The 72,089-nt window shown below is 38.9% G+C and overlaps 2 protein-coding genes and 1 pseudogene across 2 annotated transcripts; 2 read left to right on the forward strand and 1 right to left on the reverse strand.

Moving 5' to 3' along the window:
• Positions 1–594: 594 nt before the first annotated feature.
• On the reverse strand, positions 595–25,383 carry LOC148415210 (tissue factor-like). The gene is made up of 7 exons (XM_088430302.1): positions 25,243–25,383; positions 18,803–18,914; positions 16,194–16,283; positions 14,780–14,883; positions 10,266–10,444; positions 5,466–5,631; positions 595–5,377 (listed from the first exon to the last, which is right to left on the reverse strand). Exons 1-7 carry the CDS (start codon positions 25,307–25,309, stop codon positions 5,241–5,243), a joined length of 855 nt encoding a protein of 284 aa, XP_088286428.1. The 5' UTR covers positions 25,310–25,383; the 3' UTR covers positions 595–5,240.
• A 7,638-nt stretch (positions 25,384–33,021) lies between these two features.
• LOC148415211 (uncharacterized) lies at positions 33,022–35,818 on the forward strand (annotated as a pseudogene).
• Positions 35,819–46,525: 10,707 nt separating this feature from the next.
• On the forward strand, positions 46,526–47,498 carry ptf1a (pancreas associated transcription factor 1a). The gene is made up of 2 exons (XM_088430000.1): positions 46,526–47,165; positions 47,287–47,498. Exons 1-2 carry the CDS (start codon positions 46,556–46,558, stop codon positions 47,487–47,489), a joined length of 813 nt encoding a protein of 270 aa, XP_088286126.1. The 5' UTR covers positions 46,526–46,555; the 3' UTR covers positions 47,490–47,498.
• The last annotated feature ends 24,591 nt before the right edge of the window (positions 47,499–72,089 follow it).

Here is a 72,089-nt window from a genome sequence, read left to right on the forward strand (position 1 = left end):
TGGCCCCATAGTGGGTCCTGTTTCAGAAAAATCCTAGTACCGCCAACTGCGGTCATACTAACGGCAAATTAGAAGTCGAATTAAATTCAAGGTGTAGATAATGAAACATGGAAGAAATGAGTGTTTACACTTCAAATACCATTTTGTTATGAAAGAAATCTAGGTAAGAGGTTTCCCAACGGTCCGGTGTTCGTCTGTCAGCTGTCACTATGTGCGTGTTTTATGATTGAAATTTGACATGGAGCTGGTTGCCTCGGTCTAAAGCGGAAGTTGGGGCAGGAGTAAATTACAACTCCTGCCAATCGCGTGTTTTATAGAAGTGCCAATCACCGTCTTGGCTCCGGCGCGACAATCGACCAATGAGGGCAAGAGGCAAACATTATTTGCTGTACTTCAAAATCTTAAATGCTGAGTTATTAGAGCTACGTAATTGGTTTGTCTAAAATACATCATCTTTGTTTTGTTATTTTATCTAAGTCAAATTTTATTCAGTGACTATGTTAGTCATATTTTTTAATCAAGTAGAAAATTGTAACGATCTGCAACACCGGAAATAACGGAACTGGCTGGACCCAACAGACACTGAGCATAATGTATCATAGGAGGAAAAACTTTAATAACAAAAGGAGCATGTAACAAGCGACCGGGGTTTAGAAAACAATAAAAGCAAATGGAGGACAAAAAGCGGCATAGACCAAGTGCCTCAATGTTTACATGAAAATGCAAACTCTGAAAGAAAAGAAGTAGTGAGGAATAAATCAGATATTTCACTTCTTGGAACAGAAAATATTGACTTTGCACGTTGAAATAACTTGATACTTCAATTCGAAATTTTACACTTGATTGATGGATTGCGTTTATATCGTGAAATATGTTGTAAAGTAGTGTAAAGGGATTCAATATCACGATATGGGTATTTCCTCCATTTGAAGAAAGTTAGTCTGTGACAAATATATAAACATAACTTTACATAACATGTACATTTCTGTAAGAATGAAAACATTTGTGGTTAAAAGATGTTTTCACATGCAGTAACACACACACACACACACACACACTCACGCACACACAAACACACATATACATAGGCTACAGTATATATATATATATATATATATATATATATATATATATATATTTGATATTTGAAGAAGGACCTGTATGATGTAATTTTCTCTCATATTTGTAAATTTTCCCAGCAATCGCCTGGCGACCATTTTTAATCAAATGATAATTGCAATATCCACCAGAAAAATTGCAATTGAAGCTGAAATCATTCAACCATAATTGTCAGCATGCCATTAGACCTACTTTATGAGGCCTGGCAAAAGTACTGAATTGTTGCTGCAATGGAGAGGTTGTATTCATTCATATGTGCTTCAGCTTAGCTGCAAATAAAAAATAAACTTTTCCTTCAATTATGTATTATATCGGCAAACTTTTGGCCAACAAAAATGGGTGGGATCTAGAAATCGCTCCAATTTCCATCTCATTGTTCAGTTGCATCTCGTAAAAATAAGCAATCGAGAGAAGCTTGTTCGCCTAACTGTAATTTCACCAGAAGACACCAGATGGCCCTAAACACTCTCATATTGATGGTTACAGATGGAAAGCAGGCTTGAGGAATTACAAAAATATTAATACGTACTAAAATTCTGTATAAAACAGGCTTAAAAACGTTAAATATGTTACTGATAATCTTTAGAATTGTTAGTATGTTTTGGTGGCTATTAACTATGTCATTTAAAAACTGTGCTCTCTGGTGAACATTAAGAGTATTTCCTACTGTACTCTTAATTCATCAACCTAAAAAAGACACTTGGTGGTTTTAGCATGGATTATTTCAAAATCAAAATGTATGTTGTATACATTTCGTTTTAAAATAAAACAAGCTCCAACTATAATGTACTGCAGACAGTGTTGGGAGTAATGCATTACAAAAGTAATGTTCATTACTTTAATGTATTACATGTTGCTGTAATGTGATAGTGTAAGGCATTTCAAAAATAGTAATATTTTACTGGGTACAAATGACAGTAACACGTGTTACAATACATTATAATATAAAGAACAAAAACCGTTTAAATTTATAATATTAATTGAAACGACATGACATGAATGCAGTTCATTTGGTCGCCTTGAGATGGCGCTGGTATTTTGTTGGTATGCAGGAAACTTTGTTAAGGACATGAATTTGTGTGTTTTTATTTGACATTTCCAGCAATATGGGTACCATTTACAAGTCCAAGGGAGCAATAATATTTATTTGGAGAAAAGTTTGAGCGTGTAAGTTTGATTAAGTTTAGTTTAAGGTCATTCCACTGAATGTGTAATGAGCTTAATGAGCTACATTGTTAATGGCAAATCCGTATTTCCAGGTGTGTGTCATGTTTCTGTTTATCCTGTGGGTTCTCTGTATTGTTTGTTGTGCCTAAGCAGAGTTTCAATTGTGCCACGAGGGGGCGGGGTCACCAGCCTGGCGCACCTGTTCTCCATCACCCATCATGGTGTTTTTAAAACCGGCCACTACAGGAGAGTGACGCTGGGTTATTCCTTTGCCATACTTTCATTGCCTAGTGAAATCTCCTGCCCCGCATCCTTCTTCCTGGTGATCTTTTGGTTGGTACTTTTCTCTAGTTGTATTGTGCTCTCTTAATGTTTTCTGTTGTTACTTTGTTTCTAGTCGCTCTCCTGCAGCCTTCGCTCCCTTGTTGCCTTCCTTCTCAGTCAAACTGATTCTACCAAGACATTCTCGTCCCTCCCTTATTTTGTACTTTGTGAGTTTTGTTTGTACTTTCCCGTTCCCTTTTTGGACACCCTTGTTTACCACACCAGACGTGCGCTTTCTGTTATAATAAACTCTTTGGACTCAACCCCTCGATTGTCTGTCGGGGTTCTTATCCTGTTCGGGCTCGGGGGTCACCCGTGACAGTGTGTTGGCGAGAGTAATGTAAAAGTAATGTAATTGTTATGCCACACAGGATACCACCACCAGCGGGCACCAACTCCAGAGAGGCATCGCAATGGGCTGCTCAATCTCTCCCATCATCTTCACAACAGCCTTTCAGGTGATACTGATTGGCAGTAGGCAGCTGGACCAAGGAATCAGATTACAGTCAGGCCAACGGTGACCAGCCCTGCGGAGCTACATGGATGAAGTAACAATCGTGTTGCAAACAGCCCCATGTACTTCGAGGCTCTTGAAGAGGTTTGAAGAACTCCTCAATTGGGCCCGAATGAGGATCAAACCATCAAAGTCCCGCAGCTCGGGGCTCCCATTCGAAACAGAGCCAGGAATGACCTTTTCTCCTTCACTGTAGATGCAGAGAGGATCCCATTGTTGGCGGAACAACCAGTCCGAAGCTTAGGAAGGCTGTATACAGCTGAGCTGTCTGATGATTGACAAGCGTCAACTTCCAGGGAAGCTTAAAGTCTGGTGTTATCAATTTCCCCTCTATCAGCGTCTTATGTGGCCCCTGAAGCTATGCGATATCACTTCATCCACAGTAATGAAAATGGATGCCAAAGCCAACAGCTTCATACGGAAGTGGCTTGTCCTACCTCAAAGCCTGTCCAACATAGGGCTGTTTGGGAAGACCACACTGCAGTTACCACTGAAGTCGATCAACCTGGGCTACAGACAGGTAAAGGTGGCGGCACAATCTGGTCTTGCGGAAGCTTGCAGAAGTCCTTGAAGGGCAGAGAATGGAAACTGCCAAAGACCTTCCTCCCAGGACACAAGCACTGATCCGCTTTGTCAGATGCATATCCAGACAAGACTGCGATCTTGGCAGAGCTAACTATTCCTTGGGAGGGAGGAATGGACGTAGCATTTGAACCTAAGAAAGACAAGTATACTGAGCTGGTAGCTGAGTGCTGAGAAACAGTCTTGGCTGCAGGAGACCACGGGATGACGTCTGGGCTCAGAGAGGTGATGGTTATCTCTGGTGGAAACTTGAGCGGGCGGTCAAGGTCCACCCTTAAGTTCCAGTCGCATTCAGATGTTTGCAGTGTTGATTTCTCCCTCTGGCTGATGTTCTGAACCTTGGCCCCTTGTCTGGAGCTGCGTCTGAGAAAGCAGATCAGTGCTCGTGTCCTGGACAACATCTATCTACCCTGTGGAGGTTCGCTGCAGGTGTTTCATTGGAACTTCCATCCAGCACCTCCTCAGGAAGATTGGAGTGAGGGGAGCTAAACTCAAGAGGGTATCCAGGGACCTGGCAGAAGAGGTGGAAAGAGCCAGCTTCTGGCTGTGGCTAAGGAAGGAATTACAGGACGTGGGGGAAAAAGGGGTCCTTGTGGTGGCTGCAGGGGGCGGCAGGGAGACGTCCCTGCCGTTGCTCCACCACCATGAGATGTTCTGGGATTAATGGAGTGAAACATCAATGAAGGGTGGCTCCCGGCTGATGACCCTGCAGTTACCCCACTGGCACCGTCGGAGGTGTGTCAGGCTAAAACGCCATGCAGGTAGTGCTTACTTGTGCTTTTATCTAATAGCATTTCAAATACAGTAATATTATAATGCTTGTATATATATTTATATAAGATTATATAATACTTTAGAATGACAGTAATAAGTAATAAATAATGCATTACAGTTTTTAAGTAGTCTGTCCAACAATGACTACAGAAACCCAGACATGGCGAGGGGGCTTTGGAGAGGGTGGAGGCAAATTCAGCTATTGCCACACTATAAATAAAATACAAAAACCAAATGCTAAATTGTGGGCATGAAGTAGCTCTATTTTACAGAACAGTTAGGTGAGAAAGCACACCTTCTCTAGAAATGTAAAGTAGAACTGGCAATGAGCTGTGAAGGCAATTTGAAGGGCCTGGTATTACAGGCAGTTTATGAAAATGAAATTTAAAAAAAAAAAAAAAAAAACTTTTTGCAATTTCTTGCTAAGGTGCAGTCCATTCCAATACACCCAAGTACATATACATCCAGCACAACTATCAAACCCATAACGAAGTGTTTTGTGTGCGTTATAAACCATTTGTGAGCACAAATTAGCATTCTGTGTCCACAATTAAAATTAAAATTAAAAAAAAAAAGATGTAGCGGACAACATGATATACTAGTGCAGAGACAAATACAGTTTTCACCCTTGCGATGAACAAAAACTCTAAGAGGAAGACTCGCTCCCTTGGATGAAGTTGATATTTTTTTAGTTTTGTTCGCTCACCCCCAAATTAAAACATCCAGACAAAATATCACATAACACACACATTTTCATTGTTCAAACAACTGTCGATGACTGATACATTTGAGAGGTTCGCCTCCTTCGTCTGCAGCATAAAACCGTCACTGTGATGGTGACAATGAGGGCTATTACCAGGATAAAAAGTCCACCGACCAAAGCTCCGAGACTCAGCTCTACAGGGGGAATGATGGTTACAGTTATACAGAAAGACTGACTTGATTTGCGTACACCAGCGATTTCCACAGAGTGCATATAATATACCTTGAAAGACATTTTTGTGTCCAGGAGTACACTGCTGGATGCTCCAGGCTCCTTGCTGGTACAGTTTGGATCTTGAAGGGATGAATGCTGCCACCATGAAGCAGTAACTTTGACCAGCATCCAAACCAGATACTTCTCCTCTATTGGTCTTTGTTAAGATGTCTCTCTATAATGCCAAAATGGAATGTATAATTTTAAATAATGACATTGCATTCAGGAACTCTGATAACAAAAGATAGTATTCAAGTGACGTCACTGACCCGACTTGGCGGCCATAGTGTGGGGCAAACAAACACTTGCCGGGGTCAGTGAGCAAAGGTAAACGCAGAGGAGATCGCGCGAAAGGTACTTGACAATGGTAAACACCTGCGCCATTCACGGTTGCAACAACACTGTTTAAAGACGATTCTTCGGAGTGCTTGTTGCCAGACAGCACGAATGCGAACACACGAAGGAATTCAGTGAGCGGAGAAGAAACACATGGATTGCAAGATGAATCAAAAGAATTTCCAACTGACAAAATACACGAAAGTATGATTTGACCATTTTAATGAAGGTGTATATAATTGTAAGATTGCTAAAATACATTTTACTGTTATGTGATCGTAATCTATAATGCTGATTTCTATTTTACAAGTCTGTTGCAAGACTATATGGCAAAAATCCACATCATATTGCTCGCTGATGTACAATATCAACGTAAACATCACTTGTATTTTCGCTAAACTTTTAAAGCGTTAAAAATACATCGAGATGATACTTTGTCTATTTGTGTTTTACGAACTGTATATCTGGTTTAAAAGACAGCTATTTTTGCATACAAATGCATGTACGTTTCGTTGTTTGTTGTGTATGTTCGCACTTCTATGACATGTTCTCATGCATTTTTCACCATACAAATTCAATATCTTATAATTACTACTGCCAGTAGATTTACATCTCTATTTTTAACTTAAGTGTGCAGAGGGGGTTATAATGATATCCTTTCCTTAGCAATAATGAGAATTCGATCATTGACGGAGAGATGCTAGACATCTTTCACACATTCACTTCACATAGGAGATAGTTGTAGGATTCAAGTGATTTGTAAGCTTTACATGTCTTTTCTATTTCTCACTATGTATGTAATATCAACAGCGGCCAGAGGCAGCGCCAAAAATCAGAGATCAAGCACAAACGTATGAACTGTTAAACTAATCATCTCCAAAACATTTATTCGGGTGCAGCCCACGCGGCCCGGTACCAGTTGATCCACAGATCGGTACCGGTCCGCGGACCGGGGGTTGGGGACCACTGTTAATGAGTATGCACTTACAGCTTTCATTAAATAATTGCTGATATGGAGATAAGTGATATTTGGCAAGTTTTTTCTTTTCGTACGGATCAATTCCATTTATCAAACATGGTTTCGACTTGCATCACTCCTGGGACTGTTGGTCTAAACCTTCCTCATACGTTCTCTTTACAGAAGTAATGTTAGAGGTAGATGAGTCTGACATTTTCAATAACTGACGATGTAAACAAAAATAAGCTTGACCCACAAGATGGCGCCTACTCGCGAGGTCGTGATTACTATCTATATTGCTAAAATAAATTTCATTATACAGTGGATCCCCGGTTTAAAACGTCCCTGGCTTGCATTTTTTTCACCTTACGATATTGACCATGATCAAAAATGAATCAAAAATGGTGACAAATACATTAGAATTACATTAGTGCATAGTAATCAAACTTTATCATGTAAATAATAATTTTAAAAAATGCTCCTCAACCCTTTAAATTAATCATATTAATTAAAGCAGTTGACAATATGAATGAAGTTCCCTTGTTTGCCTTGAGATAGTGCTAGTGTGTTTGTGATGAGTACAGAGAGAGACACCTTTTTAGGACGGTTTTATTTTATATTTTCAGTGATCCAGGAATTATTTACAATAATGTTTTGGAGCAATGGAGCAATAATGTTTATTTTTTGAATCATTTAGAGCATGTAGATTTACATAAATTCAATTTGGGTTAATGCGAAGTGCTTCCTGTGTGATGTCTTTGCTAAAGTGCTAACAACGTGCTAACAACGCGAACGTCAGACGCGACAGCTCACCCCCAAATTTTGTTACATTACATACATTATCTTACATACATGTGTTTATGTGAATATGTACGTTAGCTGTAGCTAATGTAATGGTGGACGAAACAAGATGAAAAGTGTAAGACCACAGTAAACATCAAAGCAAAAAAAAAAAAAAAAACTTGTCTCATTTGTGGGAAAGCTAGCATTAATAAATGAAAAAATGCATCACAAACTGTAACAAATACCGTAGACATCACGGGTTGTGATAACATATTACGTTACATTACTGTCATGTTGGCGCAGGGACTGGTATCTTGTGTTTCATTTTATATGCCAGGGATGTCGCCTTTTGTATCTTGAATGTTCTCTCGTCACGAGAAACAATATTTTTCTGCCGCGGCGTTTTGTAAGCTGAATTTTTTGTAAGAAGAAGAGGTACCACTGTAAATCAAAATTGTACACAGAAAGCTTATCATGTATGATATTTGAGGATGTTTTATTTTACTTCAATTATATTTCAATTTTAGATTTTTTTCATTATTTTTTATGAAGACAAAAATTTAAGCTTGACAAACCTTTTCTGAAGAAATTATACTGATTGATGGAAAAATGAGGTCTCATAAAACGGTTTTGTCATATTCAACAAGAAAAAAATATATCAATCTTGGATTAACACTAGAAAGACCAGGAGGTGCCATTTCGCACTTCTACCTATAAAGACCTCCGGAGTGCCAAATGGCACCAAGGATTATAGCTCGCTTCCTGACTCACCTGTGAATGGCAAACTTTGATATGTAAAAATTGAACAGAAGAGAAGTTGCACACCAACTTTATCTTGCTGGGGGGAGCATCACGCATGCAAATGCAGTCGTTATCTGAACATCCAGAGTGGGGTTTCTGAGATATGTTTTTGAGTGGGGGTTGAAGAGCTTGCACAGAGCCCTCTTTTGAAAACTTCATCCAAGATAAGAATTGTTTAGTTTATTGTACACAAAACATACAGTTCGTTACAAATACAGCCGAACACACAAGATGTAAAATACAGCACGAGTAGAAAAACGCAAAACAAAAACAGTCAAAAAATGTGCATAGGTGTGTCAGAAGCCAATGAGGCTTTTTCATATCCACACTCCCAGGCAAATGTGGTTTCAATCATGTTTCAACATAAACATCCATAAATAGCATAGATGCAGATTCAATCAAAAATAATCTCTTAGTGACTTTTGTTTTAGGTCATGTTTGCATTTAGATAAGGTTGCCTTTGTTTGATGCTATAATGATTCAAAATATCATTCCATAAGTTTGTACAATTGCAGATTTCACTTGCTTGTGACTAACTGTGGCACAGTAAGAGACATAAAAACAAGATTGTTGGGGGTTGTTCATGTAGCAAGCAGGCGACTTGCTCGCATTTGCAACCAGGTGTAAACACGTGCAAATTGACCTATCTATTGAATTGGCCTGTTGGATGCAGATTGCATTACGATTGGGAATTCTCAAGAATTCTGTGTGAAAACCTAAAGAACAAAAACGCAGAGAAGACTCAATCCTCAACAGGCATTGGAAATAATCTTGAGTGAAGTAAATCACAATGACTCCGATGGAGAAGACATAAACCTTCCACTGTCTTCAGGCAAGATTATGTTCCCTTTTTCATATTTCTTTTCCAACAAGGTGAAAAATGCTAATAAGTAACGGTGGAGCTTTTGTGAAGTTTGTTGTTGTTGTTTTTTTTTTTTTTTAATCCATTTAGCACCATGTAAAGAGTCTTTACAAGGTTTTCTTGCAGCCTCCATTTTGTTCCTGGGGTGGACTCTTGAGTCACCTGGGGACCATTACTAAATGACTGTTGGTCAGCAAACCTGGAAACCCACAGATCATTTGAATAATGTCCCGAACTCGCTTCAAATATATCATGCAACATCCACGATTTGATGACATGTCCACCCACAGTGAATGAGCAAAAACTGGTATGTTTGCTGCAAATTCTGATGTGTGGCGGTCATTTGTCACCAGATGAATCACATCGCACAACCCTGGTCGACTGGATTCTGAATGACTGTTGAAATGTATTTACTCACAAAAACTGACTGCACACTGATGACGCAAATACTGTATGTATTTTTGAGAATTTTTGTTTTGGTCCATTTTTATCAATAAATCTCACCCTCAGAGGAAAAACTTGTGTGTTGCTCTCTCAGCAAGATAAAATTGTGTTGCAACGTCAGCCTTTCTTATCTTGATTGAAGTTTTCAAAAGATGGGTCTGTGCAAGTTCTTCTACCCCCCACATAATGACGACATTTGCGTGTCTGATGCTCCCCCAACAAGATAAAGTAAGTTTGCAACTTCTCTTTTGTTCAGTTTACATAACACAGTTAGCCGTTCACAGGTGATTTAGGGTGTTAGCTAAAATCCTTGGTGCCAATCGGCACGCGGTGGTCTTTATAGGTAGTAGAGTCAAATGCTGGACCTTCTAGTGTTAAAGATGCAGTTGAATTTAAAATGTAATACTGTACATTCCTACTGCGCTTGCCTTCATATTTAAAACAAGAGCACCGTGAAGAGGAGTAAAAAAACAAATATCACAAGTGGTTCATGAGGCTTCATTGTCCCATCTCTAATTTGAATGGCATTGTAGTTTTATCGGTTTTGGCTTTAATTTTCATTGCCCAAAGTCAACTCAGCTGTCCATGAAAAGTCTGACATTTTGTAGCTTCTTACTATAATTACCTTTCCTGTATTTCCGGACTTATAATAGCTGATCTTGTACTGGAGGTCATTCTTGAGAATGTCTCTGATGGTGAGTTGCTTTCCGTGTTTATGAAAACTGGTTAGTGGATCTTTGATGGTCACACTCACTCTTCCTTCATCCACAACCTCCACTGTGAAATTTGCAGCACTGATCTCACCTAAGCAGGGGAGAAATAACAATAAAGATCCAACTTGATGCGAAGGTTCAGTTTTTCTGAAGTTTTTTGGCACAACAGCCGCTTTCGACTGATAGTCTAAACAGCAGTGGTGGACCAGCAGGGCCAGCCAGGCCTTCTCTTCTGGCCTGATATAACCTGAAATTATCATAATATAATATAATATAATATAATATAATATATATATATATATATATATATATATATATATATATATATATATATATATATATATATATATATATATATATATATATATATATATATAATAACTATAGTAAGTCAATTTTTTCATTTTACATTTATTTTTACTAAATATACATGTATTTTATATATAAAATTATTCTCCATATTCTGTTCTTTTCGAGTCATATTATATCTATATGGTTACATTCCTCCAAGTGCTGCTGTTTAAGTGTGGAAATTTTAGCCAATTAGAATTCAGTTAAGGTGTGTTGTCAGGCAGACTTCCAGGCAGACCATGTTTGCCTAGCTGGGAGGCTTCTGTGCAGTGTGCAATGACGTATTGTGTACAGGCCCATATTTTTGTTAAGACGGCTGCAATAGCCAATCGACCAATAAAAATGCCTTTAGGAAACCTCACATAGAACATGAATAAAGTTATTTAAATTAAAAAAAGAAGAAAAAAAAACATGTTGCTTTGCCAGCTAAGGTTACCACATGGGCTAACATCAAAGCCGGACCCGCTGACGCTTTTTAAAAAAATTTTTAAACCCACAATAGCTGAAGAAGAGCAAAACAGAAATTGCATATTGCTCAACCAGCTAACGTTGGTGTTAGCATACATCGAAGCCAAACTCGATTATTATAGGATTTATTATTGGAAATTAAACTCAAAGACAAACTCTACAAGTCAGTCATGAAAGTCTTTCAGAGGAAAAAAAGAATGGATTTTGTGCTGAAATAACTTGGGGACAGCAGTTTTGGGTGCGTTAATATCTTTTTATCATTTTATGTCATTCATATTCAATTGTCATGTTTGGTTGGGTTTGGTTGTTGTGAGTTTGTGGGGTTATGTTCATGATTCTGTTCCACTCGCGTCTGCCCTGATTGTCTGCGTTCTCATAAGTTTGATTTGGTCCACCGGTCTGGTGATACTTTGTCCAGTTTTGCTCCCTGCCTCATTTCCTTGTTAAAACTTGAGCCACATATTTCTCAGTTTTGCTCCATTTTTTGGGTCCCGTTCCTTCCTCCTCCCAATCCAACTCACCATGCTCATGCAGACATGACACGTATTAAATTCCCATTTGTAATTTACCGTTATGTAGCATCTTGTTAAAGCTTGCCTTCTCTTGGTGGACTTCATAAAACTTTGTGGACAAATAATTAGAAATTATCATGACTTTGTTTTGGCACGTATAATGATTAGCTGATGCAGGTTTATTGATGCTTAAATGTTGTTTAAAAAAAGGCTGTGTACGTGCGCATGAGGGGTCCATTCACTGAAGGCCTAAGTGTGAAATGCACCGACCGCCACTGCTAAACAGGCATAACAACCAAAAGCATCCATAACAGCCATTGCTTAAAATCTAATGTACCCCTAAATTTCTTATAAAATCTTGAAAATTTTTGCCTGTTTAGGACTTGAAAATAGAAAAACGTATGCCTAATAAAGGCTGTTTTTGCCTGTTTGGATCAGCGGTGCCCAAGTCTGGTATATCTAGCCTGTTTTCCATGTAACCCTTATCCGGTACACCTGATTCAAATGTTCAGCTGATAAGCAAGCTTTGCAAAATTCTGATAACAATCATGGGTACTTGAATCAGGTGTACCGAATGAGGGTTACATGGAAAACAGTCTGGATAGCAGCTCTCGAGGAAGGACTGGAATAAGGCACCCCTGGTTTAGACTATCGTCCCAAAGCGGCGCTGTGCCAAGTAAAGGGTTAAAAAAAAGTATATAGAAATGCTGTTGCCTTATACAACACAAGTTTAGTGTCTATTCAAATGTGTATCTTTGTTTCTGTGGTTCAATTAAACCAGTCCTTTCAAAAAGTGGGGCGGAGCCCCCTTGGGGGGGGCACGAGGCACATTTTAGATAATGATGCTTTTGAAAATCAATCTAATGCACCTAAGCCACTCAGTCAATTCATTGAGAGACAAAAAAGCATGACCAGAAGCTCAGTAAGCTGCAAAATCCCTTTCTTCAGATCACACTTTGGACAGTCAGGCTTCTCCTTTGACCATGTGTACACATAACTGGTTTGCATGTACTTCACTCTGCGCATTTGCGGACCTACTTGACTTTCATCCATGGCATCAGAGCTGAACACCTGAGCTGAATGAATTTTGTATTTTTTTTTTTTTTTTCCTGAAAAGTGGCTCCAAGATGTGCAGTGGCTTGACATTTCAATGTGGTGTTCAGCTAGCAGACAAAAGTTTTGTTTGATATGGGGGCGAGAAATTTCGGTCATCGTTTGTTAGACAAGTATGAAAACAGCATGTGAACATAGCGCAACTTATAGTATTGCCAACAAACATGGAAGTTAAGAAGCAAAAGCAAACCGCCCTCTTGCTAAGTGGCAAGAGTACAAGTCAACCTGCCTTAAAAGTTGACCCTCTTTTTACTGTATTTTGGATGAATTTTACAAAAACATGGTTATAAATCTACCCTTGAATTTAGCGGTTACATAGACTATGGGCATCCCATTAAAACACATGGAGTGTGTTATATAAAGGACGAAGTTACGGTACTTTTAGTGGCATTTCTACTTCATAGATTGAGTAACATACTGGAGGAGCGAGACAAGACTGCAAGGGAATGTACGCATGCGCCTGGACGCAAATGCTAAAATTAAATTTTGCAACAATAAAATGTTTTGTAAAAAGTTTCAATGCTTTTTATTTTTTTTTGACACAGCTGAATAGCCTATTTGTTGAAAAGTCCTTTAAGTCTTCCTCACTAGCTGACACAATAAATAGCCCCTCCCATTTGAATCCCAGACATCCTCTTCTTTCGCTCATCATTTGTTCAAATATCCTTGTTACAGTTTGTTTGAAACGGAGGTCTTCGGAAATGATTTGCAGATTATCTTATTTGGGGCGATCTTTACCCAAGTGAGGACTATTGTGAGATCACAGTGTGGAAGGTTGCCCTTCGCTGTTTCTCCCCTCACGTGCCAATATCCATACTGGCTCGTTTAAGCGCACGTCCAAGGGCTGAGGAGACAAGTCAAGCCGTATTTTCCCTTTCATAATGCGTCAAAGTCCACCCAAAGAAATATCTAAGCACCCTCATTGTTAACAGATGCAATTAGGCGGCGCTAGAAAAACGTGCAGATTTGCAAGGATAAAAATGATCAAACTAGCTTAACTATGATGATGCAATTTTGTGGATGGCTTGATATCTCCTCAATAATCAAATTATATCTATATCATATCTTTTATCTTGCAATATTGGCTACAATTAAGAGCATGTTATTTGTTTCTTTTACTTTTATTCAAGTAACTCAAATAATATTTTTTTTCCAAAGTAATTTTACTCACAATTCCACTTCAAGTCAATTACAGAATGTGAGTACTTTTCCAATTCCCGCAACTGCAGCATGACATTGTGAAGTGCTAAACGGCATTGTTTTTTCTGGTCAAACTATTGCTTGCCTTGTTAGCAAACAGAATGAGTAAAAGAAGGAAAGAGAGAAAAAGAACATGCAGGATGGATCTTTTTCAAGAAAGAAACTCTTCATGACTGATTAAATCTATAGTAGCAACTATATCAGAAAACTGAGTGTTTTCACAGAACAAAATCATTCGCGTATGGTCTGCAGCCTCAGCTTTCTGAGTGTGTGTGCACAGGTCTGTTCTGGCATGTGTATGTCCGTGAGTGTTTGGTATTATAATACTGGTTTTGTATCAGTTTCTAGTTATGTCATGTATTCGCTTGTGAATTTGATTACAAGTTCAGGTTGATACAACACAATTACAAATGTAAATGATTCAAACTAAAATGTTGATCACAAAAAGGTTTGTAATAAGAATTGCAAATGTATGTTACATTTGTTTATTTTTATGTTTAGTTCCTGTAATAACAAACCACTTATAGCAAGACAAACATGTAGTAAAAAAAATCATGAGTTCATTTTCTTTTCTTTTTTTTAAAGTTTTTGTTAAGTTACTCTCTGTAACAAGGACAAACTGAAGAGGTTAAAATAAAAACATCTTATAACATGAGAAAATCGTTTTAAAAAAAAAAAAATAAAATTGAAAATGGAAACTGAAATCTGAAAATCAAATAGGGCCTTTGATTCCATTGTTACATCGCTGGTGATGCTACATGCATGGCATGTGCAATACTTACTTTGTTCATAGGGATCGAAGGGTGGTGAATAAGTGTGAGGTAACTCATCTATCTCGTAGTCACTGTTATAGTCCGGTTCCGTTTGGATATCAGCAGTAAATGTCCTGTCAAAGTAGAAAAGCGTGAATTCATTGTACTCAGAGAAGACTTCGAAAACTGATTTCCACTGATTCATGGGGTGAAAATAATAACACGAGGCAGTAGTTAAAGCACCAATTGATGGGCTGACTATTACTGATTTGTGTTAAAAACAAAAAGATAAAAAAAAAAAAAAAGAAGACAAAATTCAACTTTTTTTCCATCCCTCTTGCTGCATTCCGGGTCACGGGAGCAGCAACATGAGCAGGGAAGCCCAGACTTCCCTCTCCCCGGCCACATCGTCCAGATCCTCCGGGGGAATCCCCAGGTGTTCCCAGGCCAGCTGAGAGACATAGTCCCTCCAGCATGTTCTGCGTCATCCCAGGGGCCTCCTCTCTGTGGGACATGCCTGAAACATCTCACCAGGAAGGCGTCCAGGAGGCATCCTACCCAGATGGCCGAACCACCTCAGCTGGCTCCACTCAGCGCAGAGGAGCAGCGGCTGATACTGAAGCCCTACCGGATGCCCGAGCGTCTCACCCTATCTCTAAGGGGGGAGTACGGACAGTCAGCGAAGGAAAGTCATTTCAGCCGCTTGTATCTGGGATCTTGTTGTTTCGCTCACGACCCACAGCCTGTCATTATTGGTCAGAGGGCAAGAATGTAGATGGACTGGTTAATCGAGAGCTTCGCCTTGCAGCTCGGCTCTTTCTTGACCACGACTGTCCGGTACAGCAGACGCTGCATGAATCTGCCTGTCGATCTACTCCTATCCGCCTGTTGATCTTCTACTATCCACCTGTCAATCTATTGTACTATTACCCTGACTTGTGAACAAGACCCCAAGATACTTAAATTCCTCCACTTGGGGAAGGATTATTCTGATCAATGAAATATGGAATACGGAATCTGATGCTGCACACCAGGGGTCACCAACCTTTTTGAAACCAAGAGCTACTTTTTTGGTACTAATATCAAGGGCTAACAGTTTATGTGAAGACCCAGATCATGTTATTGATCTCACAATAATTAAGAAACAGCTGTAGTAAATATGTGAATCAAGTGTAATATGTAATGTATCTGTCGTATATGCATCATAGTTAGTAAAAATCCTAGAAAATCACAAAGCTCTATCACTTGCAGAACAGGTCTGCAGCTACTCATGTGATACTTGGGGGCTACACGGTGCCCGCCGGCACCACGCTGGTACCCATGCTGCACACCATCAATCTTTTCAACAGACCTACCGGTGATCAGTACTGGTGAGGGTTTAAGTGTCATAAAACTTTAAAACCACCCTATTATTACAACAAAGTTCTTTTTATGTGGTACGTACCTGTGGAAGGCTTCAAGTTCATTGGATAGATCACACTCTGTCTCTGCTATTTCGATGCAGTTGGGACTTTTCAACCAGTCACTGTCATCCCTGAATTCACATGACATAAATTCAATTTACTGCCATACACATTTTTTCCCCTTTCATTTTCAGAACTATTTTGACAAGTGGCTGTTACACTGTCATGGACGTTATCCCATCAATATTCTGAATTTTAGAGTCATGAACGTAAATGTAGGAAAGGTATATGTTGTCAATGCAGAGATGCAATGTTTTATCCTTGAAACTCTCCCTTTCTGTATGTTATAGGTAAGTTCGTTATAGGTATAAATATGTCATAGGCCATACACAAATATTGGTGCTGACAATTTATTATTCCATTTTCTGTAGCATTTTTCAACCCTGGTCGGTTTGAGCCTATCACAACTGACTTGGTGAGAAGCAGCTCTGGTCACCTGCCAGTTGAAGATAACATATGTACCCATGAAAAGGCCTCGGCTAGATATACTGTACTGTGATAGGCATTTTGAACTCTGATCTTAAAAGGTTTTGCACTCTCAATCTGGAATTGCCCCTGGTGCAAGAAACATATCTAAAGTGAGTTTCCTCCACAAGGTGTCCCTGCCCTAGTGTTATTCTAAAAACTAGTGAAGGGCAAGTTACTTCAAAACTGTAATGCATGATTTATAGTTACATTATACATTACATATACATTACATTATAACAATACTGTATTTGAAATGTAAGGTATTACACTACTATCACATTACTTTTACATTACTATCACCAATCTAACTGGAAATATGGATTAGATATTCTATACTGTATGTAACTCATTATGCTCAATACACATCCGGAGGAATGACCTTAAATTAAAATAAACGTATATGCTTAAAATTATACCAAAATAAATATTGCTCTGTTGGACTTGTAAATGATACCCAAATCAATGGAAATGTAAAATAAAAACATTCAAATAAATGTAGCAAACCAAATTTTCTGCATACCAACAATACACCAGCGCTATCTCAAGTCAACCAAATAAACTGCATTCATGTTAACTACAGTGATCCCTCCTACTTCGCGGTCCCAGATAGTCCCAGTACTTCACGTTTTTTTTCCAGGAAAATGAAAAAAATATTTCAAAATAAAAAATCATTTAAAAAATGTGCAAAAATGTACAAAAATGCAAAAAAGCAAAAAAGTACATTATACAGTACTGTAATAATCAGATAACGAAGTAATTAATAAAAAATCATTTAAAAAATGTACAAAAATGTACAAAAATGGAAAAAAGCAAAAAAGTACATTATACAGTACTGTATTAATCAAATAACGAAGTAATATTAGTGAAAAACTATGTTAAGAATTCTTCAAGCGTTAGAGTTCGTGACGTTTTTATCTTATTTTGAAATGCATGCTTTTAATTTGTCGGGTCGCGTTGCATTTCTGTTTCCTGTTTTAAGTTCTCTGTGCGTCATTCGGCTTGTTACGGTGACGTGGTGAATGACAACGAAAGCTCATATTTATAGTTTATTATCATTTATGTTGATAACGCACGCTCCTGGCTATGTTTAGTCAGCCATGAGTGTTTATTCTGTTTATGTGTTCATTTGTGTAGAGGTTGCACTTTATAGTTAGTAGTTGTTGTTAGTTGTTGCTAACCCGCTAATGTCGGCTAAAAATACAGTAAATTCATAGATTCAGTGTTTATATGTCAGTTGACACTAAGATTGTTGTTGATTTATTATTTAACAGATACTACATGATACACCATACATGAGCCAAAATAAATGTGAAGTTCAACATGATGACTTGCGTACTCTTTCACCGGAGTCTTAGTGCAGATAACCAGTCCTGAGAACAAATTCTCAATAAACTAAGTAATATTAGTTATTTAATGAATATACAACAATGTTAATAAGGATAATGTAATGTTAAGTAATAGGAGAAAGGAAATACAATAGGCAAAAAATACACACAAAAAAAGGATTGTATGGTTACTGCGGCTATATTGGGGCGTACTTAGAAATCTAGGAACTGATACCCTACTTCGCGGGTTTCAGAGTTCGCGGGGGGTTGACAGCCCCCATTAACTGCGAAGTAGGGGGGGATCACTGTATTACCTTACTTTTGTAATGTATTACTCTCAACACTGGTGAACACAGTCATTCTCTCAGAAAAGACCTGCTTTTTCTCTAAATCTAGAAAAGCCAGATGACCCGGCTCAGCCATTTGGATTGGATTATTCACCAATGTATGTGTAGTTCTATTTGTAAACACTTGGTCTAAACTGCCTCTTTGCATACATGCCTCAACATAACCATGCTAAAATGTCCATTGCGGTGCAGTAAAATCAGGACCAGCTCACCCATTAAGCGAAAGAGAAACTTTTTTTTAAATTAAAGGCAACTTCTTTTGTAAGCATGTTTAACAAAGAAAGGGAGGTTCTATATAAACTCTCGGCGAGGACACCACAGACTATTACCAATCTGAGTAATATAATAACATGGTAATGAAATTTCAAAAGTGTATTAGGGCCTTTGTGGTTTTGTGTGAGTATGTGTGGTGTCTGTATGAGTGTGTGTAGACATTTTGTGCTGACTCACCAAGAGTACAAGACAGTGAACTTGTAGTTTGATGGTGTTGCAGTCCACACCAGGAGAGTTTTAAAATCCAGAGATACCCATCGTACATTCTCTGCTTTGGGAGCATGTTCATCTATGACATAACAAACTCTGCGTTATATACACACATTGGCCAAAGATTGCTGGCACATTCCCAAACAAGGAAGTTATCAAACACACACAAACACAAGACACACACAAACACCTACAGGCGCACACACACGCAAACACATGCACACACACACACGCACACACACACACACAAATGCACACACACAAACTGCTTTAAACCTACGGTTTCATTCTTACTAAAACAACTGCTTGTGAATTGATATTGATAAATTGATTGATTCTTCATGACCATATTGAGGATTAGCAGTTTGGAAGTTTTTAACAATCAAGAATACTGTAAAGCACAGGTGTGAAATTCAAGGCCTGAGGGCCAAATCCGGCCAAAACCTGTTCTTATGATATTTTGTGTACAGTATTGGCAAAAACTTGTTTACATTCATGCCCCAGTTTTGAAATATTTAGGACATTCTGTGTATGCTCTGCTACAGATTATTTTATTTAGTTTAATATGTAGGACTTGGTACTGACTGGCCTGCTAACTGATAATGGCACGGTAGCTGGAGAACACTGTAGTTGGGGGACTGTGCCTCAGTAGGGCCTCATGCCAATCAATGAACATAACGTCTGAAGAACTGAATAAACTCAAACATTCATGACCCAACTAATGTTCAAAATTAAGGAACTCAAAAAGAATATTTGTCAAGAAAAGAAAATAGATATGTTGGGGAACATGTTGGATGATTAAGAGCAGTATTTGCAAATGAACAATCTTATGATTACAGGACTATTCCTTCATATTCATATCATTTTCCCTGATAAAATGAAATAAAAAAAAATACAGCTGGTGAAACAAGGTTGATCTTGAAAAGAACAAATGTTCATTTAATAGACACCCTACAAAGCGAAATGTGGACATTACCAAAAAATGTCAAATAAACAAAAAAATCCAAGCCGCATAGTTGGTCAATTTTAAGATTTTTCTAAAACAAAAAGTGTTCCTGAAAATGCCAGAGGGCAATGGATCAGACAACTTGAGAAACTTGATATGACAAACAGACATGCTTGGGCAGGTTTGACTTTGAGCAGGATTTTGATACTGAACAAAACTGTATTATGGATGACCATTCACTAAGTAATTATTTGTCAGTACAATATTAGAATACTGACATTAAAAAAAATGATTTTAACGCAGATGTCTATATCAACCTAAAATTTCTTTTACAGACTCGGAAAAAAGCATTAGACAATGCTGCAGTAACAGAAGGTTGGATGGCCCCAAGCAGAGAGGATTTTTTTTTTTTTTAACTTGATGTGGATACAACTTCAGTCACAAACAGGAGGCGGGGGAAGGCTGGATGAGTAGCCTTGGTTCAAAAATTATCTTAACTCTAATACCAGGGACATATTTTCAGGTTTTTTTTGTTGTTTGTTTTTAAAAAAAAAAAAAAAAAAATATAAGTCCAGACATTCGATCCCAGGTACTCAAGTATCGATTTAATACCTAAGTATTTGGAAATTAATGTCCTTAACCCTCTCCAGGCAGGCGCTGCAAATTTGCAACAATAATATGAGAGTCCCCTTGGTATTCCACTTTAATATTGAGGCATTTTTTATTTTTTTTATAAGAAGTTAAGAAAAAAAAAAAACTTAATTTGAGATGACAACATCCACTTCCCGGAAAACTGTGCAACACATGAAAATAATCCGGCCTCATCCTTCCATCTTGGCTGCACATAAATAGCTTTAATGCGGTGCAGGTATACTCCGCCTCCCACCAATCAAGGGGACCTACAGTCCTGTCAACCCACATCGCAAGTACAAATTAAAAACTCAGGCATGGCAAAAGGATGGAGCCCCCTCTAGTGCCAGGGTATGAAAAATATCCATCAGGGACCCGAGCTCAAATCATGTTCTGCCCAAGCCCGCGTGGGTTCTCTCCGGGCACTCCGGCTTCCTCCCACGCTCCAAAAACATACATGGCAGGTGTATTGGACATACTAAAATGTCCTTAGGTGTGATTGGGTGCGTGAATGGCCGTTGGTCTCTGTGTGCCCTGCAATTGGCTGGCAACCAGCTCAGGGTGTCCACCGCCTACTGCCTGAAGCGAGCTGGGATAGACACCAGCAAGCCTGCGACCCTTGTGAGGATAAGTAGGTCTAGAAAAAGGATGGAGGAATGAGTTCAGCAATTTCTTTGTTTAACGATGGTTAGGTCCTGCTCATCTCTATCATTTGTTTATTTAATTTTTTTTTTGGGTGGTGAATCTGTTGTCTGAACCCGACTTGGAATTTCTTTAGTCAACATGTTATATATGTTGTGGATTAAAATGGAGATGTTGGAAGTTCTACTTCGCAATGGTCGTAAAAATTTTGAATGTAGTGAAAGACTATACTGTATAATGTATCAAGGAACTTCTGTAAGAGTTTGTGTCTACTTGCTCTTAATGTGAGTAGTATAATCCCTGGACTTCCTTTTTGACCCAGCTTTTCCAATATTTTCTATATGGTTTACAAAAGTATCAACAGCAGGTGTTCTCTAAATGCTGCTTATTTGTATATTTTTACTTTTGTGAAACTGTAATTCCACCGAAAGGCATTCCATTAGATTGTCATTCGTTTGAGACATTTTTTAATCACACTGCATAAACATTAATATACAGTGTCCTATAGTCTTATTGTAAGCTACAGGGAAATCTTGAAGATGTGTTTGTTACAATTAGATTTTTGGCTTGCGAATGTTTAAAGATGATCACCTCAGAGCAAATGTGGTTATCTATGGAAACAATTTCAATAACTGACGTCAGTGACAAGGGATAAAATAAGGTCAGTTTAGCTTTCATTCATGATGACTAGACAATGACACATAGAAGTCTCAATTCCCAAACATTTATGTTTTACAACACCATACACTCCCACTCAAAAGAGTGATAGTTATTTTAATATGAGTTTCATATGGATGGCTCGCCTACAGCATTGTAACTACAGGACCTGAACAATGCTATTGGACATGCATTAGTAGAGGAACGTCTTTGGCAATCTGTGGCCCCCATACAGATATTCTGGTTTTTCCTTATGTTTGTAGGAAGGATGTACATGTTTTTTTTTTTTTTTTTTTTTTTTTTTACACATTCGTCACCCACATTTCGCAACTATTTAAAAATATTTAGACACGAGTGTCGTAATTCAGCGGAGCCTCATCATGAAAACATCTAACCATTTAACTTTCTTGGAACATCTGCTGCTACATCTGACTCACTCTTTCTCGTCAACACACCATAATTGAAGTCATATTTTGAGATGGGGCAAAGCAGAAGTGCTTCAAAGGAAAACCTCAAGGCAACAAATTGCAAATAGCTCGATAAAAGCTCTGCTTTATTTCTACAAAGTGTTTTACTTAATTCTACAAAGAATGACATGACAGAGTCATGCTGTGTGTTGCAAGCTGTTTAGGTAGAAAGGGCAAGCATTATCCTGATTTTTTTTTAGATTCATGTGTGTTCTAAGTCAGGGGTTCTCAAACCTTTTGTAGTCAGGGACCCCTTTTCGGAAAGCAAATTTTACAAGGACCCCCATTGCAAATGTTTGAAGAAACAAATTAAAAAAAATAATTTAAGTCAAACATAAGTGCCCTTTTTATTCACCATTATATATTTTTTTAATGTTATGTTTATATTTTATTTATTTTATATTTATTTAATTTTATTTAGTATTTATGCCAAATATTTGGTGATTAAACAATCAAGCTCTTTGATGATGACGTGGATTACCTGGGTCCCCTTGACAAATTTCAAAATTATCTTTTTAAAAATATATTAAACTGGTTGAATTGATGACTATTGGAGAGTCGTGAATATGCTCACAATTTATTTTGAATTAAAATAAAAGGGCCACAAGTATTAATATGTTTTCATTAATAGCCCAAATTATTTCACAGTCAGGTCACAGACCCCACTTTAAAGACCACTGTTCTAAATTACCACATGTATTATGTTCTTCAGGTTGGACTCTAGAATGTACTCCTCTTATCAAATAAATAAATAAGATCTGTTTAATTAATTACAGAGGACAAACAATTGTAATCACATATGTGATTATTTAAGGTTTAACAGTTAGTGATATGATCTAGAATTTAAATTATCATTAACAACGTGATTCTGCATCTGATCAGTGCATCAGATGCATCTGTAGTAATTGATCAAACTTGAAGCTCGTTGGGGCCTCCTCTGTAGTGTTCTGTTTTGCAGAGTGTGCAGCACAGCAACATTAGTAAAAACTTGGGCAATTAACAGAATGGAGCAGTGTGTTACATGCATGCATACTCAGAAACAATTATAATGATGTAACTGCCGGTGTAAGAGTGTAAACAAATTGTTAAGTCAACGTATGAAGCTCTTGTTAAGCATGAGTGCGGGTAGCATTGTTTTGTACAAAATTTGCTACCTTGACATGAAAGGTAAAAATTGGGTGTTTGTAACACATTCCAAAAAAAAAGAGCAACAAAAGACTGGGAAGAATTGAGGAATACTCAAAAAGCATATTTGGAATATTACACAGGTGGATATGTTAATTGGAAACAAATGAGCGGCATAATTGGATAAAATAAAAAATGCATGTATGAAAGGCTTGGTTGCGCCCACACGTCAGGAGTGAGGGTCACCACTCGATGAACAAGGCGTGAGGACAGTTCAACAGTTTTAAGAACAATGTTTCTAACATACAGCTGCAAGAACTTTAGGGAGTTCCATAATTCCATACCACCACCAAAAGATTCAAAGAATCTGGAAGACAATGACTGCCTGCACCCACAACCCCTCAGACGACACTGCATTTAAAATCAACATCGTGTCAAGGATTTTGCTACATAGGCTCAGGAAGTATTTTAAAAATGATTGTTTTTCATCATTTTGTGACATCTACACTGAAAAATGGTGCATTAAATTTACTCAATTTTATTTTGTCATACATTAATTAATATCTGGATCCAAATACGTTTTGAAGTTAAAAATTAAAATCCAAATTATTTTACTGTGCAACCACTTGATGAAATACAATCAGGTAAATTCAACCCAACAGTTTTTTAGTGTACAAATGCAAGTTAAATTCAGTCATGCAGTGTTACAGCCATTCATAAACACAACCCAGGCTTTTCTGGGCAGGAGTTCATCTGCGATGGATTGATTCATCAGTCTGATGAGTACACATTTTCAAATTGTTTCTGGTAATGTCATGTCCAAAGGCCAAAGGGAAAAAGGACATTTCAGATGTTACCAGTGCTTGCCATTGCGTGAAGACACATTTAGTGCTGAAAGGTACAGACAGGGTTTGGAGCTAAAGTCTTGACTTTTAGTTTACCAGCTCAGTGGCCCAATGTTTTCCAACCAGGGTTAACAGCTATGGGTGTTACGTGTTGTGAGGACACTGCAGAGGTACGTGGAAACCATCCATCCATCCATTTTGTATAATCCTCTCAAGAGTTGCAGGCTTGCTGGTGCCTATCCCTGCTGACTTCGGGCAGAAGTCAGAGGGCTCCGTGAACTGCTTACCAGCCTTTTGCAGGGCACATCAAGAGAAATGACCATCCACGCACCCAATCACAACTAAAGACAATTTAGTGTGTCCAAAACACCTGCCATGCATGTTTTTGGAGTGTGGGAGGAAGCTGGAGTTCCCAGAGAGAACCCCCACCGGCTCAGGGAGAACATGGTAACTCCACACAGGAAGGTCGGAGCGAGGTGGATTACAACTCGGGTCCCTGAATTATGAGGTGGACATGCTAACCAATGTGCCACGCAGAGCCACAGTGAATTGAATCCACAATTATTTTGAATTGAAAATAGATTCTGGGAAAAAAAAAAAAAAAAAAAAAAAAAAAATATATATATATATATATATATATATATATACACACACACACACACACACATATATATAAATCCAACAGCTGCATTTCTAATCTGTGGTAGCATTGTATACTCCGACCCTATAGTTATACAATGAAGTATTATTATCAGTATTGATGCTACAATGACTTTACTGTAGTTGACACTGTGCAAACACACATACGTTTATCTGTATTTAAGTAGCAAATGCCAAAAGAGGCATATTTAGTCACAAGTATCAAAAATAAGTAAATTAAAGTGAAGTTCATTATATTTCTTTATCTCATTGTGGGCAACACTTGCATTTAGTATTCAACATTTTGCTCACTTGCGCTTTTCAGCTTGGAGAAAGGAATGTGAATTGGAACCACATGAGAGTCAGAGATCACGTTTAAAAACACACACACACACACACACACACACAAATGATCATCTCAGCAGTTAAACAACAAGTTTTTGTGTGGAGCTTTACCTGCAACAGTTATAATCCAAGCTGAAACGTAGACTCCAAGATAAAGAGCGATTTTCAAAGAGGCCATGTTACAATTCCTTTTAATGTCAAGCCGAGAGGTTTCAGCTGCAACGTCTTAAAGAGTATGGGAGCTGAATTTGGGGCAACAGAGGGTCTGATCATGGATCCGCCCCTATGTTTCACTGTGTGATCCCTCCCACATGCCTGCTTGCTGATGGAACGTTCCCATAAAATCTCTTTTGGCAAAACATGCAGACCCCTCTCACACTAGGATTTATCCTTATCTTGCATCTCAGAAACACAAGAATCTCCACGTAAAACTCAAATCCACTCTGACAAGAACCATATGGGGAGTGTGTAATCTGTGGAAAATACCTTGATTCCATGTTACCATAGCAGCAAGTGGGCATCGGTCCAAATGTTTTGGTTCCCATTCTGCTGAAGAAACATATTGGATTTCATTCAATTCTCTCGTGACGACAAGCAACGGGGTCCACATTCAAACTCACTCACTCATGTGTGTTGGGACATGGTGATGCCTGCAAAGTTGAAAACAAATTTAAAGAGCACACTTTGGAAGACAAAACACGTTCTTCTGTAGGCACAAAACCAAGCGTTAGAGTTAGACTAGAGTCTAACCAACCTGCAGAGTTAGAAAGTTTACAACCTGTTTTCAGTTGCAGTTTACATGTACTTATGTACTTCACAGTCTCTCTGAGATAAGTTCAAAAAAAAATTAATAACACCTTAGAAACCATTCTAAATAATTGTTGAAACGTAAGGTTTCACTTTATTAAGAATAACAATCAGGAATGAGTTGGTTTGTAGTGGTCATATATGCTGGTAAATGTTGACTAATCAGTCTAAGGACTTTTTTTGTCCTTTTTATGTAATTAGCACCTCAATTACTGAGATGTAAACTAATGTATGTCCACTTAATTCTGTTTGTACATGCTGCACAACTTTGTGTCCACATTTTGCTTTATCAATAAGTGTTTACAAAAAAACTTAAATCTAAACTTGAACAAAATGTTAAAAAAAAAAAATGCAGTTTAAGAAATTTTGCAAACTCTTGACAGGGTTATGACAGATGTGTTTTTTCTTTCCTTCCTTGTCACATTTACTATAAAGTTATACACAGATTTGCTGCTATCATGTCACAAAAACGTCTTTTTACTTTAGATATCTAAGCATTATTGTGCAAAACAGAAATACAAACCATGCCGAGTAAGGTTGATACATTATGAATACATTGTATGACTGGATGGTGATAATGTAAGGCTTACAGTGATTAGATCTGTATTGGTATATGTCAAATTCCTATTTGATTTTGTTCCATGCATGAAGGACATCTGATTCTAATCTGAAGATACTTGATTCCCTCTTTCTCTCATTCCTTTATGCCAGTGTTTCTCAAAGTGGGGTCCGTGGCCTGACTGCATGAAATCAATCCATCCATCCATCCATTTTCTAGATCCTCACAAGGGTCGCAGGCTTGCTGGCTTTGGGCAGTAAGTGGGGGACACCCTGAACTGGTTGCCAGCCAATTGCAGGGCACAGAACGACCAACAACTATTCACACACCAAATTACACCTAAAGACAATGTAAGCATTTTGTCCAATCCACCTGCGATGCATGTTTTAGGAGTGTGGGAGGAAGCTGGAGTGCCTGGAAACAACCCACACGGGCTCAGGGAGAAGATGCAATCTCCACACAGATAGGCCGGAGCGAGGGGGATTTGAACTTGAGTCCCTGAAATGTGAGGCGAATGAGATAATCCCTTCTTCACAGAGTCTATGAAATCATTTGGGTTATTAATAAAAAAATATATTTGTGTTGATTTCATTTTATTTTATGTTAAATTGGGAAAGTCTTCATGTTTCTTTAATAAAGTCATTAATTCAACAAGTTAAATATATTTTTTAAAATGTAATCATTTTGAAATTGGTCAAATTGCATTTTGTGTCTAGAATTGCTTGCTAATCAGCAAAGCTAAAGTGCTATTTTATTTCTATTTATTTATTTATTTTGTTTTTGACTAAATAATTGGCAGCAGCCTGTTTGGGGGAAATTGACCCGATTTGTTATAAGGAGGCGTGCAATTTGCATCTTTTATTTTTTTTATATTTGAAAAGTAACACATATACTGTATTTTTCAAATTGAAAAAAGGGGCACTTTTTTGGCTTCGATTTTTTTTTTCCCCCACCAACATTTGCATTCGGGATCAGTGGGGAAAAAAAAAAAAAAAAATCTCCAAAAAGTTTGAGAATTCCTGCTTTATACTCCAAACAGTCATGTCTAAATTGAGACACATGACACATTGCAAGTGAGTGGTGCACCATTAAAAGCGTGAACACTTACAGTTACAGCCAGGCTGGCAAACAGCTTCACCCATAAGCCATCCGGATTCTCAACAAATTCCTCACACACTAATCTGCCTCTTACTGCTTGCATTAATAATGTTTTGCAATACATGATATTTTACACTATATTAATGACACCATTGTTTTTTTTTTTTAATTGGTATTATTTTTTATTTCTATGCATTTATTTGCTCAATTATGGAATGTAGTTTGCTGCTCGGGAAGTGAACAGAATAAAAATTTCATTGTATGGTACAATAACACTACACATATGACAATGAAACTCTTGGATCTTGAATCTTACATAATTGAATTATTAGATACAGTATGTTCGTTTTATATTTGCTGCTTAACAAACAGCGATTCATGATAAGGTTACGCGGTTATAAACCCTGACTATTGTTTCAATGTTTTTCTTTTACTGATAAGCTTAGATGTAATCGGACATGTGGTTAAAACAGTGCTTTTTGTTAATTCTTTTATGGGCATTTGAGAAATATGTTCCAATTCATCAACTGTAATGCAACAATTTTAAGTGCTTGTGCGCCTTTGTAGAAACCCCTCTGAGAGCGGAAATGGAAGGAATGTGGGGCTTGAAAGATGTGCAAACATACTGTAATGAACAAATGTGTACTGTTGAAAAAAGATTTTTGGAATTCTTCTTGTAGGACTCATTTCTTTACTGTTTAATTGACTTTTAGAGTCAATATCTATGACCTGTTAGTGAAGAAAAGTCAATGAGAAGGTGTGGAAGCACAGGCCATGCTGCTGTTCCTTTTAAATGCTTACAAACTAGAGATTGAGAAATACATGCTGTACATATCAACTTTAGCCCACGTCGGCCTGATTTACTGCCATTCAAAATTAGAAATAATGTCAATTTTGGACATGTTGAACACTTGATGTTGTATCATGCACTTCCCCCAAATTTTGCTTTAATCCTTTCAATGGCAACTCATGAACAGGTTGCAGTAGATATTTTTGTGTTGGGACCTCAAAACCACTGGGTAGCGCTGGCAAACACAATTTATGACATTTACAAGCCTTTCACTGACTCACAAGCCTTTCAGTATACATAGTCAGTGACTGCGTCCCTGTTGTTAATTACTTCCACACATGAAGGCCTAAGTAAGGTAGAATTGAACCCGGGAACTCTGAACTGTGAGGCAGACCTGCCACCGGGCCAGCCAGCAACTCACCATTTTGTCTAAGTGTTTGGATAATGGCTTCAATTTTTGAAGCTTGAGTAACAGTGACCTTTCCTGGCAGAAACTAATATTGCAGTTGATTCTAAAGCATCTTTCTCTTGGAAACATTTGATGCACACTTGAAAACGGATGTTGGTATTCCATTAACAAGTAAAGATTAATGAATGCTGCTATGCTGATGATACCCAACTATACATACCTTTAGAAATAACAGATCCGTGCAAGTGCAGCAAACTGGAGGCCTGCCTTGCCGACATTAAACAATGGAAGTCTCCAATTTTCTGCTTCTTAACCCTAGTAAAACAGAGATGTTAATTATTGGCCCTGCTCATCATCAGCAATCGATTGAGAATACCACTTTGAACCTGGATAGCTGCACTATGGCCCAAAGTAGTTTTGCAAAAAACTTTGGTGTGATATTTGACTCAACTCTCTCGTCGGACACATTAATAACATGACGAGAACTGAGTTTTTTCATCTTCGCAATATTGCTAAAATTTGCCATATTCTGTCTCCTAGCAATGCTGAAACATTAATTCATGCATTTGTTACGTCGCGCCTTGACTTTTGTAACGTTTTGTTTTCTGGGCTTCCCATGTCCTGAGTCAAAAGCCTGCAGTCTGTACAAAATGCAGCAGCGAGACTCTTGACAAGGACAAGAAAGTTTGATCATATTACTCCGATACTAGCTGACCTGCCTTGGCTCCAATACACCTGAGATGTGATTTTAAGGTGTTGTTAATTACTTATAAAATTTTACATGGTTTAGCTCCTTCCTATCTTGTTGACCTATAGCATCACCATATTTTCAGTCCCGACAACTTCGGTCACAAAACGCCGTATTGTTAACGACCCTGCGGGCTAAAAACAAGTCTGCGGGATCAAGGGCCTTTTCCATTCGCGCGCCAGTACTAAGAGATGCCTTATCTATGGAAGTTTGCGCAGCCACCTGAGTATAAATCTTTAAATCCCGACTAAAAACACATTTATACTAGCAAACATTTAATTAATGGGCCTGTCTGCAGATGAGTTGTAGCAATTTGGCTCAAAACTGTCAACAAACTGGTCAAATACCCTCATTGCATCGTGTTTTACTTGGTCCAGGTCTTCAGAATGACTCTCAAAGATGCTCTTCATTTGATGTTGCGAGTGTTTAAGTAATGCTGCTTGATACTGGTGAACTCCACTCACCAAATGATTAACAGCTGTCTTTGGTGGTGGAAAAAAAGCAAATAAGTGATTGCACATAGTAAACAAACAAAAATTGCTATAGATTTCACACAAATACAAAAAAAAAATGCAGAGAATCAACACTGCATGTTATTTTTTGCCAAATTCAATTTTAAAACATAAATGCATATATTAAAGTACCTGTGTCAGTCTCATGATTTCTCTGGCCTGGAGAAGAAATGCAGTAGCATGTTTCGAAAGGTCAACCCTCCAGTGACGTGCGGTGAGGTTCATGGTTGGTGAGGCACTGACTCCTTTAGTGCCAGATTTACAAATATATAAACCAAAAAGGGTAGCTTATTCAAATGGCTAATGGTTATTTCACATCTCATCAAAAAACACGCAGTACATATTACAGATATGTAAAGGTTAAAAAAAAAAACAACAACCCTGCATTTGCTCTACAGTGTAGAGTCTACACCAGGGGTCTCAAACGCCAGTCCTCGAGGGCCGCAAACCTGCATGTTTTCCATACTACTCTCATAAACACACCTGATTCAAATTTTCAAGCTCCTGCAGAGCTTGCTGATGAGCTAATAATTTGATTCAGGTGAGTTAATGACAGAAGCATCAAAACCATGCAGGATTGCGGCCCTCGAGGACTGGAGTTTGAGACCCCTGGTCTACACCCTCCATGTGTTGTAGTGATGCTCGGGTCAGGATATTTTCAACACGCGGATTTGAATTTCTTTACCCGCACTGCATGTAACCCGTTGACCGGCGCATGACTAACGTGTTGGCAGTCGTAATTCTATAATCCATGCAACATAAATGAGAGAAGAGTGGTGTACAAAACCACAGATTTAAATTTTGACCTTCAGTGAAATATTCAGTTTTTAAAACTTTTATTCTGACACTTAAATCAATGTAATAGACTGTTTGGTGAAAAGCATGAAAAGAAAAGCAAAGAATATTTAAGGCCAGAATTTAGATATGACCCAGTGGGTTGTCCAGGGTTAAATATTCTATTGTATTATTCTTAGTCTAATCTCTCTCTCTCTTTTTTTTTTTTTAATAAGATTGAAATTAAAACTGTGTCTTACCTTTATTTGTAGATGAAGTCCATGCGCAATATCCCGTGTTAGTCCAGACATTGTCACAAGTTGAAAACAAACGGCAGGGGAAACAGTAAAGATGGTTTTTCGAAAGATAACCACATAGCCATTCTTTTCGGGTGTACCACTCCGTTTGAAAAGAGCGCGTTATCTTCTGTCCCGTAGTTTGAGGCGAACCTTTTTTTGCTCTGGCGTTGATCTACCTGTGTTAATCACGTCCACTTTTGACTGAAAGTCCAGTTTTGAGAAATTTTTAAGCTTCGATAAATAATCCTCTTCCATTTTGGCAGTCCAACGTTGCAAAATACAAAACCAATAGCGCTCAACTCGCCTGGTGTTCTCTGCATAGAAGAACAGCGCAACAAGTACCTGTTTGCTCACTTTATTGCGGCAGAGATCTGCCTCATATATGCCTTTTCACGGCGGTTTTATTTCCCATCAGCAAAACTAAATGTCACTAACATTAAACTTTAATGGTTAAAGACATTAGCCAGACTTTGGAAAATCAGGTAAAAAAAAAAAAAAAAATCAAACCTATCTGCAAACATTATATTGGCGACATGCAGATATAACGGCAAGCAGCACGCGCCAGTTGCACGTATCAAGCCAGTTTGTGATGATTGCGCATTCAGAGGTGAAGCTTGACTCGTTGCTGTTAGAAATAACCCCCAGACACGAGTGGGTAGAGGACCCCGACACGACACACAAGGTTGTAGCTCCAAGGGTTTTTTTTTTTTTTTTTTTTTTTTTAACAAAAATCGCAAGGCAAGCGTGGGAGAAAAATACAACAAAAAGAGAGACCAAACAGGTCTAAACGATCAAGTAGTCTGGCACAAGGGGACGAGGTCAGCAGGAGGACAGTCAAAAAAAAACAAAAAAAAAACTAGAAACAACAAAAGAGTCTGGAGGGGTAGAAAAAGGCAAATGAGCAACGAAGCAAAAGGCACAAGCTAAAGTAAAACGCACAAATGCAGAGACTTGAGATGAGAAAACGATGATGGCTTCACTGAAGGAGTGGCTTGTGGAATAATCCAGCGATTGTCCTCCCGCGGCAGCCGCCTTAAATAAGGCCTTGATGAAGATGGTCGTCAGGTGCGCGGCCGGTGACCCCGCCCCCTTGCCCTGGCAGGAGGACCTCGCCTACAACAAAGACATGATTAGCCAGGGGTGTAACAGTTGCTGCCTCACCTATCGTTTCATCCCTGTATTTGAACAGGAAATAGGCAAATTCGGCGATTTTAACGATACAACATGTTTGGCTCTGCCTCACCTGCCTCCCCTGACCGCACGTCCCTGCAACCCTCATACAACTCTGGGTAGGTTCTTGCAAGTTTTGCTGAAAGAGATGATTGAGAATATTATTAGTAAATCTTTGACTCTCTAATTGCCCTTAAAGCTATATATAGTTCTGGCTCATTTTGGATGAAATAAAATCTTGAATTCTTTTTGTAATCTTGGCAATTACACAATGTGTTCACAGAATTACTATTAGCAGCCCGTTATTACTTTTAATTGTTATTGGCCCAGTTAACTATTTAAATAACAAAAATACATGCACAGTTTATGGACTCATTGTTTTGGCCTGATTAGTCGACTGACTTTAGAGTAAACAACAAAAAAAAGTCATGAATGAATCATGCTGTTTAATTGTTGTCATACATATGTCAGTGTACTGATTTATTTTGTATTTTCCAATGCAGCTGCAAACATCAGCGGGGCAATGCTGTTCTCTTTGTCTTGAAAAGACTTATGGGATCTTTTTCCTGACCCAGAGAACTTTTTTCGCCAAAAAGCGGTATGGAGTTTGTGCCATGTGTCAGAGGAGGTCAGTATCTTATTCATATTTAAATTAACACATTTTTTTGCATTGCTATTTTTCACAGCACAATTAATCTCTACATTTCACACGTCATTATTTTTTATGTTGCCGCAATCTGTTAATGAAGACTCAAACTTAGGGATTTCTTCAATTAGTAATCACCAATCACCAATGCAACAAACCCATTTGAAAGCAAAGTACACAACCCCTGAAAAGATTGTGAAGTTATCTTTTCCAGAATTTGTGTTGCACACTGATACTGAACTTGAGCAAGTTCGCCATCGGTATTTTGAGTTGTCTAAAACAGGCTTAGGAAGCACCTGCCAGATGTCAAGGGAACTCAGATGCAGACTCGTACGAAACACCATGACCAGTATGATTGCAATTCTGAGGGCAAGAGTCGATCAAGGATCAGACAGATACCCATCAAAACCAGAAATTACAGCAATGGCAAAAAGGATAGTTCAATACTACGCTATGTTGCAGGATAAAGGCCTGAAGAATTCATGGGTGTGTGACCCATATTTAGTTGATTACCATAAAGATTCCATCTGGCCAGTTACAGTTTCAATTTGCTATATGTTTTCATTGTCTTGTCCATGTAACTAGCAGTACAGACTCTGGGGAAAAAAATAAAACAGGTGACTTTCTTCTTAGGAATTAAAAACATAGTGTGCCAGGTTAATAGTTAACAGTGTTTTGGCTTATATCCTTTACTTAAATTTACTACTTAAATTGAAGATTCATCCAAATTACACTGGTCCTGAGTTAAATGTGGGAACATTTCATGACTCTCCATAAATAAAATTCAGGTTCTTCACTTTTTTTTTAATTTTTTTTATATTTAGCGCTAAATAATACCTTTCATTGATACATTGGGCTCAGAAGACTGTAAGGAAGCATTGTGTTGATCTGACAAGTAATATTTAATTTAGGAGAAAATAAAAGCCCTCAACGCCCACTTGAGGAAGTACCCAGTCCTCCCCTCCAGACCCGAATGTGAGTTTATGCCTGTCCCTTCAGGATGTGTGTGGTATTAGCATCTGGTTAGGCTGTACTTGTGCACGTAAATGAAATTCAGATTGATTGATTTTGTTATGCAATAAATAATAGGATTGTGTTCAAATTCTGTAAATGGTTGAAATATTGATATAGGAATTATTAGAATGTAATGATTAAGGCTGATTGGGAAACGAAATCAATTAACAAGGTGTGCAGTATTAATGGATGGCATTTTTGTTTGATTTGAAAATATTGTTAATGTCAGTATATCACTTTGTGCCTTACAACCAACAATCCTGCTGCTATTGCCAGTCCAGCAACCTTGGCCAAGCACTACATGGCGTTACAGGCATTGTTTTAAAAAGAAAAACCTACCAAGATGTTTCTCTGCTTCTGGACTTGGAATTTGAAGCAAGAAGAGCGTTCATTGACTTGTATACCATCCGTGAGGAGGACAAACCTGATAAGATTCTCGACATGTATCCCTGTTTAAGGAAATTGGACATGTAAGTGTTTTTTTGACTGTTCATTGCTGATACAATACACAGTACTACACACTTTATCCTTTAAATTTGCATTTTAAACTCTAGAGCAATTTACTCATCTCCATATTTTATAGGTAATGGATGAGCTTCGACGCACTCTGGACATAAATAACAGCAACTTCATGAGTGAATTAAAGGAAAGATGGCATGGCTTCTGCCAGAAGGTGCAGTTTTTTTGGTGTGTCCAAAACGATGCTTAAACCACCAATGGGAATGGACAAAGGTAAAAATTATGTTTTTTGTTGTTGTTTTTTTTACTTCCTCTACCTCCCTCAATACTCTCACAACTCAATTCTTAACTTTAGGTGTGTGAAGAGTCTCTGATGATTTGGCATTTGGTGGATGTCATTCACCTAGTTAGGGGCAAGTCAAAAATTGAGACATATTCCTCAAAATGTGCCATCATTTGTTCAATTTTTTTCTAATTATAATTAATTGTTACCCTTTTTCAGGCTTCCTTTAAGTTGGTTGTGCACAAATTGGTCAAATGTTCAGTTTGTGAGGATTTTTTTTTTTTTTTTCAGTTTTAAGCACTTAAGGAAAATGTTAGTTGTGTGCTTTGTATATTTTATGTGTATGCGTTGTTTGTTTACAATTTGTTTTGAATTTGTGGAAATATTTATTGACCTTATATTTCCAATAAATGTTGAATGCACAACGAATTTTGATTGCCTTGCCATATTTCCAAAATCTAGAACAATTACTCAAATATGAGACTTAAAATAAGTGTAATACACTTGAAATAAGAGATGTTTTAAAATGTAAGCTTTCAGGAGAAAACCACTGCTTTCTAGCATCAAGCTTATTTTGAGACAGAAAAATCAGACAATCAATGTAAAATATAACTTAAAAAAATGTTAAAGCTTGTTTTAAGAAATATCAGTCTTAGTAACTGTCTTATTTTGAGAAATCTTAATGATACAATTTCGACTTGTTCCATTGGCAGATTTTTTTGCTTAACTTAAGCAAAATTGTCTTGATTGGTTTGTTTTTTTTTTTTTACTCATTTTTAGATCAGTATTTTTTCCAGTATACAATTCTGGGACATTCAATCCTTGTTTCTTCATATTTTACATCCAGGAATTTTCAAGAACTGTCACTATATGTGAATGCTAACCATTGATAGTGTATTAATGTATAATGTATTTGCAAATATAAACTAAACCACCCTATCTTCCCACTCAACAGCAACTATACATCTGTCTATGCACCTTGAGTAGTTGACAGTGATTCAGAACATGTCATGTTCTTACTGACTTGTCTTGTTTCCAGACGGGGTTTTCCTTCTGCCACGAGGGGGCGGAGTCACCGGCACTCACACCTGGTCCCAATTTGTCATCGGAGCGTTATAAGGACAGCCGGTGGAGGACAACGATGCTGGGTTATTACTTCGCCACACCCCTAGCAGTTCCATGAATTCCCAGCGTTCCTATTCCGCCCTCATCTCATTTGAGTCATTTTGGTTGGTACTTTGTCCTTTTGCCCTTTTATGCTCGTTCACTAATTATGTCACTTTGTTGCAGTCACTGTCCTGCAGACTCCGCTCCCGCGTTGGCTTGCCTCCCTTTTTTTGGACGTATTCATATAGACACTTTTTGTCACTCCTTATTTTGATACCTTGTGATTTCTTTGGCACTTTGACCTTTTTGATCTCTTTTGTTTTCACGCTTGTGGAAGGAACGCTTTTTGTTAAATAAACTCTCATTGATGAACTCCTCAAGTGTCTGGTTAAGGTCCTTACCTGCCCGTGTCCCGTGGTTATTCGTGACAGAACCAGACGAACAGTCTGGCGGAGTCTGTGTTGCCCTTTCCAGATGAAATGTATTCACTATTTAGTATTTCTCCATTTTTTGTTTCTTTTCTTGAAAAGGCGCGTTGCCTCGCCAGACCTCAAAACCCCTGGGTCACTGCCTGCTGGGCTTTCTGCAGTGTTTGATAAGAGGATGAGTTGGTGGTGTGATCTTTAGTCGGAGAATGAAGGGACGTGTACTGTTCTCAACTGACTGGCCAGGCAATAGGTCAGATCATAACCACTCTTACAAGCCACTGGCACTACTACAAGACATGTGATTGTCTCCTGGCACAACCATGAGCATAACTATGAAGCCACTTAATCAAGGCATTCTGGAGTCAAATACTGCTCCAAATAGAGTTGAGGAAAATGTTGAGGAATGACAGAAACAGGGTTAACTTTTGAAGTTGAAACTCTTTGTCGTGAAAAGGCCCCTCCCTTGCCGCCTCCCACAAATTTGGGGGTGGGGCTGAAATCATAAAAGTATTGACTACAGGCCTTTGTTGTGATATCTTCCTAACATTAGTGTCTTTTCCTATATTGTTAAGGAGGCGACTATTCACCCCTCCCTACGCCGATGGCTTTAACACAAAGGTTAAGGAAAGGTGTTATAATGGTTAATAGCAGTTTAGTAGAATAGAAACGTCTTTCTGAAAATGAAGGTAATTGGGTGAGAAGGTGATGGGTTCTGATATAAAACCCGGATGTCACATGTCACATGGATTGAATTTATTATGAGAATGTTTTTCATTCACATTGAGATTTGAATTTGTATTGAGAATATCTGGGTTTGTGAAATTGAAAATGAATAGAAATTACATTTCAAAGAAAATCAAATGCAGCTTGAGAGAAAAACATTTGAAAAAATTCATATTGTATGATTGTCTGATTTTCAATGTAATGTTTCCAGTTAATGTAAATTACAGTGGTACCTCTACTTAACAAATATTTCTGGTTATGAAAAGTTCAGGTTATGAAACCCCTCTTCTGAAAAATATCGTTTGTTATTGTGAAGTGAAATTCAGGATAAGAAATATGAAAATTCTTAGTGTACAATGAGATGAGACACCAGTGCTTGTTGAAATAATACAACATCAAAACCCACGAGGTCTTCCTTCTGCTGCTGGAGCTGGTAATTGTAATTTGAATTTGTTTCAGTTTATGATGCATTATTAAAACTTATTAAGATGACAGGTTGTCCACAAGTGAGAGACACTCGTTGTTTTCACTGATGTTAACTGTGGCCTTGCACTTTTCATCTTTAAACGCCACATTCACTCGTTCCAACAGTTCACACTATAAAACTAACAAACATAAAACTGACATTAGCTACAGCTAACTGTACAAATGTACATCAAAACATACATACCACTTTGGGCTACTGTCAACACACCGGTGAAAACTTTCTTGCTTATCAACTAGCTGTCATCTGACTGCGTGTTAGTGAGATGTCTGAACAACATAACACAAAAAGTTCATCATATGATCTTAAACTAAATATACAAACTAGTAAAACTATCCATCCATCCATCCATTATATATAGCTGTTCATCCTCACAAGGTTCGCAGGCTTGCTGGTGCCTATCCCAGCTGACCATTCATATTACTGACCATTATTTCCTAAAGGTACAAGCTACTTTTTCAACATATTAATTTATAATTTTGTAATACAGGTGCCAATGTCGTGGCTACTAATACAAACATATTTTCCACAGCTGCAAGTAATTTTTTTTTACCACTGTACTGCACTAATACAAATTATCACTGTACCAAAATTTACCTCCATAGGCGCACATAGTGCCAAAATCCTACTGTAGTTGTGGCTTTTTCAACAAATCTGGGTCAAATATGATTCATGAATGAAGTGGCTTAAAGTTGAATTACAGCTGATATCTGGCCCAGCATACGGCCAGAGATGCGCCAAACTAAGGTTGTACGATGTGGGCCTTATGCGACCCACATTTTGGATACCAGATGTGGCCCACTAAAGGGCTCTGAATCATTGAGGTATGTGTGCCGACTGAATGGGCTGTGTGGGCCATCACATCCATTTTAACCATCTGCCCGGTCCTTGCAGAAGAAAAGCAGGCCCAAACCATGATGCTGCCACCACCATGTTTGACAGTGAGGCTGGTGTGCTCAGGGTGATGAGATGTGTTGCTTTCACACCAAACATATCATTTTGCATTGTGGCCAAAAGGTTTGATATTGGTTTCATCTGACCAGAGCACCTTCTTCAATATGTTTGGTGTGTCTCCGAGAAACTTTAGACAAGACCTTTTATGGATATCTTTGGAAAATGGCATTCTTATTGTCATTCTTCCATAAAGGCCAGATTTGTGCTGTGTAGGCCTGACTGATGTTCTATGGAGAGACTCTACCACCTCAGCTATAGATCTGTGCAGTTCATCCAGAGTAATTATGGGCACCTTCGTTGACTATCTGATCAGTGTCCTTGTTTGAGATAAAAGTTTAGAGGGACGGCTGGGTCTTGTTAGATTTCTGATACTCATTCCATTTCAATATTAATGCTTACACAGTGCTCATTGAGTTGATTAAAGCTTAGGAAGTCTCACTGTACTCAAATTCAGCTTTTTTCAACAGTATCTTGAACCTGCCTGGTGTGTTCCTTGGTCTTCGTGATACTCTCTGTGGTTTAAACAGAACCTTGAGACAGTCATAGAGCAGGTACATTTCAACTGAGACTTGATTAGATACAGGTGGATTATATTTATCAGCATCAGTCATTTAGGACAACATTGGATCATTCAGAAATCCTCACTGAACTGGAGTGAGTTTAGTTAAGAATCAACAACAAGTGGGACACAATTGTGAAGTGGAATAAAATCTATTAGGTATTCTAAACAAAACATGTCTTATTTGAAGGGGCTGATTAATATTGCACGCCCCACTTTTCTGTTTTTTATTTGTCAAAAATAAGTCGTGTTTAGTTTAGAATACCCAATTTCATTGTCGTTGATTCTTCTTCTTCAAAGAAAATTGTCATAGCTTTGTTTGAAGCTTGGAAGGTGGCAAAAGGTTGAAAAATTCAAGAAAGCCAAATACTTTTGCAAGGATATAAATGCACAAATATTTTTTAAAATTCATTGGAGCCTTTGTGATAGTCTGCAAATTATGCTTTAAAACTGATTTCAGTCTGTACGATTAATTATTGCCTCCCCAAACACCTGTGCATCTGTCTGTCTCGCTATCTATCCATAACTAAGCACCAAGTGTTAATTTTCCCAGGCCTATCTGGTGTTGTAACACAGTATTACTCCAGTGCAGACTAACTGTGACCTGCTTTCAACAGTGTGGGTGTGTGTGCACCCCGAGAGAGTGGAGAAGGAGAGATGAAGGGAGGAGAGAGAGAGAGAGAGAGAGAGAGAGAGAGAGAGAGAGAGAGAGAGAGAGGGACAGTGCAAGGGAGGGAAGATGAGAGAAAGAGAGAAAGAGAGGGAGGGTGAGATAGAGAGGAAATGAGGGAGGGAGGGAGTGAGAGAAAATAGAGAGAGAGAGAGAGCGTTTTAACAGGAAGAAAGACACTTGATCAACTACATTAACTAGTTATCTGTAACTGGAGAAAATGTACCGAAATTCTTTCAAATGCACTGGGATTATTGGGCTGTGCCATCAAAATGAAGGAAGCAAGAGGTATTGTGAAGGTTTAAAATGCATCTAATAAACTTGTTTCGCTATCTGTTGTTCAAATCTCCTCAATTTGTTATATAGCCATCCAGATGGATAATCCTGTGTAAACCGGGATTAAAGGGGGATTAAAATTGAATCGCTGAGTGGGATTATCGCCAGATCTAATTCCACACGTTTGTCTGCTGTAGCTCACTTTCTGGATTTCTATTGTCATCCTGTTCTTTCAGGACAGGAAGCTCATAAGGAACGTGGCATGCATATCTTTTGAAATATACCACAGCGGGCCCACTGTATCAATTGAAAACAAATATTATAATATTAAAGTCGAATCTCCTACTGAAGTCGAGTTGGTGCGGGTACAGGTAGAATCAGAAATATATGTTTAGTGAAATATATTAACATCATTTGGATGTATTTTCTTAGGGTTAGGGTTCGGGTTGGGTTAAGGTTATAGTTAGGCGTTTGGAGTCAGAGTTAGTTAGGATTAGGAGTTAGGGTAGAGCGTTAGGGTTAGTTAGGGGTTAGGGATATGCATGAAAACATTGTTTTATGCAAGAAAACATTGTTTTGGGGAAAAAAAAGATGAGCATGTTAAATGTAACAAACACAATACTCCTGATCAACAGGTTTGTGGGAGCACATTGTTTTGAAGTAGGAAAATGACGATTGAGAAATTTGTAATGATGCTGGAGCATAGTTGGTGGATTTTATATAACATATCATATCGTAACATAAAATAACTAGATTGGGAATAATGGGGTATTATGTTTGAATTGCTGAGTGATATGATCACCAGATCTGATTCTGCATGTTTGCTTATAGTTCACTTTCTGGATTTCATTTTTCAGCCTTTTCCTTTTGGACTGGATACTCATATGCAACATGTGCATTTGTTTTTGAAATACAGTGGCTCCCCGGTTAACAACATCCCTGCCTTACATATTTTTCACCTTGGGATGTGGACCGCAATGTGTTTTTGCCTCTCTTTATGGGAGGAAGCCGGAGTGCCCAGAGAGAACCCACGCGAGCTCTGGCAGAATATGCATATATATATATATATATATATATATATATATATATATATATATCATACAGTGGGCCCCCGGTTTACGAACCCCCTGTTTTATTTTTCATCTTACAACGTGGACCGCGGCGTTTTTTTGTCCCCCTCTTACAGACCATCCAACATGCCGCTCAGTGTGTCCACATTATTTTTTTTGCTTTGCTGCTTCAACAAAAACAACTTTTCTCGCATGTCACGGAAATGCCGATATGCTATTGGTCGATTGAGGTCACAGTCACGGTCTCAGTCACGGAGATGCCGATATGCTATTGGCCGGCATTACGTCAATCACAGAAATGTCTATGCAATTGGCCGAACGCCCTCATCTAGCTTGATGGCACAAGCTGGTCGTTGTGTTGTGAAGACTTTGCAAACTTTATCTGTTAGACATGGCTTCTAAAATTGCAAGTGGCGGTAAAGGAAGAAGTAAGAGGATGATGACAACAGAAACGAAGCAGGAGATAATAAAAAAATACGAAGGAGGCGAACGCATAGTTAACCTTGCTAGTGAGTATGGCTGTAACCGCTCGACAATCGCTACAATTCTCAAGAACGAGGAAGCTATTAAAGCAAGCAAGTTTTCTTAGGGCAAGACTTTCCATGCCAGGGGACGGACCTCGGGCAACAACAAATAGAAGAGGCTCCTTCTATTATGGGTTAAAAAGAAGAAACTTGCCGGTGATATGTTCTGTTTAAGAAAAGTTCTCGTTTAAGAAAAAAAAAAAAAAAAAAAAAAATTGGGTTTGTCTCTGCTCCCCTCCGCCTCCACCCACCACCAGCTCAAGTCACATCGCCCCAAAGGTAAATGTCATTTTTCCTTTGTATATTTATGTTATTTAATTTAACTGTACAGTAGTTTATGTTACTTTTTTTTAATATGTGTATAAAGTCGTGATGTTTTTACATAAGGTTTTTGCATCGTTGCACGCTTTCACTAATTAACATAGGTTTGGATTGTCCGTCAAATGGCGAATTCGAGTTACGAGCCTAGTAAGTTCGTAACACGGGGGCCCACTATATATATATATATATATATATATATATATATATATATATATATATAAAATATATATATATATATATATATATATATATATATATATATATATAAAAAAAAATATATATATATATATATATATATATATATATATATAAATATATATATATATATATATATAAAATATATGTACGTGTGTGTGTGTGTGTGTGTGTGTGTGTGTGTGTGTGTGTGTGTGTGTGTGTGTGTGTGTGTGTATTAATTATATTTTTTTTTGGGAAGGCCAAGATTCCCTGAGGGTCCATGAACCCCGCTTTGAGAACCACTGGGCTGCAGTACCCCAAGTAGAATTCGTGTTACGATCCCAACCATGGAACGAATTATCTCGTAGACCGGGGACCCATTGTATACCACAAGTTCTTATTAAGAAAAATGTATCTCATTATTACAAATAAAAAAATTATTTAAGATATTTTTAGTTAAGATTTTGCGCAAATAAAACCATGGATATTAAATGGATCTCCTAATTCCAGCTCCTCTGGCCTTCCTGTGTAGAGTAAACATGTTATGCCCATGTCTACGTGGGTCTTCTCCGGTCTCCTCCCACGTTCCAAAAAAATGCATGGTAGATGTATTGGACACTCCACTTTACCCTTAGGTGTGATATGAGTGAATTTTTTTTTGTTTGTTTTTTTTTGTTCTGTGCCCTGCAATTGGCAGGCAACCAGTTCAGGGTGTCCTCCACCTACTACCTGAAGCCAGCAGCAACGCCAGTGAGGATAGGTGGCTATAGAAAATGGATGGACGGACAGACAGAAATAAATGTTGATATTTTTACGCAAAATTCATCTACAAAAAAATGCACTAAATCTTGACTGGACACAATGGTGGTGATGGGGGTTGGGGGGTGTTACTCTCATCTAAACAAGTGTCTAATGCCCTTGTGACGTAACGTTAGTCAACGTGTGTACATATAATATATATTACAGCTTATATTTTTACACTAGCTTTTTCAGCTATTACACGTTTATATTTTTAATTTCAAAATAATTGTATGGAATCAGTTATTGATACAAGTCAAAAGTTTATTATTATTATTATTATTATTATTATTATTATCATCATCATCATTCTCTCAACAGGTACTCTGATCAAGTGATTAATCTTAACACTGAAGCGTGTGAGCGTGCGCGCTGTAACCCCAAAGTGCTCACCCGGAGCGATGTGGCCGGTTCTTAATGCAGCGTCCAGCTCGGGGCATGCTGCAAAGCGAGGAGCTGCATGGGAACCGAAACACTTGTTCTGTTCAAGCAAGTCTGCGCCATCAGAATGGCAGCATGCTCATCAATGAGGTGCGTGGAGCGCTCGGTCACGCCGCGTTAAAAACTTGCACGGTTCAAATTATCACGAGGCAAAGAGAAGGGCGGTGCATACACATTCACCAACGGCCATAAAACAACTGCCCAACGTGACAGTACTGCAAACAAGTTGTTTAACTTGTCACCATTTTTTATATATATAAATTGGGCAAAGTACATTAGTCCCGAGAAGACAAACATGTAAAAAAATTAAATGTTCGTAGCTATTCCTACGAATATATATATATATATATATATATATATATATATATATATATATATATATATATATATATATATATATATATGTATATGTGCGTGTGTGTGTGTGTGTGTGTGTGTGTGTGTGTCATTACTGAAGTCCTGAAAATATAACAACTGCAGGAGAAGAAAATAAAATTCCCATAATTTGGGTAATTTTAAATGTTATGTGTCTTTTTTATTGAAACTCTGAGGGAAAGTTACTGAGGTCTGTGGCTTTTTTAAAATCGTGAGAAAAAAAAACATGAAATGTGTCCCGGTCATGTATAAGTCGTATAGTCAGAAATGTGCCTGTAAGAGACATACTGTAACTCTTGTAAAGTCTTAATTATACTACACCTGTATTGCGTTTGAGATATTAAATGACAAAGTCTGCCAGTTTTAACTTGAAACTACTGCATTGTATAATGGTTGATATAAATTCAAATGATAGTCAAATGTTTGTGGAACATGGGGTATAAAGGTCCACATTTAAACAATTTTATTCTGTGAGACGTTTTACGAGATAATTTTTCGGTTGACAAATTCTTTTTATGGATTGAATGGGTTGTGGTGGCTGTGTTCGGCACCTGTTCGGTCCCTGCCAGGTTGGGTGCGCATTGTCTTTCGTGGCATGTGCTACAGCTTCATCAGGAAGTCTCATTTATGACGCGACACGTCGCGGCGCAAATGGCTCTCTTCCCACGGCCGCTGTGCTGGGGAGCCGCAGCTTTCAAGCGCACCACCAATAGCACGCGTGGGGCGAGCGCGCGCACACCCCCCGCACCATGGTCTATTTTCTCCCCAGAACAAAGTGACTGCTCCCAGTGAATGACCTGAATGGATGAGTACTTACAGAAGCAGACCGGTGGGCATGCAGTGTCCCCTCGGTATACCGGGGAGCATTCATTTGTTGCGTGAGGTGTCAGGGAAGCGCGCGCCTCGGGGCCACCACTGTGCATGTCTTTTGTCAAGCGGTTCTCCCAATCAAAACCACGCTGGCCGCAACAAGTGGCGCATCGACCGCTTTGCTAGTGCGTGTATTTATGGCTGCGGCACTTCCCCACTTAACTGCGAAATAAATGAGCGAGCTGAGGGCTCTTGAGATCAGGGGTGGACGTGCTCACGAGGCAGGGCTGCCAAGACCTTTGCAGCAAAGCGGCACATGCACGCATTTGCAGTCCATTACGTTGCGGCACATGCACGCATTTGCAGTCCATACGTTTGAGTGAGGTTTGTGCAAATCAACGTGTCGCTCTCCCGCCAAGTTGAGTGATGTTTGGTTTAAATCACGCCAAGTGGAGTGATGTTTGGTTTAAATCAATGTCACGATGAAAAAAACAAAAACAAAAATCAACCAGGCACTAATTGACCTGGAGAATGACTGACTGCTAGCCTGATCTTGGACAGCCCCAGTTCCAGGGCCGCATTGGACTCCTTCATTGTTCTGCTGTAGCTGTGTAATTTGAAAAATAATGCGTACTTTATATTAAGTTAAATACAGTTAATATGAAGACTACGATGCTGTTGTCAAAGAAACACCTTCAAATTATATTTTATGTTTTCCCTACATTTCAATATATCATCCAGATTATGAAGCAACACGCAAGGAACCCGTTAACTAAGTGGAAGATAAACCAAAAAGTGATACGATTCTTCAAAGGAAGACCCTTTTTGAGTTTACATGTTTACACATTTTGGTATTTCAGTCAACTACCTATGTTTTTAGGAAAAACTGACTTTCAGTTCACAGCTGTGCACTATCAAGCGTAATAAAGTAGTGATCTCTTAAATGCTCTTTCACGTGTAAGACTGAGAGCATTTGAATTTAAGGGTGCAAACGTTTGATACTGTAAATATTTTATTTGGTTATTATTTGTGCGAATCTTATTACATTGCGTTCATTAGTCACTTATTCAACTGTACGGATCAGTGATTCAGATGCGGAAAAGAAAACAGGTGGTTTATTTTTTACATTTTGGGTGGCTGGAATGTGCTTTTTTCAATTCAATGAAAATTATTACTTTTCATACGAAGGGTTACCCTCAATTTAATTAAAAATATTTTGTGGCTCCTATTTTTTTTCTTCCGTTGGGAGCCAAAACTGGCTCTATCCATCATGTAGATTTATATGGCAACTGCGTGAGTCACAGGCGCATATAAAAACCCTGTCTGCTATAATGTTTATGCATTGTGCAATGAATTGCGAATAGGCCTGCCTCCATAAATCATATAGGGCTCAGGTGTCAAACTCAAGGCCGGGTGCCAAATGATCGTGTAGCCTGTGAAATGCGAATTACGACTTCCAAGTTTTTCTTGTATTTTTGTAATTTTGTAAAGAAACAGCTTTTTTTTTTTAATATAACCAATCCCTGTTTTGATCGGTTGTACTGGCCTCAGATTTCAATATTAGCTGAATGTGTGACGATCACACTTAAAAATTGACTTTATAGAGCCATAACGGAGAAGTGCAATTTTGCCCAGGTTTGACACCCCAGACATGTGGTCTATGTATGGTAAACTATATAAATATCCTGCATGTCGACATACTCACTGCCAATACAAAACCTATAGCGGTTTGATCACTGAGGCTCAGGGCGCCTTTGTTTTTTTGTAGAAATCCATCCGGAAAATGCGAACAGTCGAATCTGTTAATATAAATGCAATCAAATTCGTGTGCACAGGCGCAGTTGACAATAGTTTTGTTGGTTGTCTGCCCCGAGTACGATGGGCCTCATCGGGAGAGGGGGCGTGGATTAGCAGATTATTTTGAGGTGCGCTTCACGGACAGTCCTGTGATTGGTTGGCGCATTGAGCGAGCGGCACGCGACTGCGGTTGTTGTTATAAAGGCAACTCGCGTGCGTGTCTTGTTTTTTCATCGAAAAAGTTAAGTGGTGACCGTGAGCGGCAAACCAAGGAGCATCGATTCAAATAAAAGAGAACAAAGTGCCATTGTTTCTGCAGCAAGGGGTGAAACAAAAAAAAAAATGGACGGCGTGTTGGACCCCTTCTCAGCACTTGACTCTTTCTCCTCCCCTCCTTATTTTAACGATGACGACTTTTTTACTGATCAGTCGTCCAGAGACGGAAACTTAGACGCCGATGACTTCCTGGAGGATGACGTGGATTTCTTCACGAGTCACTTTGAAGACTATTACCACAAAGAGGGCTGCAGCAGAGGCGGTCACGGCCATGATGGCGAGTTCGACGTCGGCAACTTGTCCTTCTCCTCTTCCTCGTCCACCTTTTCCTACGGCTGCGCCGATAGCTTACCGGACCTGTCCCCTCACGGAGGACCCCAGCTCAAAAGGCGGCGGAGAATGAAGTCCGACATGGAAATGCAACAGCTGAGGCAGGCGGCCAACATCAGGGAGAGGCGGAGGATGCAGTCTATTAATGACGCGTTCGAGGGGCTGCGCTCACACATCCCCACCTTGCCCTATGAGAAGAGACTCTCCAAAGTGGACACCCTGCGCTTGGCCATCGGCTACATCAACTTTTTAGCCGAATTGGTGCAGTCAGACCTGCCCATCCGGAACTCCAGCGGCGACACGCATGTGCAGCCAAAGAAAATCATCATCTGCCACAGGGGAACACGTAAGTTTCCGACTTTCTGTCACACGAGTATTTCAGAATATGAATATTTGTTTTCAATCAAGATCCTTTTGAAATAAACGCAGCCATTTTAACGCCAGTGTCTTTGCCCCGCTTCCTTTAGGGTCTCCCTCCCCGAGTGACCCTGACTTTGGTCTCCCCCCTCTTGCCGGTCACTCTTTATCCTGGTCGGATGAGAAACAACTTCGGGACCAGAGTATCATCCGCACAGCCAAGGTGTGGACCCCAGAGGATCCCCGCAAACTGCACAACAAATCGGTCCTCGCAGATATCGCGAACGAACCTTCTTTCGGCCTGGTGGCCTAAAAAGTGGGGAGTGGAAATTTTGTAATCCTTCGTCAAATCTATACAATATGTTCTGATGTTGTTTGTATTGATATTTGCATTTAATTTTTTGTACAATTCAGGCTGCTGGCAATCGTGTATTTAATGTTTATAATAATATATGTTGTAATTTAATTGCTAAGATAGGAGTGATATTTATTTTTTATACTGATTATATATTTTTGTATCAATCTACGAATAAATTAAAACAATGGTGAAGACATGAGTGTTTTTGTGTGGACACACTGACCAGCAAATTGTGGTATTGATGCAAGCCGATTTCCTGTCCAGTATTAACAAAATGTAGAAAATAGATGACAGGTCCGACGATTTAATCAAATTGCAGCGAAACAAAAAATGCCGTTCACGAGAGCTGCAAGCAAACAAATCAAACGTTCCAAATTGTATTCGAATTGACAAAGACGGAATACCCTTTCTGCAATACATACTGGACCTACCAGAAATAGGGGCTTTATGGTCGTGCACCGTCGTGACAGTGACAATCTAATGAGATGCGAACGAGGGCAGAATTCTCACAACAGATGAAACTGTTTAAAGTGCATGGGCGCGCAGCAGCATTTTGGGAGGATTTTGAATGCAGTTCAGTGCTGCCAGGTGCTGGCCGGACCCTTGTTTTTCCCCTTAGAAGAGATATCTCTCATGCACACCACATTTCCAACATGTGAACCTTGTTGGCTGCACAATGCCAGACAAACAAAATCGTTGCTGTTCAATGCTGACACATCAGGTTGGTTTTTCCCTTCAATATATGATAGAATCTCCTCATTGTTCGTAACTGTACTCAAAACGCGACTTTTCCCACGATTAATGCAATGCAGAGCTCAACCTCGAAACAAATCTTCAATCCGCTTCTCATTAGCAGCGTGACAAGAGAATAATCCGATTACAGACATTCGAAAGTCAGATACTTGTCAGTCAATACTGCATGGACAAATTCTTCTATTTGGAAGGACGTATGATGCGGTTCCGGTTTGACTGGGAGGCATTTGGAAGGTATTAAAAACAAGTCGCAGTAATTGTATTTTCTCACACCTTAATGCAGTTTTGCAGATTTTTGTGTTCTCGAAGCCAAACGCAAGGAGTGCTCACAAACTTGCTGGTCCGGCTCTGTTTATAGCAGGGTGATAAAGGATCGTTTAACGGGATGCATTATAATTAATTGAGGATGCAGAGAAGAAACTGCAAACGGCTTTATGGGGGCTTGGGTCGAGTTTGTATTTTTTTAATTCTGTAAAAATACAATTGAATTACGTGAAAAATTCTGAGTTAATATTTGAATTAAAAAAAATAGAAAGACACCCGATGAGCCTGCGTTTGATGCACGTAAAGTATAGCCTATATAACAGGATCATATAGATAATTTAACGCACGTCAGTGTTTTACTCATATTTACAACATTTTAAACAAATTTAAAAAGTTAAATGACAAATATAATTTGTGATCAAAAACGAGAAATTGAAGCAATTTACAATTATCAATATAAAATGTATTAATGTTCAAACATGTTGATTTTTGTCAAAAATTATTTGTAAATTATTTGTATCATGTACCGAAAACAACATGTTTATTTGTTTTACCATAGACATTTTTTTGGGGGGGGGGGGGGGCGAAACCAAAAAGTCGGACAAAAGTCCAATAAATTTTTTGAATTCCCCTTGACTATCTTTTTTTGTAATATGCAACGCATTACCGCTATTGCTAAATAAATGTTCCAACTATGAAATGGTAATTGGTGTATAGTTCTGTGATTAAAACGAAATAGAGAAGGTTCACCTTTTCTCAAGCATGTTTAATGGATGGAAATAAACAGCTTTGGCCTCTTAAGCCATTTAATCCTCTTAAACTCATTTTACATGGCCGCAGGGAGAGAACGCTGCAAATGACCACATGTGGTATTCAGTTTTTCCCCAGCCTAGTGTGCCAGCTAAAAAGGTTTGTTGCGGTCTGTGCAGACCAAAAGACAAGCTAAGGGAAGGGGAGGTGAGACGCGAGGGGAGGTCGAGAGCATGAGCTTCGCCTACTGCTCGCTCTTTTCTTCATAGACTTGACCTTTCAATTTCAATTACATCTTTATGAGCTCCCACCCCACCGAAGCGGATTTCTGCCGTGTTCTTCGAGGATGCACCTGGTAGTTCCAACTTTTTTTTCACGTCTTTGCGCCCGAGTCTGTGGAGAGCAGCTGCCTAAAAAACAAGCAAAGAGTCTTCGAGACGGGTTGGCACCGTTTTCCACGTCTTTAATGTTCCATTAGCCTTTGTGCGGGGCACAATATGGCAACTGTAAAGCTTGACGTTTTGCAATAATAAAACACGGTTTCAATGACGTGACACGGACTCAAAGCGCAAGCAGCGCAGGACAGAAACACGTCTTTGCGTTTGTTTTGTGCGTCGCAGCCAATTAACAGCAAGGCCTTTTCGTTTCGCCTCGATAAGACAATTAAATTTATGTGTGCCATTTTCTCAAGGAGAGAAAGGAGGAGGATTTGCTGTATTCTCCCCTCCAAACGGCGTTTTCTTGCCATCACCTGGCGCTCTCGGCACAAGAGAGCGAACTGTCTTCTTTGGTGCCCCCGCAACCATACGGCTGTCCCCATCCTGTGTCATTGTCCTCAGCCTTGATCATTCATTATCCAGGGATTTAACTATGTTTTGTGTCATATTTTGATCCGCAAAAAATCGGCAGATGCCGCAATTGTCAAATCCGAACTGTAGAGCTACTTAAGACTGAAAGAGAGTTGCCAGCAAGACAGCTTTGGGCACATCTTCAGAGGAATAAAACACATTGGAGCCATAAACAGACTTCAACCTGCTCCATTTCAGCCTTTGTGTTGTTTGTGAATAATTCATGTTAATAGGGACAGGTTTGTATACTTTGAATGCGAGAGCACAGGTGCGCATTGACGGGATGAATGACTGGCTCCCGATTTTCGCCAAAGCTCGAGGGCTCTTGTCCAGGGTCTTCAAGCTCGTGAAAAATATTGTCATCTCTTTGATTCGAGGTATTACTTTCACTAAGAACAAAACCGGGTGATGAAAAGCTTATGCGGGAGCGAAATAAGTGGTGAAGGTGGTCACTGCAGCCTCCCCAAAAGAAAGAGAAAATGCGAGTGAGTCAATGGCGAATATGCGTCTCTGGTGGGCGCGCAACTGCTTTATCTAAGGGCAAATAAAGGACCCTTTCCAACTTTTAAAGGGCCACGTTTTGCCTTCATAATAGCTCGGTGACTGTAGCATATGGTGCTATTAGGATACATTTTTTTTCTCCTTTATGTCAACTTTTCGAATTGTGTTCGCTTTGGAATATTCAAGATAATTTGCCCCAATTTGACGCGCCAACAAGGGACCGGGACGCACGACAAGATCACGCCCGCACCCTCTCAAACGACATCGGTGCTGTTAATATTATGATGTTATGGTTGAATAATGCTGCGTGAAGTATTTGCAGCCAAAGTAGTGCACGTTAGAGGCAATATTCTACACGTTGTAATGAACACAATATTTGGTGAAGCAGAACTGCTGTGTAGTTTTGCGCACGCATAAAAAATCGTGCCACTTATGGTGTCATCTTTCTTGATAATAGAATATACCGTAGATTTCGCATTAATTTTTTTTCTGCGCCGTGTTTAGGTGACGAATTGTTTCCTATCAGTTTACACATGCGGTGCGCAAGGAGTGTATTTTCTTTCTCTTTTTAAAAGTCGATAACCGTGTATGGCGCACGACATATATCACACGTGTTAAGCAATTGACGCCAGTGTCGAAAACGGTGACAGCGCAAGTGGTTGCGAAAGATAAAATATCTTCTTGTTGTTGTCCATACGTTATTGCACACTTGCACACATGCCAGCCGTTCTTGTCATAGGGGAGGGAACAAACGAAAAGCATAAGCGATGCTCGTGTGGTGGGCTGGCAGTAGCTTTTGAAAGCAGACAACCGCATCCCCTCCCAGCCCCCCGACACGGGATGGAACACGGTGAATTGACCTCCACGCAAGTGGGCGGGAGAAGCGCTTTTGACTGAATTAGTCATAAAGACGTCTTGCTATGATCTTTGTTGCTCGTGAAAGGCAGGTGGATATGAGAGGCATTGTGGACAGCTTTTGCGTGCCCCTTCATGAAATATTACAGTCTGTTTAGAAAAGAAGTCCGCTTGAAAAGATATGGAAATTAAGTAGGCTGGATAGATTTGAAAGAATCAGGCCTACATTAAAAAAGGAATTCATATTATAAAAAGTATGTTGGGTTACAGAAGCAGAAACCATTCCATTGTATAGATCGTTTTTAATATTTTGCATAATATTTCGCCTTGATGTGCGACTTGTGCATCAAATGGTAGGCATATTATTTCTTAAAATATTTAAACAAAAGTGATAAATTGCTCTATGCTAATTTCAGGCACATTGGCGCACAAGAGGACTCCACCATTTAGGGCCCTTTTGTTCCCTCCATCTCTGACTTTGCAATGAAGGGGAACGAGTTTTTTTTGTTGTTGTTTTTTTTTTTATCCCTCCGCCACCCCTCACCATCCTCCATCGTTGCCAGGATTCAAATGTTTAAAGGCAGCCATCATTTTTCACCAGCTCTCCGTTTTGCTATCGACAAAAGCAGCCATGGAACTGCTTGTTCGCTGGCTTGAACTTCACTCATGTCCGGCTGCTCCCTTTTCCTCCTCTCAACGCGGCACAGCAGGGATGGATTTGCAAGACAAATGCAACAGTGTGTGTGCGATGGAGTCAAGTGGCACAAAAAGGCCGTTTCAGTCTGCGGATGGGCTGGAGAAAGTCAGCATTATGCGCCCGTCAAATCAATCAAAAACAAAAGCCTGCATGCTGCATATATAGTATAGCCCAACCTGCTAAGTATGTTTGCTTTGTGTTGTGTTTTAATATGAAACATGATGGGGCGACTTAGGAGGACACATACCAGAAATAAAATAAACAAAAAATCAGTCGAGGATTTTTCGGCATGATTTCATGGCAGTGGTTGGTGTACGGTCATTTGGGCAAACATCAACTCTTTGAAGCTCTTTGCTCATGCACGCTGTTTTGGCTCGAAGTTAACTGGTTGTTTGGTATTTTCCTGAATTTCCCAATGGCCAACATGTCCCTGTACTACCCAACCAGTCAACACATGAAGAATTTTCAAACTGATGTATACACGTTAACGCCTCTCACCCAAACTGACCAGGTGTGGAGACAGGGACACCTTTGAGAAAAGCAAATTTTCCAAGGACCCCCATTGCAAATGTTTGCAGCATAATATTATTATTATTATTATTATTATTATTATTATTATTATTATTATTATTATTATTATTATTATTATTATTATAGAAGCCATTTTGGTCATCCATCACTGTTTTCAATAAATTCAAATTTGATGCACGTGGTCCTCTTCATCTTACAAAGGATTCCATTGCTAAGTAGGTAGCAAGTCAAGTCAAATTTTATTCATGGAGCACATTTATCAAGACCATGGTCAACCAAAGTGCTGTACAGTACAATGAACTAACAGTACAAACAGAAGCAACTAAGAGAGATCATGCAGGTGAGAGGGTCAAGCTCTTTGATGATGATGTGGATTTCGTGTGTCTATTTTGACAAATTAAAAAAAAAGAGTATTACATTTAAAAAAGTGTATATATTAAAAAAGATTAAAGTGATTGACTTGTTTGTTTTATTGATGGGTCATAAATAAATTCACAGTTTAATATAAAATAAAACGAAATTAACACAAACATGTATACTGTATATATTTGTTTTCATTAAAATTTTTTCACAGACCCCTGCAGTCAGGCCAAGGACCCCCAGGGGTCTGCGGATCCCACTTTGACCATCGCTGCTCTAGATGGTGCTCTTGGTTTCAAGAATAGATAGTGCAGTGGAAACATATTAATGTTTCATTTCATATTTAAATGAAGTGCCATCATAATGAGGTTAAAAATTCATTATTTTCCAATCCCTATTTGTTGAATATTCATAATGGGACCCAGATTTTGTCGCCATGTCTTCCATAGAGGTGTGGGAACAGGTGACATGCTGTATTTCATTCTCCCCATTCCAGTCTTCACATTTGTCCACTTAATGCTGAGTAAAATTTGTTGATATAAAACAGGGGCGTCAAACTGATTTTTATCATGGGCCACATTGTAGTCATAGTTTCTGCCAGAGGGTACTGAGTATGACACCAAGTTTTGGAATCAGAGGCCGCCAAAAACTGTTCAAAAGAGGGATTAGGGATAAAATAAACAACTGCCAAATTTTTAAAAGTTGAAGGCATTTTGCAAGTTTGTTTTTTTTTGCCAGAAAAAAAGTCGAATCAGCATTTACTGGGCCACATAAAACGATGTGGTGGGCTGGATCTGGCCCCCACACCAATGAAGTAAATGGTAAAATGGTAAATGGACTTTCACTTATATAGCACTTTTCTACCTTGAGTACTCAGAGCGCTTTACACTAACCAGTCATTTATCTACTGATGACACAGCATCAGGAGCAATTAGGAGTTCAGTGTCTTGCTCAAGGACACTTGAACATGGTCATGATGGTCGGGGGATCAAACCCACAGCCTCTCGGCTGGGAGACGAACGGTCTACCACCGAGCCATGCCGCCCCAAATGATGTAAAATGTCAAAAATATTGTATCACCTCAGCAAATTTCAAAACATCAACTGGTTAACGCTGTATGTTTTTTTTCTCCTCTTTGTTTTGTTGTTTTTTTTGTATCTTATTTGTTTTTAGATTTAACACAAGTGAACTGCAACTAGAAGTTTTGGTAAACATTTCTGCGTGTCCCAAATTAGTCAGCATAATACATGTAACACAAGTTCAAGCTGTATTCATGATATCAACTGCTGATTTAATGGATTTGATTTTGTTAAATTATGTCAGTAGAACAACAACAAAATCCATAATCTTCTTTCATGTGTTTTCTGCATTTCATCTTCCAGACAACTTCAAGCTTGAACAAGTGGCTGGTGGCCAATACTGACTGGGAAATCATCCAGCCACAAGGACCGTGATTAACCCAGGAGCAGTCAAACTCCGCAGGAAACCCTCTATAACCAGCCACGCTTTTTAAGCCACTTTCCAATAAAAAACAATTACCTTACAGCAAGCCACTTCACCATCACGTTGGGTGTTGTTCTTACAGACTAATAGAATATGGGTGTAAAAGAAGTAGCAGACCCTGAGTAGGAAACCCTTCTGAGCAGCGTCAACAGGCTGTAAAATATACCAGGCTAGTTTCCATGGAGATCCTCACTTGTGGAAGAGCAGCTTGATGGCCACACAAAGTCCTTTATAACACATACAAAGTATTATTGCTGGTATTTACTTTTTGTACACAGTGAATTTTGCACAAAACTCTTGACTTGTGCTGAGACTTTTTTTTCTGAAGCCATTTTAAACTGTGCTTTGCAATCAGAGCACACAGACATTATTAGCTCCTAGTACATTATCCAAAATTATATACAGGGAACAGTCAGAGACAGATCAGATTTAACCCTTTCACTACAGATTTTTTTATTTGTATTTTTTTTCAAACAAACAAACAAACAAACACACGTTTGACATATATTACCTGTTTGTAAGTCTAGGTTACTTAAAATTAGTTAAAAACTCTAATTTCCATAGATTATTTTACAGACCCTGGGATATTTTGGCCCAATGATAATAATAATAATAATAACAATAATACTACTACTACTACTACTACTACTAATAATAATAATATTTATTATTATTATTATTATTATTATTATTATTATTATCATTATTATTATTATTATTATTATTATTATTATTATTATCATTATTATATAATGATGAGAGAATTGAAAAATGTTCACCAAATGCCTACAATACATGGTAATCAGAGTAATCTATTCTAACAAACATATATAACACATATCAATATATTTCCGCAGTATTAGAAGGTTAATCGAGGAGAAATTGTACAAAGCAAGCTATCTTGTGTGTCCAGAACTGGCTTGTCATGTATGGAAAAGTTGCTAAATGCCACTAGAATCTGCAGATCGATGTATAAGCAACCACTGGGATGCCATTCCATCTTATTGCTATCATTCCTATACCCACTTCCATTTTTTTAAAGCTGTGGGACGCATTGCGCCAATGAGAGTGAAAGGGTCAAAGACCTCAGTGAGCTCTCAATTGATAAAATTGAAGTGTGTCCTGCAGATTTTAAAACTTTAAGCAAAAACATCATGGATAAAAAAACTTAAGTGACTAAAAAATGTAAAAGATTACACATGACTAGAATTAGTCCTGTAGTTTAGTCCTGCATTTTTAAATATAAGTGCAAATATTTATATATAATATGAACATTGTGCAAGTAAGCATGGGTTGATAACCATATTGGCAATATATCTCAATTTTGATAGTCACATTTATTTGAAACCCTCCAAATCCATCAAAACCATTATTGTTATTATTAATAATATATATATTTTTTAATGCGTTGTCTGCCTTAACGGGCAACTGTCCATATGTGCACTTATTCAACAGGACACCCAAGGAAGCAGTTTGATAATCGACTTTGTGGTCGTATCATCAGAATTGTGGCCGGATGTTATGTACACTCAGTGAAGAGAGGTGTGGAGCTGTCAACTGATAACCATCTGGTGGGGTCTTGGCTCTGATGGAGGGAGAAGGTGTCATTCCTACCTGGAAGACTCAAATGTATCGTGTCAGATCTGCTATCGTGTCACATCTACCATAGTGTGCTGTCAGAAGTAGTTTCAAATCTTACTTTTGGCAGAAGTTCTCCCATGTCTCTGGGGAGGTGGGGGAAAACATCTGAGTGGACCCTGTTCTGCACCTCCATTGCTGAGGCAGCTGATCGAAGTTGTGGCTGTAAGATCGGTGACGGTCGTACCAGCAAACCTCGAACCTGCTGGTGAGGATGCCGCCAAGCTGAACTAGTCCTATCGGGCCCTTTTGGCCTGTGGGACTCAGGAGGCAACTAACAAGTACCGATCAAGTGGAGTGCGGCCTCAGCAGTCGCTGATCTGCGCGGGGTCCCTAAAGTCTCTGGATGTTGTAAGGTTGTTCTGGTTGACGTATCTCTACAACATTGTGTGAACATCGCATGCATGGATTGGCAGACTGGGGTGGTGGTTGCCATTTTTAAGAAGGTATGTTCCAATTACAGAGGGATCACATTCCTCAGCCTCCCCAGTAAGGTCTATTCAGGGCTGCTGGACAAAACTCGGAATATGAAGAAGCAGTGTGGTTCATGGCCTGGCCCGTGAAACAATGGACCAGCTCTACATCCTTGGCAGGATCCTCTGGGTTTCACAGGAATTTTCCCAAATCTGAGACTATGGACCTCTGTTAGAAAAGGTTGGAAAGGTTGTTAGAAAAGTCTGGAGTGCTCACTCCAGCCAGGTATGAGGCACAGACCTAAGTGGAGGAATTTAAGTATTCTTGTTCACCAGTAAGGGCAGGATGGAGCACGAGATTGACGGACAAATTGGTGCAATGTCCGCCATGATGGGGACTTTATACCTTTCTATCTTGGTAAAAAGTCGAAGCTCTCAATTCCTACCCTCACATCTGGTCAGTATCTGAGGGTAGTGACTGAAAGAACGAGTTCCCAGATACAGTATAATCGGCCAAAATGGCTGTCTACGCTCTCCCTTAGATATAGGGCAGGGGTGCCAAAGTCAAATGGACAGGGGGGCCAAATGAAAAAAAAAATAGTGCAGGCCAACTGATCAAATGTTTATTAAAAAAGAGAGAAAGACCGGACGTAGTCTACATGTTGCACTTAACTAAACTTACCTGACAGATGAAATCTTCTCCCTTCATCACAGCGCTGTTCTTTTAGATTGATGAACACGCTCACAACTGTGTTTCTGCTCAGGCTCTAGTTGCCTTTTGTTTGGCTAAACTGCGGACCAAACTTGAAGCATACTTTTTTTCATAAAATCCTCTCTGTAAATGGTCAGGCTGATTTTGTGAGCTCGCCTACAGAGGAAGCAGCCTCGCTTTGTGATTTGGCTTTTCTGAACAGTTTTAGGTCTCTTTTTAATTCTTCCACATTCTGTAGCCTCTGTCCATATTGTTGTTTTTGTCTGTGTGGTTCATTTTATGATGCCATCCTCAGATTATACTGTTTCATTACTGCCGCACTTTCTCCACACAGAAGACACACGGCTTTTCCAGCAACTGCATGTAATGTAGTACGACTCCCACATTGTTTGAAACTCAATAATTTTCAGTGTCCATCTTCGATGTTGCCATTTTTGATCGATAGCTGAAAGTTGACTTTGACTGTTATGCTAGCTAATGACTTATGATTAAAAATGAAGTGAAGCCGCCTCTAGCTCAGGTGTTCCACTCTTTCATTGTGGGAAATCTAGTATTGGTGTGGGTAAAACACTTGTGTCCCACACACCGCATTACACATACGCCAGCACTTTGACATATGTGATAAAAGGTGAAAATCTCAGTCATCCAGGAGGGGCTCAAAGTCGTTTCGCTGCTCCTCCTCTTTGAGAAGCTCCAGCTGAGGTGGCTCGGGCATCTGGTTAGGATGCCTCCTGGATGCCTCACTGGGCATGTCCCACTGGGAGGAGCTTGGGGACCTTCATGGACTTGGATGGATGGACGTCTCGTTCTCTTGGACTCAATCTCATGAGACAGTATAGTGGGAGTTGAGTCTCGTCCCATTTCTAACATTTATATGTGATGTGTTTTCACAATAGCAGGCTTATGTCAGGGAGATTAGTTTTGTGATGTTAACAGAAATATTAATTTTGACATCCTCGTTTTGGCATTTCTACAAAAACAACCTGTCTCCAGCCAAAAGTTTCAAATTGAAGTGTTTGAAAATATAGGATTAGTAGATGCGTACCATTAAAAGATAAATGTAGCAAAAGTTTCAGTGCATTTTCTCTTTTTTAAAATCAGGAATCCCTTGGGTCATCTTTTACATTTATTGCTCAGTTTGCGACATAGTTGGCTGAACATCAATTACAACTGCTGTTATTAAATTACTTTTTGTTGGTTGTGTCGTAAATAGTTGGGAAAGGCTGAATGCTTATCTAATATAACATTCATATTACTTTTCCTGGTGGGATAATTGACAGCCACATGAAGCGAGAGGAGCTAATTGATTATAGGCTTGTCCTATTTCAACATACTGGGGGGCTGAACAGTGCATGAGTGTGTAAGGGGGGGGGGTGTCAAGAAGTCTTTTCCGAAGGCACTTCCTCGTTTCCATGTACACATTTAGGGGGAGTTTCAAAACAGCCTCTTTCAATTTTGTTGTGGAAAAGCCCTCCTACACAGGGAGGAATCTCAACGCTTCTGAATGCAGTCATACAAAAGCAGGGAGTTCACCATTTTGCTTCTGCTTCTCTAGTTCTAAAGAAAGGAAGAATCTGACATCTTCTCCTCCTCCTACCACTGTCAAGCCTTGTTGGCATTCTGTCTGTGTTTGTCTTCCTCCATAGCAAGAAAGGAGCACTCTTTTTCTCTCAAAAAACATGAGTTCCATAGACAGCAGACTTTTTTTAGTGTCATATAAAGTAAATAGCCAGCGGTCGCTGGTCGGGCCCTAATTATGAACTCTGGGTATTACTGTATATTTTTGTATCCTCTTTCTCTTACTTTTAAGAAAATCCTAGCACATCTGACACAATGGTCCTATCGGAGCCACAACAAAAGATTGGGCATTTTCTGTCTTTGCCTTTTACAAGCCCACTATTCCTGAAACCATCCATGCATGCATATTGGATCCGATAGCTATATACGTGTTTGTAGATTTATGTATAAACTACACTCAAGCATTGCCTCAACTTTACACAATTGTTTTATTATTGTCAATGACAAACGCTCTGAGCACACAATGGCAAGAAGAAGTTTCTCTATCTCTAAAATTAATCAAAAATGCGGGTTTCATTTCTCCATTTTGGCTCTCGTTTTGTGTTGGGAGAAATGCATTACATTACAAGTAATGTAATTCCTGTAATGCATTACATTTTGCCATAATGAAGTAGTGTAGTGCGTTACACACACACACAAAAAAAAAAAATAGTAATATTTTACTCGGTACAAATGACAGAGTGTTTTTTTTTTTTCCCCCAAATTTACCTAAAACATCCTGAGATCGGAGGAGAAAAATCCGGGGGAAAATGTTAACTTTCTGTTTCTGGTATCTACTACAGCAGGGATGAGTGCAGCAGACCACAGGTTGCATACGTACACAAGATGGAGATACGGCCATTACTTTCAGTTCATCAGAGATAAAGACAAGAAGAATATTATCGTTAGGTGCACTTTGTGCGTGGCACTGAAAACCATGTCGAGCCGCGCCGTAGTCATGTGAAGTTAGTGAAAATAAAACACGTGGAGGAGTGGGGATTAAACAAAGCAGGCAAAATTAGTGCTCTCTCACTCAGGGAGGCCACTTTGACTTCAAGCGATTAGGAAACCCGTGGCAGAGTTGTTGCATTTAGATAATATGCTGCCGCTTTCCACAGTGGATTCGCCACCATTTGGAAGCCTTGTCAGCGAGATCCCTAAAATGGCAAGGTAAGATAACACTAATTTTCATTGTACAATTGCTATTAATAATAGTCTCCAAATAGTTGTAGTCAATGTGTATCAAGATGAAGCATACAAAAACTCATCTTAAACAGGGTGTTAAACACAATAATGGAGGCTAGCTGCTATCATTAGCCCCACCAAAACCATCTATTTTAGAAAAGTCTGCCCCTAACCTAGGTGACTGAACTTGAATTTGAATATTAACATTGAAGTTGTGGAAGGCACTAATTGTTTCTGCCTAAAGCATAAACAGTTCATCATTATGTTGTGAAGCTAAATAATAAAGGGATTAAAATACAAAAAATATTTTTGATCTTGCCTTTAAAGTTTCAAAATATAACACAGGCTTTTGTTATAGTGTTATATTTTTTTAGGCTTAAGCCACCCTTCCACTAAATGAGCATAATGAACTACATTTAGAATAGCTAATTAATATTCCCAGTTATGTTGACGAGAGTAATATAAAAATAATATAAAAGTAGTGCAATAGCAGTCTAACACCGTACATTTCAGTTACAACAATATTGTGATTAACAAATTACTTTGAAATGACAGTAATAAGTAATAAGTAATGCATTACAGTTTCGAAGATAGTTGCCCACTGCTCTCGTTATCTCTCATATGTCAAATCATCCATAGCGCCACCATCTTTGGTGTTCACCATACACAACGGGATTTTTTTTTACCAAAAATATACTTCTGTTGCCAACCCATTTTTGAACAGATCTGTGCCACGAAGGGAAAAAAAAAAATATTCTTGAATTATAACATTATACAAAAAAAACCAAAAAAACTCATGACCAATGGCTTTTCCAATGTTTAACCGCCTCTCATTGTCAAAATACTAAAGACTGCCGATAGTTGATACCTCGACTTTGCCAGTCTGCAACACTTCACTCTAAAACGTCATCGGTTTGATTCTTTCCCGAGTCATTTTTTTGTTACCGATTAAAGTGAATGTTGGGCCCACCCCGTGGGAGGGGCGACATGACATTTGCACGGCAGCTTCTAAACAGGTCAGACAAGAGAACCATGGAGTCCAAAGCAGTGGGAGGGGTACACTTTCAAGCAAAACCGTGTAACTGAATCTAAACTAAGTAGTTAAATCTATTGAGCGGTGGTGGAACGGGGAGCGCTCTTACAATACAATACTATTCATAGGATAAGACAAGCAGAGGAATGACAAGGGAGGGGGTTTAATGAAGCAGAAAGGCTGTCAGCCATAAAGCCATCCAGTCAGCTCCTCAGACTCAACATTAAGCACACATCTTCACATCTACAGCTATGTCTCAGTATTTGTTTTGGTTCATGTGATGCTTTAATCACATTTTTACGGAGAACAGGAATGTGAAGGCACTTCAGTTGGCAGTGGCTGCATGATGTGACAAAGTGAAAGGGGAAGGGGAGTATGGGGGGTGTAGAAATAGAAAATGGGGTCTGCCCTCAGCCTGACCTGCAGCTTTCAGAGTGCTTGAGCACATCAGAAATCCTATTGTGGGATGTGATTAATTGAGAGTGATAACTTACCATGAACACAGATTGTTATAGGCTATAATGCGGTAAGCCTGGCTTTTTAAATGCTGCTTTCACATTTCTTTGTATTCTAGCATATGGGCCCAGACGTATTCACTGACAAAAGCTGAACGGAAATTTATCACACTTGTATGTCCTGCTAACAACTTGTTTTTTCTTTTTTTCACCCCATTCTGGTATCCTATGCTGCGGGAGCAACCTATGATGCTCGGAAACTTGCTTGTGGGTTTGTGATATCTTTTGGCTGTAGTCACGTTCATTCAGAGTTTTATTTGCATATTTTCTTGATTTAAAAGTAACACATTTCCCCCCGCGTTCATTCATGACTAAAGGTTAATTCGTGATTAGTTTAATAGGGAACATATTGTATGTAAGTTTTAAGTGAGGTCAGCATGCATATATTTATTAACTCTTTCCTTGCCAGCAACAAGAATTCTCATCAAGTAAAATACTTGTCTGCCAGTGACTAAGTTCATTTTTTTCCTTTTAAGAATAGTGTGATGACACTCGTGGCCAGCGCTCCTCTTAATTTTACGCTTATTGAGCACTGTAGTAATTAAGTGTGACCACTTGATGGGATTGTAGTTCTCAATAGCTGCGAAAGACGTGATCAGCGGGTTGCCTTTTCCGATAATGTTTGGGAGTTAATATATTTTCATTATTACGGCGTCATTAAAAAAAAATACATTGATAAGCTATCAAACTTAACAGAAAATAAATTGGAATTAACTAATAACTGTTAGCTTCTCCCCCACAAAAAAAGAAAAAGAGTTACACAGGAATGCACACAGGAAATATGTAAGTCTTTCACTTGCATGTCAGCAGTACAGAAAGGACAGATGGATTTGGCCCTCAACTCAGACCAAAGATCAAACCCTTCACGAGCAACTAAGCAAGAGAGTAAAGAGGGAAGTATGTAGACCAGAGGCAGCGGAGCCAAACAGCTTGTGTGGTGACACACAATGTTTGCTCTTGGCTTTTCAACTGTGTCAAGACCCCGGGGCCTGGACCACTGGCCCTTATCTATCCTTGCTCAGTTACTAATGTGTCAGCAGTGATCTATGAGCTTGGACGCTCTTGGTTTATCCTTGGCTGAGGGGGGGTTGGGGTTAGGGAGGGAGACTGAGTAAGAGATGAAAAGGCTGGGGCATAAGGTGGCCTGAGACCACATGGTCAGGTCATCTTGGAGGCGTGTGTGTGGACTGGCACAGAATGAGCATACACATGGTTACTGTTGTGTATGAGAGGGTGGCGTGAGTAGTTTGTGGTTGAAAGGGGTCACAATGCATTTTTAAGGATGTGTGTGAAGGCAGGTAGCTTTTCATTGGGTGGCTGGCCTCTGGCATGCTTCCTGTCAGGCCTCTTGACCGCCCTTTGACTGCAGGACCGCACAGCACAAAGTTGCCTCACAAAGCTCTGATGTGCAGTGAAAGATGGATGGACATGTGAGGAGAAATAATAATTGTAAAACAATAAAAGGCCCAAGGAAACTGCTCACTCAGTGCATAATGCTAGTTGATTTAAATATTTGCGGTTTAAAACAGTGGCAACTCAAACCACGAACTTGATTTGTGTTATTGGATGAGCTTCGATTTGGTTAACCTTCAATACAACATTCCCAATTCAGAATGTTTAAGTGTATTTTAAATGATTCATTGTGGCGTTGAGACTTTGATCCAAACTGTGGACGAATATGGACTAGGTGATTTGTGATTGAAGAGTATCAACTAAAGTAGAAGGAAAGATTTATATAACAGCGGTGATAAAAAGCCACGATGTATAATTTGGACACAATGATGAAGGCAAAGCAGGTAGGGTTGTGTATGTCATAACAGGTGACACAAATTACTCTAACGACAGACGCCAGGGAAAAACAACATGAACCCAAAACTGAAATTACTTAAACTCCACAAAATTAACCCACAACAGGAAAAACACAGGCAGAACGTGACACCAAAAGCAGGCAAGCTTTAACAAGATTATGTGCTATATTACAAATCGCACTTTAATATGAGAACACTTTTTTTTCTTTACCACTAATTGAATACGAACGAAATAAAATGACAAAACATTTTAGAAATGAAAAAATGAATAAATCAAAATCTTGCACCACCCAAACAGTTCTCCAGCACTTATTTTAATACAAAATCCATTATTTTTTTCTTTCTTCAGAAAGATTCCAATGACTTGCTTGTAGAGTTTTTGTGTTTATTTTCCAATAATAAATCCTTTTGTCTTGACATGGATGCCAATGCTGAAAGTTGCATCGGTCCAATTTCCGTTTTACTGTTCTTCAGCCATTGTGGGTTAAAAAAAAAAAAGGAGTAGATTTTAATTTTCTGCTGAAGTGTATGCTTCAATGTATGCTATGCCTTATGGTTGTACGAGCTCATGGTTGCGCAACATGTTTTTTTTTCTTTGTGCTTTTTTTTTAAATAAGGTTGGGCGCTGACTTGCAGGGTCCGAGACAGCCGGACAGCGAGGTGCAGGGTCTGGGACATCCAGCCACTGTGGAGCTGGGTCCGGGACGTCTAGCCACCAAGGTGTAGGCACAACGGCATTCTGCCTCCAAGGTATAGGGACAGGGCTGTCCAGCCACCAAGGCGCAGGGTCTGGGACTTTCAGCCGCCGAGACACAGGGTCTGGCACATCCAGATGACAAGGCCCAGGGTCCGGAACATCCAGGAGAACAGACACTAACCAAAACACAAACTAAATACAGTGGGCCCCCGTGTTACGAACTTATTCCTTTCAGCGGCTACGCTCGTAACTCGAATTGCTCGTATGACGGGCAATCCAAACCTATGTTAATTAGTGAATGCGTGCAACGCGTGCAAAAACCTTAGGTAAAAACATCACGACTTTATACACATATTAAAAATTAGTAACATAATCTACTGTACAGTTAAATTAAATAACATAAATATACAAAGGAAAAATGACATTTACCTTTGGGGCGACGTGACTTGAGCTGGGTGGAGGCAGGGGGGAGCATAGACCAACCCGCAGAATTTATTTATTTATTTTCTTAAACGAGAACATATCACCGGCGATTTCCTTCTCTTTAATCCATAATAGAAGAAGCCTCTCGATTTTGTTGTTGACCGAGGTCCGTCCCCCGGCAAGAAAAGTCTTGCCCCGAGAAGATTGCCGAGCGGTTACGGCCATACTCACGAGCAAGGTTAACTATGCGTGCGCCTCCTTCCTATTTTTTTTTTTATTATCTCCTGCTTCATTCTATTGTCATCATCCTCTTACTTCTTCCTTTACCTCCACTTGCAATTTAAGAAGCCATGTCTAACAGATAAAGTTTGCAAAGTCTTCACAACATTCCTTCCTTCCGTTTTTCACTCCTTTTCCATGTTTTTTCTCTTTATTAAGTATTTCCACCGTTATACATGGAGGATCGATATAGCACCGCCTTCCTGCAGTGAGCGTCCACTTATGTCTACGTGAGGTTTCCTGAAGGCGTTCAAATGTGTCGATTGGCTATTGCAGCTGTCTAACAAAAATATGGGCCCATACACAGTACATCATTGCACACTGCACAGAAGCCTTCTACTTGTTCAAGCAAATTCACCAGCGCCTCCCAGCTTCCCAGACATGGTCTGCCTGGAAGTCTGTCTGGTTAGCTAAATTCTAATTGACTAAAAACTCTTTACTAAAGCGGCAGCACTGGGAGGAGTGTAACCATATTGATTGCCATCTTATATCTTATACCTTAGGGCCACTTATGACTTCCTCTCAACACCAACCAATCGCCCCCAGTGGTTTGGCAAAGATCCTGGGTGTGTTCTTGTGCTTTATGCCAGCCTCCCTCAAGTATATACACCCCGGGTGCAAAAGCAGCCTCACGATACTCTTGGCACCATAACCAAGTTCTAAAGAACCTTGTTGCTACACTGGAGGAAAAATGAACAAAAAATTAACAACACCATTGGCAAAGGCCTTTGTCAATGAAGCGGGTACAGCGACCAAGAGTAACTCAATTCCATCAGAGAGAAGCCGCCACCACCACCCTGGGGCCTGACTTGGTCTTCCTCAATAAAGAAAGTGTACATAATCAAACTTACCATACACTGGGAGGATTCCATGGATGAGGCTAACACCATATGACCCAGAGGAACCCTACTGAAGATAAGTCCCATAATTTTCAATCCCTACAACCTCCATCATGTCTACTGTCCACCAACAGTTTTTGCGTGTGCTCGCGCAGGAATATATATCTCATCTTGGCTTTTTTGGAAAAATTCAGCTCAGCAAAGCCTTGTTTTTTTTTTACATGTAGTGTATGTGATAGATAATAGTTATCACATGCTAAATTTGTTTTATACTATAATTTCTGAAAAAAATGTCTTCAGAGTGATAAGTATGCCTGAATCACAATGGTGTATGCATGCTCACTTGTGGACAGGATTTTTTATTGCAGTCTAGTGGCAAGTGATTGCACACTAGCATTGCGGTGTATAATTAGTTTAGATTGTTTCAAGCTTGTCTACTTATTTTGGGAGATTGAAGTGAAGAAAAATGTTTATGCCTTTTATTTGTACTGCAATCTTACATGTGTACAGTACTGTGCCTCTTTTGTTTATAATTTCATATAGTATTTTGATAATTTTATAAAGCCTAACTACTATATTTCTCATTTCATACATGTCTGTTTAATGTCACTTCAAAATAAAATAAAAATGAAGTCTTTCACTGCTATGGAGGAGAATTCCCATCTTTTATAATAGTAATAAAAATAATTCATGTTGAAAATTTCGTCAAATATGTTTTTTTTTTTTTTTTATAGAAAATAGCTAACACCCTTGATTAGTGCGTATCTAATACTAAGCCAATTGAGCACTGTAGCTTGAAATGACCATTGGATGGTGGTGTTGCCATACATTCCACACATACATTACATACTTGTAATTCTAAGTAAGAAATGGAAATCAATATTTCATATGACTTTACCCTTGTTTACATAGACATAGCAATAACACAATATTCTGCCAAAAGGTGAGTGAAAATGCTGAATGTACTGGCACTCTAGAAGTTGCCTTTTCTGATAAGGCTTGGCACGAAACAGTCAAGCAATATTTATGTGTTGTATTTTTCGATTAAATAACTGAAGAAAAATGAAAATATATTGTCGTATATAATTATCGTGATATGAAATAACTTCTATCGTGATAGATGATTTTTTTTTTTTGTTCGTATTGCACAGCACTATTGCACAAGGTAGAACTGTGCCTTTTCCAGCAATGGTTTGCAAGTTCAGATGCAGATACATTCTTGACAAGTCTTCAGGTTTGCCCTTGGCATAATCCTTTTGTGGATATTTTAAAAACCCATTTAACAACATAAACATAATCTGGTGTGATTAACAAGTTCGCTTCTGTGCATTTGATAAGGCTGTCTGTGCTGTGAGCTCCCATATTGACAAAAGGGTGAGCTTTTCCTGATGACCCCAGACTTGACATGACAGCTAAACTCATTAAGGCCACAGCCAATTATCTCCAAGTCAATATCAGGCCAGCAGATTACTCCCGTTTTAGCTCAGCCGACCTGATGAGTGCAAGTCCAAGCTTCCTCAACAAGAGCTTCAGCAGGAAGCCCATCAATGATCTTTGCTCTTTTCACACTTCATCACAAGAACAAGGATAACACTGTACTGCCTGTGTTGACTAAAAGTATATAAAGATGTGACAACAAAGATTTATAACTAAAATCAAACTAGATTTTAACATTGATTTTGGGACTTAAACTATTGATCCATCAAATGACTTTAAGGCAAAACTGAGTTATACTACAGGAACCTTGTCCCCCGGTATGACCAATAATATATTTTTAAAGATTTTTTTTTTTTTCGATCATTTGTATTAGGCTCATTTTGCTCCCCATACACATAGATTGGACCTCATATTATAAACTTAATTATGTCTTTAAACCAGTTTGTAGCCTGAAAAAGTGAAGTAATACATTACGTTGTGTTCTTACCGTGCTATTAGGTTTGGTTATAAAACAGATCACTGTCAAGATGACAATACTTTGGAATTAGAAGAATTAATAAATTGCCAACTTAAATATATGTACCTTAAATATATATATATATTATATATATATATATTTGTGTGTGTGTGTACCTACAAAATATGTAGGTACGCAAATACGGGCACTGAATCACGGCACGTTATTCATCAGTGACATATGTCGCGCATGTGGACCTGCATACCGCTTCTGTGCTTGAAAAGTTTCCTAAGTCCATCAGTTATGATTTGCACAATTCGTTCAGGATCCAGTTTAATTAGTCCAAGGAAGTCATAATTCCCTGTCACTGTAAAGTGACAATGTAAGATTCAAGAGTTTTATTGACATATGCATAGTAATACCACACATGTAAATGATGTCATCCACACCTTCCTAAGAATGATTCGCAGCTCTGACAGCCAGTCCAAGCCGCATCAGTAAAAAAATAGGAAGACGTGGGACGAAGGGAGTAAGAAAACTATCACACAGTTTGCGTTACCACCTAGCAAGAGGGTGATTAGCTATTTCTTCTCAACTAGCTTATTGTTTTCTTGCTGTGTTTGTCTGTGGTTATGTGTGTGTGCGTGCATGTACGCGCGTGCATCTGTGTGTGTGTGTGTGTGTGTGTGTGTGTGTGTGTGTGTGTGTTCGCACACATGAATATATTTGGTTCCAAGTGGCTGAGGCAACAAATTAAAGTCTTAATGAAGAAGGATGGACATGGCAGTATGAATATTCATTGGTTGTGTGAAAAGCTAGTTGAGATGAGTAGGGTTTAGCAGGATCTGCACCTGGTCAAACTTCAACTGCTTACAAGTAACAGATATTAATTAAAAAATTGTGTGCGTGAGTGTGCTTACATCTGTGTGTGTGAGCGTGTGTGTGCACGTGTGTGTCTGTGTGTGTGTGTGTGTGTTGGGGGGGGGGGGCAACATGGTGGGGACCAACTCCTGGGTTTTACTGTCTTTGTGGGGACGTCCTGCACTTGTGGGGACCACTTTGGTGGACCTCTTTTTGATGGTCAGGACTTGCTTTTAAAGCATAGCCTTGAATTAGTTTGCGTGCGTGTGTGCGCGTGTGTCAGAGTTGTAAGAGGCTAGATCTCCAAAATAATCAGACAATACACCAAAAAGCTTGCCAAAAATATGATACCTGTGTATTTATAAAAGCTAAAAAAAACACACTGATTTCATGGGAATAACATGGGTTTATGATATAGCTATCAAATTTACACCGGTGACTTGAGGAACTTTTAAACATCTTATTCATTTTTATACATTTTTTTTAATGTATATTTTTAATACTAAAACTAATTAATACTATATTTTTAAATGTATTTTTGAACACAGTCACTGATTCAAGTTTTCATTTCTATTTCATAGTTGTTCCATAAATTGATTGATGCACATATTTGCTTTATGTTTGCTTATTATTTCCAGATTTTAAAAGTCGTCTGCCGACGTTATTCTAAAATTAAAACTGCCTCACAAAACGGTTGTTGAATGAGCTGTTCTAGGAGTTTCATGGAGAGCTGTGGTTATATCAGCGGCACCCGGAACAGTTAGAGCAGTGGTGTCAAACAAATTTTTATTTTGGGCCGCATTGTAGTGATAGTTTCTGTCAGAGGGCCGGAATGACTGTGAATTCAAATACATTTTAAGTGTGTTGATCACACATTTACCAAGATTTGCTATCAGAAGCCGGCAAAACTGTTCAAAAGGGATTTGAAGACTAAGAAAATGTTTGTTTTTCCTCCCAAATTTTTAAAAGTTAAAGACAACTTGCAATTTTGGTTGCAATGTGGCGAGGCGAAGAAACCACACGTTGCTGTGCTGGTGGAGATCTTTACTCTTCACTTGTCAACACAAAACTGGACAAACATTGTTCACATCATCAAAGAAATAAAACAATAGTTGTGTTAACATGTTCAACAATTAGGCAAAAATTAATTTTAAAGAAGCATCTGAGACAGGAGTGCGAAACAGAGACGTCTGCCACTATGGGCAAATTCGACAAATTCATATTAGGCTGAAGCAAGCTAGAAGTGTAGATTTAAATAATTCAGTCATTATTTTGAAAGGATTTTTGTATGTTTTGTTTGTTTGTTTTATTTGAAATGAATACTCCTTGGAATTCCTTCCCAGGGGTTCCCACACCTCAATTTGAGATCCACTGTTCTACGCCACCAGTATCTAGCCTCCTTTTTGTTATACTTTTACCTTAAGTCGTATTTCTGTTGTACTTTGCATATTTGTGTTTGTTGTTCCACACAGTATGTCTGTTAGAAGTCCAGTTATCCAGTCATTCAGTGTTACAAACGTAATGCAACCATGGATTCTTTTTTACTAATATTAAATTGTGGATTTATTCAAGACTCATCAATAAAACAATCAAGTCAACTAGGTTAATATATATTTTTTTAAAATGTAATAATTTTGAAATTTATCAAATACACACACCAAACCCACGTGGTCCTCAGAGAACTTGACCCTCACGTCCAAAGGGCCTCTTGTTTGACGTTTCTATTTGCACTGTTATTTTCTTGAACAGCACTTTTGTTGACCATGGTGTTTTTAAATGTGCTTTTTAAATAAAATTTGACTTGACTTGCGATCTACTTAGCAATGGATGTGTTTGAAAGACTGTCCACTACATCTAGTGAGGAAAGGGCAAAAGAAAAGCTGTCCAAACAAAAAAATAAGAAAAAGGACTACGTACATCAAATTTGGATTTAACCCCTGCTGTAGTCACCAGTCAACAGCTTGGACAAGACTCTCGAGGCTAACTGCCAGTCTCTACTGTACGAAGTAATGTTACAAACAATTGTGATTGATAATCCTCCCAACGTTTTACCTTTACCATTACCCATATTTAATCAGCTCACGCGCACTCCTACAAAAAACACGATTGGCTCCCGGCGCAACATCGATCAATGGGGGCAGGAGTTCTAATCCGATCCTGCCCAGGAGTTGTAATCAACTCCTGCCCTGGAAGATATCACAGTCCTTTGTTATGGCTTTAGGTTCTGCACTGTGAAAGGCAATGCTGCTCCTTTTCAAGACCTCTGACTACCACTGTTAATGGGCTGTTTAAAGCATGTGGTCAGAGAACCCAGGTGAAGGTCAGGTCAGTAGAGGTCAACACCATGACATCCAATTTACTCAACTTCTATATGCCTGCAGTCACATAGATGGGGTTTTAATGACCATGAAGACTGGTGGAGTTGGCCAGGGCAGCCGCTGGACTGTTACATATGCATGATGTAGTATTTGGAATTGTCACCTTTTGTCATTTTTATGCAATTATCACCTTTTTTCTACGTAGTAGTTATGGTCTTATGTTATGTTATGTTATGTTATGTTATGTTATGTTATGTTATGTTATGTTATGTTATGTTATGTTATGTTATGTCATTTATGATTGATGTCTGAGCGTAAGATCTCATCGTAAGTTCTCATTTTCTGACACATTTTAATAAACCTCTCAAGATGTTATGTGAAACAATCTTTGACATCTTTGGTGTTTTTTAATTGAAATTATTATTGTTATTATTATTATTATTATTATTATTAATAATAATAATAATAATAATAATAATAATAATAATAATAATAATAATTCAAAGGATCAAAAGATTCTGTACATAGAATACACACCAAGTAGAGGGAACAAATTCAACAGGAGAACAACGACAACGTAACAACTCAAAATTCAGTGAGTAGAAAAACACCCAGAAGGTACTGTAAAAGTACAAAGAAAATCTGCATATAAGTGTAGCAATACTCGGTGGCTAGATAATGGTGGCATAGAACAATGGTTCTTAAATAGGGGTACATGTACCCCTGGGAAGGAACTCCAAGGGGTATTCATATAAAATAAAAAAAATATGAAAACCCTTTCAAAATAATGACTCAATTATTTAAATCTCTACTATGATCCCAAAAGAGGACACTTTATGTTAGTCACTGCGACCACTGTAACTCCCCATTGTTTTTTCAGACAGTATTATCAATATTCCCAGAGAAGATTTTGTGGAACTTAATCATGTATGAAAACTCACCAAATGTTCATTTCATTGGGCCTGCTATTTTATAACTGCTGTAGCAGCACCTAGAGTGGGGGTTGGGGGGCAGTACCGGTAGTTTTGAACTCTAAGAACTTTGGTAGGCAAATGTATGCAAACTCCAAATTAATTTACAAACACAAATTACTCACATACAAGCAAATGAATAAAAAACGGTCTTTACTGTACTAAATAATGTTACAAACAATTGTGATTGATAGTACACCCAATGTTTTATTTACCTTTACCTTTACCCATATGTGAGAGCCTCCGTTCTCTACGGAGCTCTCGAGGATTGAGCCGTGGATGGACGCCCCTTTCCTCCTTGACTGGCGTTGTGTATCAAACAATTTGACACTTGACAGGGGCACTGTCGT

This window comes from Hippichthys cyanospilos, chromosome 12 (assembly GCF_059441005.1).
Source record: "Hippichthys cyanospilos isolate Australia breed blue-spotted pipefish chromosome 12, RoL_Hcya_1.0, whole genome shotgun sequence".
NCBI lineage: Eukaryota > Metazoa > Chordata > Actinopteri > Syngnathiformes > Syngnathidae > Hippichthys > Hippichthys cyanospilos.

Bases quoted from the DNA above. Each gene is read 5' to 3' on its own strand.
- LOC148415210 (XM_088430302.1), bottom strand. From the start codon at position 25,309: ATGGCCTCTTTGAAAATCGCTCTTTATCTTGGAGTCTACGTTTCAGCT. The intron at 18,915-25,242 runs GTAAAGCTCCAC...GTTATGTCATAG, and splicing joins TTGGATTATAACTGTTGCAG to ATGAACATGCTCCCAAAGCA. The intron at 5,378-5,465 runs GTATATTATATG...TTCCCCCTGTAG, and splicing joins ACACAAAAATGTCTTTCAAG to AGCTGAGTCTCGGAGCTTTG.
- ptf1a (XM_088430000.1), top strand. From the start codon at position 46,556: ATGGACGGCGTGTTGGACCCCTTCTCAGCACTTGACTCTTTCTCCTCC. The intron at 47,166-47,286 runs GTAAGTTTCCGA...CGCTTCCTTTAG, and splicing joins CATCTGCCACAGGGGAACAC to GGTCTCCCTCCCCGAGTGAC.